This window comes from Cajanus cajan, chromosome 10 (genome assembly GCF_000230855.2).
Source record: "Cajanus cajan strain Asha chromosome 10, NIPB_CcT2T_4, whole genome shotgun sequence".
Classification (NCBI taxonomy): domain Eukaryota; kingdom Viridiplantae; phylum Streptophyta; class Magnoliopsida; order Fabales; family Fabaceae; genus Cajanus; species Cajanus cajan.
In genome coordinates, this window is record NC_138526.1 from 14,125,514 (window position 1) to 14,197,602 (window position 72,089).

General features: G+C 33.7%; 5 protein-coding genes across 6 annotated transcripts; 1 reads left to right on the forward strand and 4 right to left on the reverse strand.

The window, feature by feature from the left end:
• The first annotated feature begins 23,173 nt into the window (after positions 1–23,173).
• LOC145952819 (small ribosomal subunit protein uS4) lies at positions 23,174–24,373 on the forward strand. The gene is made up of 2 exons (XM_083065842.1): positions 23,174–23,355; positions 24,034–24,373. Exons 1-2 carry the CDS (start codon positions 23,189–23,191, stop codon positions 24,215–24,217), a joined length of 351 nt encoding a protein of 116 aa, XP_082921968.1. The 5' UTR covers positions 23,174–23,188; the 3' UTR covers positions 24,218–24,373.
• A 23,026-nt stretch (positions 24,374–47,399) lies between these two features.
• LOC145952321 (uncharacterized) lies at positions 47,400–48,038 on the reverse strand. The gene has a single exon (XM_083064665.1). The coding sequence runs from the start codon at positions 48,036–48,038 to the stop codon at positions 47,400–47,402; it is 639 nt and encodes a 212-aa protein (XP_082920791.1).
• Positions 48,039–48,242: 204 nt separating this feature from the next.
• Positions 48,243–48,632, reverse strand: LOC145952322 (uncharacterized). The gene has a single exon (XM_083064666.1). The coding sequence runs from the start codon at positions 48,630–48,632 to the stop codon at positions 48,243–48,245; it is 390 nt and encodes a 129-aa protein (XP_082920792.1).
• A 12,380-nt stretch (positions 48,633–61,012) lies between these two features.
• On the reverse strand, positions 61,013–63,288 carry LOC109807193 (uncharacterized). Its single transcript, XM_020369717.2, has one exon. The coding sequence runs from the start codon at positions 62,156–62,158 to the stop codon at positions 61,199–61,201; it is 960 nt and encodes a 319-aa protein (XP_020225306.1). The 5' UTR covers positions 62,159–63,288; the 3' UTR covers positions 61,013–61,198.
• Positions 63,289–66,127: 2,839 nt separating this feature from the next.
• LOC109806963 (uncharacterized) lies at positions 66,128–71,298 on the reverse strand. Of its 2 annotated transcripts, none has more exons than XM_083065440.1 (6): positions 71,072–71,298; positions 69,483–69,555; positions 69,295–69,388; positions 67,462–67,596; positions 67,307–67,382; positions 66,128–66,966 (listed from the first exon to the last, which is right to left on the reverse strand). In XM_083065440.1, the coding sequence occupies exons 1-6, from the start codon at positions 71,102–71,104 to the stop codon at positions 66,493–66,495; spliced, it is 885 nt and encodes a 294-aa protein (XP_082921566.1). In that variant the 5' UTR covers positions 71,105–71,298; the 3' UTR covers positions 66,128–66,492. The 2 variants fall into 2 exon arrangements, with proteins under 2 accessions (XP_082921566.1, XP_020225082.1); XM_020369493.3 differs by having other exon boundaries at positions 67,307–67,364; positions 71,072–71,296.
• Between the last annotated feature and the right edge of the window lie 791 nt (positions 71,299–72,089).

Sequence of the window (72,089 nt, forward strand, 5' to 3'; positions counted from 1 at the left end):
TCGTCACAAGAAATTTATATTAGTTTGTCTTTATTATTAAGATTACATTCAGTTCTTGATCAAATAGATCAATTTTTACTATAATAAGCTTGCTTACAAACAAATATTCTTTCATCAAGCCATTATTGACTCAACAAAGCAAATCCCCAAGTATTATTTAGCACAAACACTCTTGACTTCAAATTTAAGTATTCTTTACAAACAAAGCCTATTAGGCTTTCCAATTGAAAACAAGTGAGTTCTTTTACAAAGAGACTTGTCTTTCTATATACATTAAAAAAAAAAACTAATGATGATATAGATTAATGACAAGAGAATGAGACTTAGAGAGTTTTTCAATTTTGTCTAAAGATTATTCTACCAATCTCATGAGGGTTTTATGATATGTATATATATACATATATATATATATATATATATATACATATATATATATGTATATATATATATGAGGGGGTTATAATAATACCGGTATAACTTTTACTAAGTGTTACACCACTCAATAACTTTATATTAAATGCGAATTTTGTAAATCCAACCGTTAAATTGAATGTTCATATCTCTTAGATCATATATACAAAATTTTATATTAATCCAAGATGATTTGATACTTTATTTTTATAAAATAAAATAGACGTAATATATTCATTTCAAAATATACTAAAATATGAACACTTTGATCACCTTCAAATTATTGTTCAATTTTAACAAAATTTGATATACACATATAAAGTGATATGAACTTTCAATCTAACGGTTGAATTTACAAAATTCACATTTAATATAAAGTTATTGAGTAGTGTAAGACTTGGTAAAAGTTACATCGATGTAATTATAACCCCTATATATATATATATATATATATATATATATATATATATATTCTTTTCAGGGAAAAGATGTTTGTTGGAGATTCAACATCTCTTTTTCTTCTTCACCACCTTTAATATTTTGCCTTCCCTCATTGACTGTAGAACAATGTTTTGAATATGTCCGTTTGAGCACTGCATAAAAGTGGTTAGCTTATTTGTTTTAGTTGGTGAAGTTTCTTCTAATTAGTGAGACAAAAACAACTTCTATCTCACTTTAATGATTATAAAGATGTGCTATATATCTTGCAGAAAACATTCAAACTATGACAATATTAGTTTATTTAATACATGATAAATACAATCAAATGGGTTTTTTTTGATCAAATGGTACCATCTATAGCACCATGTTTTTCTCAATCATGTATATTTAGTATATGTGTAACTAAGATTGATGTTTTATGTTGTTTTAAGTTGTTTTGTGTTATTTTTTGTTGTTTGTTTATGTTAGGGCAATGTTAGTGTTAAGATGACCCTAAGCTTGAGTTATAGAGGATATAACTTAAGTGTGAGAGAGTTGACCTAAGGAGGTTAAGGTATATAAGGTGAAATTTTAAAAATGAACTTTATAAGTTCTTAAACTTAAGTTTCTAGAGAGAAAGTCTCGAGGAAGTCCAAGCTGCTATTCAAGTTTTTGAGTAATTCTCAGGGCTTGGCTCTTCCTTAAATATAGAGTTTGGTGGATCTTAAAGCCTAAGGAAAATTATGGAGTTGGGGTTCTTGAGAATCAAAGTTGAGGAGGCTTTAGTAAGAATTGTAAAAGGAATTTCTTCTACCTTAATTTCTTCTATCTAATAAGCTCAATTGAGGCAAGAGAAATTTGATTGTCTAAGTGTAGTTGTGGTTGTTTTGAGTTGAATTGATGGATGGATGTTGAGATTTGTTGAATTGCATGTTGAAAAGTTTTAGGGGTTTTGAGGGTGAAGTTGGAAGTGTTGATCTTCTGCCAGAATCCTCTTTCCATGTGTTGCTTCTAGGTGAATTTATGATCTAATGTTTGTTTTAATGATTTTGGATGGAATGCATGTTGGTTCTTGAGGTTGGGATGATGAAGCAGAGTGCTAAGCAGACTTTTATTGTGACACCCTATATATATATATAAGGAAAAAAATGATAAAATAGTTCAAAATAACTTTAATACTGGAAAACAAATTGCAAAACCTCTTAAATAAAGGGAGTCACATTTCTGAATCATAAACCAAAACTAAAGAAAAACTAAGTAAGCTTGTTAAGTCAAAAGACGGTCCCTTAAATTCAAAGTTTTAATGCTAAAAAATAAAATATTTTTAAATATAAAAAATGACTACAAAAAAGTATTTGAAACATATATTTGAAAGTGTGACACCCTCTACCCCGCATACGTAGATAAATTTAAAACATTTAATATTTCCTAACACACACACAAACAAAAATAAAACTGATACAAAAATAGTAAACAACAATAAATACAAAAAATAATATCGAAATAGTAAACAGAAATAGAAACAGAAAAATAGACACATAAAGAAAAACAAAATAGATATAAAAATAGAATAGAAATGAAACTAATTTCTTTTTTACTAAAATCTAAAAACACCAAATCACTCCCATACTAAAAATTCACATTGTCCTCAATGTAAAAATAAATTCAATAATAAAGACAATGTACATTAGAAATAAAGTGGGGTAAAACTCCCTTATAGTGGCTTGACTAAGGAAAGGTTTTCGCATCCTCCTCTACACTTGAAATTCGCATTATCTCTAATATAAGCATAAAATGCTCCATAGAAAGCATATAATGATACAAAAAAGACAAGTGTAAAATAAATTAGAGAAAGATAATTTGCATGATATTTCTCATGATTTAACCAATGGAAGATCCTCTATTTTCTCCTTGACTTGCTCCTTCACTTTAAATGTTTAGACATTGGCAAAACTAATTTGTGGAAAATGCCATGACCTTCTTCTTGTAAAAACCTACATGTCTAACAAAAGAATGCTTTTCCCACATAGATACAGGGTAAGGTAGAGAAAATAAAACATGAATATCATTTCTAATAACCTCTATGTCTCTAATAGATATTATGTGCTCTAAAATTATACATTCTACTATCATAAAATATAAATTTTCAAAATTTAGCCCAAGGTTAGTTTCAATGCATCTATGTAACATCCTAGACAAACTCTATAAACATGTATCAAATGAAGATTCAAGTTTAAGCTCTAAGAATAGAGGTTGCACAATGGATGGTAATGAAGGCTCTTCTACTAACTGAACAACCATTTTTGTAGCTACATCTGCTATTGAAGCATTTAATATTATGGCATCTATTGTACCTGCATCAGCAATACTAATCTCTGCACATATAACACACATAATAGAATCATCACAACTACAATCAGAGTCAACAATGACAACCTTAGTTACAATGTCAGAAATGTCAAATTCATTTTCAGATACAAGGTTAGCAGTCTCACACATAGAGGAATTAATACTAGATGAATCAATACTAGTATAATTAAGATTATGAATGTCACTCCTCAAGGTATATATAGATGAACATGCTAATTATAGTTGGTTGATAGTAGCAGTCAACTGATCAATTTGTGTTTGCAAATCTTGAAGTGCAACATTACACTTTTTTTGAAACTTGTTATTTCATTCATCCATTTATTTCACATCTCCTATAATGTAACTCCACTACTCTATATAGGTGGTGGCTGAATATAATCCTCAATAGGACCCCACTTCTGGCCTATCCACTCAGAACTATAACTCTCAGAGTATGAATCATGATAATATTAAGTCCCAAAGATTATGCTTGACAAATGCCACCTATTGAGGCCCATGAAGCAACAAGTTTTGTTTTTGAAGATCTAAAGTTGTTGATGAGAGAGCTCATAGATAAAAAGGACAATCCTAACTTTGTCCTTATAAGTGATCATCCTAGGAGATTTGCTTACTTTAAATTAGAGGAGTGTTTGAATCTTTATCACATAGATGGGCGAGAGATTGCTTTCTATCCTCACACTAAATAAGTGTTGGACGTGAAAATACTTAATTTGTATGAATAACATTGTTTGGATGACCAATTTATTGAGCTTACCAGATAGCTCAAGTTTAAGGAAGAAGAGGCATACCACAGAAGGGTCACCATCAAGCTCGTCTATGAAGGTTCATCTCATAACCTTCCCTTGATGAATGGCTCATCCTGACAACCAAGTCAAATTCTGCCTAGACCAAATTTTATCAAGCTGACTCAAGGTTGTGCAGTGTTTCATCTACAAAGGGCAAGAACGACCCTCTAGATATGTCAAAGACATAAAGTATATGCATTATGCTAGAGTTCATCAATATGGAGCACCTAGAGTATACAAGGATTACCCCATCTTCACCATGGGTTGAGGCATTCTTCAATCACTAATCCCTCCACCAACAAACTCGTCTTCTCGTAATGCTTTCTACCAACCATGCCACTATTTTGTTTATCCATCACCTTTTTGTTTTCATTTTGTTATTTATTTATATGTAAATATTTACTTTATGTATACATACACTACACGTATTGTTGTTGTTACATCCCTACCTCTATATTGGAAAACCAAGTGCCACCAGCTTCATTTGCAAAAGTCATGAAGTACTAGAGACTATCTCAAAATTGAAGATGATGGTTAGTACACTAGTCTCTACTCTCAACAAGTCCATTAATCAACAACACCGCTCTGACAAACAATATTAGAAATTGCTCAACAAACTCCACCAAGAAGTTAGCTCTGATGAATAATGTTTATTGGACTAGTTGTTATGCTATGGTTCTTTTTTTCTTGATGCTAGCTTTTGCTGGTGTAAAAAAAAAAAGTAATGCAAGTAGCAATACTATAGTTCTTTTCTAATAGTAGTGGTTAGAAGTAAAGTAGTATAGTACTAAAATTACAATTTTTATTTTACAACCTTTTAAATTGTCGCTCCATCTCGAGGGAATTTGTATACAAAAGTTTTACTTTGTTCATGTTTTATTCACTAATGATTTCTTTTAAAATATATAGAATACTCTAGCTAGAAAATCATATGCTTTGATTGAATATTTTATATGTTATTTTTGAATGTTTCATGAACATTTATATGCTTTAACATTCATATGCTTTGATTAAACATGTCATGAGAATTTTACATATGCTTTAATTGACCATGTTATACATGCTATGAATGAAAGGCTATGTCTGAATTATCTATAACCAAATGAAGTAGAATGTTGGTATACTATAAACTAGATAATTTTGTTTCTAATTGAATAACATATGCTATGATAAGATACTCATCTTGAAAATCTGAAGTATTTGATATGCTTTGCAGGATCTTTATCATATATGCCTTGATGAGAAAAACTCATGATATGATAATGATTGACATGTTATTTCATCTAAAATGATAATCACATGATCTGTGGGATATATTGTATATAACTACATATTCATCTTAGAATTAAAATCTACTTGATTTCATGCACTTAAAATTATACTTTTCAAAAATGTGTTTGTCACCATCAAAAAAGAGGAGATTGCTAGATCAAAGGACGATCTTGGATCACTTAGGATATAAGTTTTAATCTGAACAAACTTGAACATTTTTGTGAAAAAAATGATATTCACTTAGGATATGATTATGATGATGTGTAGTCTTTCAAAATAATCACTTGGTCTATCTAAGACGAATGCATTGATTATATCATTTATGTGTTTAATAACTAAATCAATTTTTTCTATGTTATTCCTTAAAAGGTCAAAGGAATAAAAGCTTCTTTGACACTTGAACTTCGAAAGGGAACATAGATCTTCTTTTTGTCAAAAAGAGGACAAGCATATATCTGGAAGTGTGCAAAGTCTTAAATAAATTCATTTTTGACTAACATAAGCAACATTTTCTCCTATTTTGTACCTTAAAGGTGATAAGTAGTCTCTTTGACTAGATAAGAAGTGACTATTTGATGAAATTCATTTAATGTGTCAACAAACATCTTATTCTACATGGAAGGAAGATGAAGAAAAACAAAGCAAGCTTGTCAAAGAAGCTCAAGGATTTGCAATGGCCATCTTCATGAAACACTTATATAAAGATGTTTGAAAACAAAAAGAAAAAAGAAAGAACATCAATTGTAAAAAATTATTTCATTCTTGCAGTGTAACATTGTACTTAAATTTTATATATCAATGTCTTGTGAATAAGACAAAACAAAAATGATTACCTTGCTTTAACTTTGTGTTTTAGCTTGAAGAATACTTGGATATTGAAACCTAGAAAGACTTTTGTTGTTCGAAGAATACTTAAGTAATTTTTCAAGAAGCAATTCAAAGAATACTTAGGTTGAGCTAGAAGTAGCTTGTGAAAGAATACTTGTATCTTTTCAAAGATAGTTGAACTTGATTGGATTGATCAAGAATCGAATGCAATCTCTGTGGTTGAGATAAACCAATATAAAAACACCTTGCGTTATTCTTTCTTATCTATTTATCTGCACCCCTATCATTAAGATACTACTTCATTGTTTAAGAAAAAGTGTGAGTTTTTGATTGACACTAATTAAAAAATAAATTTAAAAAATTAAATATTTTTTACAATGAAAAAGAAAAAGAAAACTTATAACATGATTAGAAGAATCAATAACAATGATAGGCTCTCTTTGTGTTAGGTGGAGTTTCCATTATATCTAAATCATCCTCCATAATACCAAAAATATCACCACCATTCATGGTTGTAATGTTCAAAATTAAACAAGTTTACTCATCCAACTTATAGTTCCCATAATGAATTATAAAGCAACAATAAGCTAACATAATTCCTAGTTAAATTCACAAACAAAAACAAGCCAAAATTTAGTTCACAATTCTCAGTCACACAACATAAGCCCTAAAAAAATAAAATAACATACTTGGTATTTGGTAAGAGTAGGAGCCAGGGCAACACCAACAACATGCAACAAAGCAATATATGATAACTGAAATGAGATAGGAAAAATATCGCAACATAAAAAAACTTATTAGATAGTAAATATATGTGAACAATTGAATAGGAAAAAAAATCATATCATAAAGAGAAAGAAGGTTTCTTACATAGCGAAGCGGTTCCCTATAATTTTGTGGTCTAAGCAGTGATGGCGAGTCATTATTGTCACTTTTATGAGAACATGTGCAAGCATGATTGTTCCTGCATCTTCTTTGACAAATGGAACAAAGATGATGAGTCATAGGATCAAGTCATCAAGAGGCAATGGAATTATGAGGGCGACAAATTTTAAAACAACTAACCTTAACTCTAAACTTGTAAGCATAATCAACTATAAAAAAAAATGAAAGATTATTACTATTGTAGAATTATTACATTTTATTTAATTATTTTATAACACATTAAAGATTTATTCTATTTTTAATTATTTCCATTATTTATTTAACGAGCTAGCTCGTAAGCCTGTGGGCCAACTTGACTTAAGCTTATTTGGCTTGTGAGGCTTAACGAGTTGGACCAAAATGATCTATTATATTTAGGCAGATGATAAACACACCTCCACTCTCGTATAAACACAGCCCCTTTTTTTAAAAAAATATATAAAATGTCTAAATTACCCTTTTAAAAAAAATGAAATTCCTAAATTTACACCTCCCCCCGCACCCCCCTTCTCCGCACCTACACTCCACACCCATCTTCTTCCCAAAGCCTCTTTCCGCTCAATGTCATTAAGCAATATACTTTTACAGTCATTCTGAATAAAAAAAAAGGACTAGCCCCACCATAACCAGCATAAGAAAGGCTCTTTGCCGGTGAAGGATTTGACTCTGGTAAGTATCCTTTATACTAAAGCTTCTTTACAATGATTTTCTTTTATATAAGTGCTCGAGTTAGGATTGTTTACTCAGAATTTGAAGTATACAATCCATTCCTGGCCGATTTCTTTCTCAATACAGAGACATCACATGCATACATAAGGTTCAACCATTGCGTAAAAAGTACATGCATGGAACATTATCCTGTATCTGCATGTAAACTTTAGTCTGGAACGGCACCAGAACGGGCCGTTCTACTTTTAGAACGGTCCGTGCTGCTTGCAGAACGGCCCGTCTGCAAGTAGTACGGCCCGTTCTACTTGCAGAACATGCCGTTCTGGGGCCGTTCTGTTGCAGTACAGGCCACCGCGTCACTTTTAAAATGATTACCTTATGACTGATTTTAAAACCCCGATTTTAAAAGTTATTTTTGTACTAGTGTTTCTTTCCATAGAACAAGTAAGAGTCTTTCTCTTACAAGACCACCTGCTAACATTGCGCACCCCTCTTCTTTCTCTTTCTGGCACTACTCTTCTTCTTTTTTTTTTCCCGCACCTCGCACACCCCTCTTCTTTCTCTTTCTGGCACTCCTCTTCTTCTTCTTCTTACTGTTACGGAAAGTTCTTTCCGGAATTATATAAAAATGTTCCGGAAAATACTTTCCATAATATTAAATTCTTCCGGAAAGTATTTTCCGGAAATGTTTTGTTACATAATTTCATAAAGTACTTTCCATAATATTAAAGTTACTATTACGGAAAGTTCTTTCCGGAATTATATGAACAATAATTTTACTATTCCGGAAAGTACTTTCTAGAATGCTAATGACTGTAAAAGTACTTTCCGGAATGCTAATGATTGTAAAAGAGCCTTTCTTATGTTGGTTATGGTGGGGCTAGTCCTTTTTTTCTATTCAGAATGACTGTAAAAATATATTGCTTAATGACATTGAATGAAAAGAGGCTTTGGGAAGAAGAGGGGTGTGGAGTGTGGGGTGCGGGGAAGGGGGGGTGCGGGGAAGGGAGGTGTAAATTTAGGAATTTCATTTTTTTTAAAAGGTTAATTTAGACATTTTATATATTTTTTTTAAAAAAGGGGTGTGTTTATACGAGAGTGGAGGTGTATTTATTATCAGTCTTATATTTAATCTATCCTTTTCAAGGCCTAATCTGGTCTTGTATTCAAGCTAGTCAGGTCGACCCATTAGGCCGAACCCAAATTGATAGTTGTAGTTAAAATTGGTTAAAAAAATTTTTTTAGAATTGGTACACAAAGTGTTTTAAATAACATTCTTGTTATTTTTTTTATTTTGAAATAACTTTTATGGGAAATCAATGATATGTATTTTAAGTGTTATAAATTGACAAAAGGACTAATTTAATTTAATAGAGACATTTTAAAGGATTAAAGTTAAAATTTTCAAAATTAAAAGATCATACTAAAATAAAAATTAAAAATAAAGGAAAAATTTTTTATTTTAGTCATAGTTTTAAAAATTGACTCACATTAGATCGAATATGTCATCAGCCTATTAAGACCTGATTTGGCCCAACAGGTTTTCTGGTCGAACTGGTTAATCTTTGGGTGGTGTGGTGATACACTCAAAAGTCTAAATAAAATATCCTTAAAAGTGTTAAATGTGAGATTTGAACACAAACTATTTCCATGTATAAGTAAATGTCTTACAACTAAGGCAAATGATTTCTTGTTATCATATGTAACAAATATAATATATAATTTATATAATATATTAAATTATATTTTATTTAAAGATAGGATTTAGACATAGATGAATGTGATTATTTAATAAGTTAGTAGCCACTAAACTAACATATTCTATTATTATACAATTGACTTAAATAATTTATATAATATATTTTAAGTTTTAAATTAAATATTTAATTATGCGATTCAAGAAACATATAATTTGGTGTTCTGTTATTATTATATTGATTATAGTTCTTTTCAAAAGACTTCTTTAAAGCATGGTAGAAATTTTATTAAAATTTATAATATAAAATATATGACACATGAATATTTTAAAAAAAAAATTAATAGAGATCATGTCATGTAGTTCAATTAGTGACCTACTAGTTTGACCTTTATACCCAATTTGACGACCAATTCAATTTTTAAAATATTGGTTTTAGCCTAAATATAATAATATAAGAAAATGAACTAATCATTAATCAGTATATCATCCAAGATATTCAATAGTTTCAGTTTAATCTTTAAATTAAAGTATGATATTATTTGGGATATAAATAAGGACTCAAATCATTAGAATAAGAGGATAAATAAGAGTTTATAAAATATATACATACTCCATTGGAAATAAGATATATAATCAGATTAAAAAATTAATCAATCATAAATCCTTATCATCCAGGATATTTAACAATCTTCATTCAATCTCTAAAAGCATGAAATTGTGTTAGGATACAAACAAGTTTTCATAGATTATAACAAAAGGATAAACAAGAGTTTAAAAAATACAAACATACTCCATTGGTAAGAGGCCTTTTGAATGATGATTATAAATAAAATCATGAGGACTTACCCAAAGTGGACAATATCTTACTATTGTAGAGATGTGTGTAAAATACTCAATAAAACAATAAAATACCATACTCTTGAATAAATATACCCCAAAAAGAATACAAAACATACCCCCTTAGTGGTTTTAGAGTTTTTGGTTGAATTCAATGACAATTAATAACTCATACAAATAACAACTTAAATGTCATTGGTTGTATATGGTGGCAACTCATTAGTTGAATTTGGTGATAACCCATGACCCATACAAACAAACAAACAACAACAACAATGACATAAGACAAGACAAAATTTTGTTGATTGGGTAGTTAGTTCCTTTTTTGAGGAAAAGATTGTTAGGATACAAAAAAGGTACTACATCATTAGAACAAGAGGATAAGCAAGAATTTATAAGGTACACACATACTAAGAGATCTTTTGGGTGATGACCAAAAATAAAATCACGAGGGCTTAGGCCCAAAGTAAACAATTTCACACCAATGTGTATGTGAATAATTGATGAACAACAAAATATCATACTTCTATTGATGAACAACAAAATATCCCATAATTAAGAACCAAAAAACCCTAACACATTATTGTGTTGCCATTAACATGTTCACCTTCTCAAAATAAATACAATACTTTTTAAAAATGAATTGATTCGATTTGTTCCCAATTAATGGACTTATACAACCTATATCATCAACAATGCAGAGTGAATAAAACATCATGTTTAATAGTTCATACTTCTTTAAGAATCGAGACACGTCTCCCATCCTCCATATTTTGAGGTGAAGGTTCCTCCACCATGAAGTTGTGCATACTCACATATTGTTTCTCTAGCACAATGATCCCATGTCATTGCAATATTTTTTAGTGACAATGGTTGATCAAGACGTTTTAGAGAAAGCTTCAACTTCAACTTTGCTTTTATTGTTAGATTGTCTAGGTCTTTGCTGCATGTTCAAATTTTGAAAATGAGGAAAAGCTTAAAATGTTAATTTTTTAGGGTGTGTTTGCATAAATTTCTCCAAAAGAATTTTTAAGAGTATAAAACTAAGAAGAAAAAATTAAGTAAGCTACTCTATAAGCTAACATTAATTTATGCATAAGTTAATTTGTAAAGAAGTTCTTTCATATTGGTTTTTTCCAAAATTTATCTTTAACTTATGTATAAGCTAGCTTCAACTTATGGAAAAATAAGAAAAACTTATTTCATTTATTCTTCCTATTTTTTTCTCCTAGAAGTGCTTTTAATTTTTTTTTATACAAATAGACCTTTAAATATAATTATTGGAAATAATAATTAAATATACTTATATCAATATAAGCTACGCATAAATAGATGAATAATTGCATAAAGATAAAAATAAAAGAAAAGATGGCATAATTCTCCAACCTAGCTTCCGATGACATATCATCTAAAATAACAACCGAGCTATGTGGATAACTTGTGGGAACATGCAACCAAAGCGGTTTGATTATTGACTACAAGAGGAAAATTATTATCAATAAAAGGAGTAAAAGAAAAAAATTAAGGTTATAAATAAAACTAAAATATAAAATATTTCACCTTTGTTGAAGCATGGTTTGACATAGGGTCTAGATTAACACTCACTGAATTGAAAGATAATTTAACAGTTAATCCTTCACCATGTTTAATATCTTCTTCAGTTACACCTTGAAAGGTTTTCTCTTTGTCAACAACTACCTCAGTGTCTATTAATTGTCTGTTTATTTCTTGTATTTCTTCTAAAAGAGTATAATGTTCCTACAAAGTTATTAATGCTTGTTATATCAGGTATTGTTTTACATAAATTAATATAGTAGGATTAATGTATACCAAAAAATATAAGGCATAAAGTAAATGATTCAAGGTTCAAGAAACAATTAAATAATATAAGCACAAAATGTTGAAATTTGTAAGAAAACAATATTCACAACTAAAAAAAAATTAAGATAATCATTTTATCAATAAGATTTATCTCTAACTCAAATGCAAATATTTTATATGTTTAGTATGAAATATTGTGAAATGATACCTTAAAAATATAAATTTTGACTCTTCACAATATATCACTTATTTACCATGATGATAATTTATAATTACATTTATAAAATGAAGATAATATTAATGAAAATGATAATCATCTTCTTCATTTTTGGATTCAAATGAAATAATGATGGCATGAAATCTTAAAACAAGAAACAAATGATAAGAAATGTAGGTTTCATTAGATGAATTGAATAATGCTTGGTTCACAAAATCTTGGCGTACTTCACTTCACAAAAGCATGGTGGGAAAATTAGAGTATATGTGTGTATAAAATGAGGTGGTACCAAACCATGTGAAATCAATGAACATATGAGATGATATATATAATAGACACAATCATATTTTAGATATAAAATCATAGGCTTTCGCTCTTGGTAAAATAGATTATTCGTCAATTTGAATTAATGAAATGAAGTATTAAATAATTTTTAAATTTTAAAAAAAATTTCAGACTTGATCTATGCATCTAAGTGTGTTATAAAGCAAATATAATACTATATCACTAGGAAAATTTACCTGAGCAACTGAATTTGAGAAAGGTTTACCGACATTAGGTAACACAATACTATCTCTTGAAGGCATTGAATTAATGAAACGATTCATTTTCCATTCTCTAGAATCAAAATCACAACGAGTCAAATATCTTGCTTGTGAATCTGTGACAATAACTCCCTCCAATTTTGAGCCAATAACGCCAATTGGTGGTCCAGTTAGTGGTTCCAACATTGACTTGTTATCATTCAAATGCAATACCATTCTTATGTCTTCACAAAATGCCACCACCGCTTCAGTTGATATCGAGTTTAACTAGAAATATCACAATTATAGCCTTAGCATGTATATAGAAAGACTTATTATGAAGTATTTCACATAACGTATTATGGGCTAACCACTTTAATCATGTGTTGCATTGCAGTGCTTGAATCATCAGAAATGATAGGTTCATCTTGACAATTTTCCTTCACCTCATTACATTTTTCAAGCAAGGGTGAAGCTAAAATCCCACAGGTGTTGATAATAGGTGATGTTATTTCACCATTTATTTGTTGTTGGACAACATTTTCATCACCTGGTAATATAAATTATAAAAAAAAATAATGTTTACTAATAACCTTGTATTAACAAAATACCTTTTATGGCAATGAAAAAACTGATTGCTTACATTTATGGAAAAGAGCTATACCTTGTTGTTTAACAAACACTTGATTTTCTTGTGGAAGTAAATTGCTAAATTGGTTTACCATGGCATGAAAAATTGGCTTTGTCAAATTAGAACTATGTAGGCCCATTGCTTGTGATGTTGATTTCTCTACAGATGTTTCTCCCATTTGAGAAATTTTGGAATGTGAAGAAACATTTTTAGGATGGTCAATAAAGTGTATGTACATTTCCACCTTATCTAGTTTTTGCTCAAACTCAGGGGTAATTTGGTTTTTATTCACTCTAAAGAGTGCAAAAATGTACTCCAATGCCTCCTTATGATGTTTACATTTTATCATTTCAGCTGTCTTTGGTTGATGAGGAATAGACTCGAGCTATATTGTAGTAGAAAAAACATTGATTACATATGGAAGATAATGTGCAAAATGAAAGTTTTTGAAAATAATTAGACTTGAAAATATCGTGTACCTGTTGATGTCTTCTACAAATACTTCGGTAAAGGATATTAAGTTTATTAAAGTATTTGTTTTCTATTGTTTGGACCTGCAATAATGATGTGTCACAAATATTTTTAGTTTATAACTTCAACTTTAGTTTAATTATGAGAATCAACAATACGAGCTAAAATTAGTTTTTAATTACTATTAGTTGTTAGTAAAGGATCACAACATACAAAAGTATGAACAACCATGAACAAAAAATGTATAGAGTAAAAATTCAACAAGCTGCTAGAAAGATATTCATCAATAATTGCTAAAATTATAGAAATACAAAAATATGCTAAAATTCCAAATAATAGAAATTTTAATAAGCATGCATGGCATATTTGTAACTAGTTTATTAGTTGGAGGAAGAGATTTTAATTGATGTATGTAATGTGTATAAGGCACATTATAAAATTAAAAAATTATGTATAAAATTATCAAGAAATATCTCAAAGACACAAAAAGTCAAATCGTACAAACAAATAAAAAATTTTAGTGTCACCTTATGATAAATTTGTTCTTGCCATTCTGTTTTTGCATCTTTTTTTGTTCCTAGAAACATAAAATTAACATGTACATCTAGTCAATAGAAAATATCAGTTAATGAGTTAGAATGATGCTAATTGCAATATCCTCCTAAAATAAATGTAGTAAACTATCACTTTACATAGACATTTAGTCACGAGAGAATATCATTGAATAAGTAAGACTGGTATGATCTATTTAGACTTTGCACAATAAAATTGTGTTTTTAGATGCTCTTTTTTACTTTAATAATTACTTAAATTTGATAAATGTTAGATTATGACATAGCTTAAGGCCAACATGAATAATGTGTAATTTTTTTCTTCTTCTAATTAGTGCATTGATATTTTATATCTTATTTTTATTTATTAAATCCATACGATCTTTTAAATAATTTTATATTTGAGATAAAGTACCTCTTAAACTCTCATTTCTAATAAAATTTTTCTTACCAAAAAATGAAGCAATAACCTTTTAAATGTTTTCTACGAAATAAAAGATTTTTGAACATATTTCAACTATTGATCTCTTATAAATTTTGCATGTAAATGTATTATATTAGTCTTTAAGATTTTTTCCTTAATTAAGTATATGAATTGAAGATGTTTATATAAATTTTTATATACAAAAGTTTAATTATTTACATTATTTTAAGACTGTAAGGATAAAATCATTAAACAAAGTACCTAAAGAAAATAATAAAGCAATAAGTAGAGAGAAAAACACTTAAATTCATTAGAAAATGAAATTTCACTTAATTTTATTTTTATTTTTTAAATGTATTATTACAAATACATGTATATAATATTATACACTATTGTAAATGTACTATTATACAAAAATCAAAATTTATTAATTCTTAAACATAGGTATATATCTACAGGAAAATACTAACCTTAAAATACATAACAAACTACTGTTTCATGTATATTTGAGAAAGAAAAAAATAATAATTGGGAAATGAGGTCGAATCAAGTTTATTGTCAAAAGTGAAATCATATGATTGAAAGATTAAAAAATTATCATAATACCTTTTAAAATAAATATTTTTAACTCCTATAATCAATTCACATACATTTCAATTAAAAAAACAAATTTTAATTTAAATATGCAATTTAAATTATCTTAGTATACTTTTTTAATAACTTTTACAAGTTTGAAATCAATTCTACTAAAATATGTACTAAACAACACTTGGTTCATCTATATACATTGAGCAAAGAAGAATTCACCTGAGTTAGGCACTTTTGAGGGCAAAAGATTGACTTCATTATTTTGAAGTGGTGTTGTTATAGTTTTCATCTGTGTAGATATCCTTGTCATGTACTCTGTCTAAAAATACGTGCAATAACTAAAATAAGTTTTTAGAACAAATCTTTAGGATAAAATTTAGTAATTTTTTTTTAAAAAATTTTTAACTCCTAATCAATACCTTGATACTATTTGTGATTATTTTTTTATTTTGTAAATGAAAAGAGTTTGTTTGTTAATAATTGTTAGTGTTTCTAATAATAAAATTCTAACATATAAGATCAGAAACTAATTGCGAAACTAATTCAAAGTAAATGCTATATGAAAATTTGACACCGTGACAAGTAATGCCATTGAAAATCCAAGAAATCTTAATAAATGAATATTCTACTTTGGGAAATGAAGACATGGCTTGTTCAAAGAATAATCATTAACCCACTTCATTAGAAAATAAGGTTATATATATATAGATTATTTTATTATGTACTTGTTAAAACATACAAATCCTCTGAAAATGGTCACTAAATAAAAATTCTATCATGAGACAACTAAACTTAATTGAGGTACCTCATCTTTGGCAGAATCAAACCCCTCTTCCTCAATCCTTTCTACCAACTTCATAAGTGCATGTGCATTTTTTGTCCAAGAGGGAGGACCTCGTTTGATTAAATATTCAGCCCTGTATAAAAGAGTTCATGTAAATAAATTATAGTTCATAAAAGCTTGGAAAACTTCAAGTTTACCAGAAGTAACCTAGCAAAGTAAAACCTAAAATGATGTCGGTTATAAAAAGATGATCTAATAATGGAAATAATGATTAAACTTTCATACCCATCAAAATACTCAATCCAGTGCATCCGTGCATTCATCATTTTTTAAAAATGTGTATAATGTCTAGGTGGATTCTAAATGTTTAGCTCTAATTAGTTGGGACCCTAACATGTACAAAGCATACTTTGTAGTTGAATTTTATTCTATGTAATGTAAATTTTATTCATGAGATTGAATGATCTTTTTTGCTCTTAATGTTTTCTATGACCATTGATGGAATAATTTCAAGTTGTTTGCATAATGAAATATTTTGCATGTGTCTAAATTTTGTATTGAGATTAGTTTAGGAGTAAAACTTATTTTTTTTATGTGTTCTTGTGAATTTTTTAATTTAATGTTTGAGTTAATTGTTATAAGGCTATGAAATTAAGGTATTAAAGTTAATTTAAAGAAACTTGCTAATTTAAACTTCAATGTTTATGAATGAACTTATGTTTGTATGGAGTGATATTATTGAAGGATAACCGTGAAAGGATTTGAACCTAATCACTTTAACATTTCATTCTTCACACTAAAGGCATAAACAAGAATATTCGATAGTTAATTAACATTTTGTATGTATATTTTTCATTTTTTTTCATTTGCATATTTAATTTATTGTCATTACTACATGGTTTCATACTTACTAGATTATGAGTTGTTCAACCAATATCCTTGTTAATAGAGTTGTCAATTTAGGTTTGGCCTGATAAGGCGGCTGGCCTAGCCCACTAAGCTTGATAGGCCAAATAGGCACAATTAAGTTGGCTCATAGGCTTACAGGCTGACTCGTTAAACTAATAAGTGAAATAATCTAAACTATCATCAATTTAAAAATATGTAATGTATTATAAAATAATATATTAAAATATAATAATATTAATAGTTTTTCACTCTTTTGTGTTGATTCAAGAGTAGTGGTTACAAGCTTAGAGTTAAGGTTAGCCGTTGTGAGAGTTTTACCGCTCTTGTTGAGCCCTTGATGGCATGACCTTGTGATCCGCCATCTTTGTTCCATTTTTCAATGAAGACGTAGTCACACTTGCACCATATTGAGAATCGTGAGCTAAATTTTGGCTTTGTACTTTATTGATTGTTGTTGTTACTTTTAAATTGAATTAAGAATTATATTAGCTTATTGTTGCTTTATAACCCATTGTGAGAACTATGAACTGAATGGGTAAACTTATTTAATTTTGAATATCATAGTTATGAGTGTTGATGACATTTTTGATAGCATGAAGGATGCTTTAGATACAATGGAAATTCCTCCTAACAAAAAGACAGAGCCTACTTTTGCTACTATTGGTAATGTAAGTAAGAGTATGGTTATTAATGACAAAGACCAAGATATTGAAAAGGCTAAGAAAACTAAGCCTAATACTTTTGAGGTATAGAATTATTATGAAATGGTTGGTATAGTTGTGTGGTAGATAAATGAAAATGCAATGGTTGTGAGAAATTGTGTACATGTAAAGTTATTTCATATACTAATAATTTAATACATCATATTATTAAATGTGTTGGATCTTCGAAGTACCTAGATGTTGGGATGATGTTGGATAACAAAACTAGTTTCATGACAGTATATAATATCAATTAATCATGTAATAGTTTTTGTTTTTTTAATTGTAACAAAATAGATCTAATATTCTAAAATGTATTTTTTTAATTAGGCCAATTTAGCCTGATGGCCCTACATGGACCAAGTTGGGCCAAAAAATGACAGCTTAAAAAGAATATAAGTCAAGATAGCTTATCCTAAAATAGCATTTGTCCCATATACGTCAGGCTAGGCCAGGCCAATTCGACCCATTTGACACCTCTACTTGTTAGCCTTAAATAACTTACACCCTCTAAATCTTAATGAAAGCAACAAAAAATGATAATTCATGGTTAGTAAGAAAAGTTATTTAATATCATTTAATAACACTTTCCATTTAAAAAGTAAGGTAATTTTATAAACTACCTTTTCTTGAAACTTGACATTAAAGATAAAAAAAGCATCACTAGAAATATACACTCTCAATTAAATGATGTAGTATTTTGAAGATATTAGCATCAAATAGAGTAAATTTTGTTGAGATTTGCTTTTATTTGAAACAACATGAATGAGTTATTTAATTATTTATTTATTATTTTTCACTAATATTCATAACTAGATGAAGTATTTTATAATACTTTGAGAGCACATAAGAGATTTAACATGGTATTGTTAATGGAGTCCAAGTGGAACTTCTTACAACAAACATGTGTATTTTTTTTTTGTGAGAATTGTAAAGCATGTAAAATTATTTGGTTCACCTTCGTTTGGTCCTTATCGTTATACAAAAATAATAATATTTTCAAGAATATGAATCCTAACATTAAATGTGTTCTTAATTTGATTAGGTAAGATCACCAGAATGGTTGTTTAACAAGATTAAGATTTTCTCCTTTTTCCTTTTCTAAATGGTTGATGAATCTAATGGAATGTTTGAGTAACTTGTAATAGTATAGTATCAAAGATATAGATAGTAAGGTATATATGTTTATAGTTTGTACAAAGAGGTATGAAAAATTTTGTTGATAGGACTGAAGGTCTTAGAAAAGTTCTTTTGTGTAACACTCATTAGATTTAACATCTTAGTGGCTACACTCTACAACACTCTACACAATGACACTTCACAAACCTTGTCATTGTTCAAAATCCTTCATTGGTCAAAACTTTATATGGGTATCCCTTTCTAAGATGTTTGTTCACCTTTAGGACAACGAATGACCTCAAAAACAAACATAAGACTTTTCAATGTGCTTTGTCGTCACTCCCACACTTTTGGAGAAATTTCTCAAAAAGGTCACTCATCCCTAAATTGCTTCATGTTAAGCATGCTTAACTGTGGAGTTGTTAAGTGATGAGGTTCTTAAAAGTATATGCATCTTGTTGGTATAGGTAGTACAAATTAACCTCGTTAAGCTTTCCTCAACTTCAGTCTTACACCTATGCAAATCTCTATATCCCTTTCATTTTAGTATGTTTGGGATGTTACAAGCTCACTAGCCTCTGCTTGGTTCATCCCTAAACCACATCATACTAGGAGAGAAGACCTACTTTGATACCATTTGTAACACTCATTAGATTTGACATTTAAGTAACCACACTGCATGACACTTCACACAACTTCTCATTAATTAAAACACTTCACTATTCATAATTTTCCATGAGTAGCCCCTTTTTGAAATGTTTGTCTGCTTTTAGAATCAACCACTAATCCCACAAATTAACAAAACACTTTTCAACGTATTTTGTCCTCATTGGCACACTTTCTGGACAACTTTCTAGAAGTCACCAATCCTTAAATCACTCCATGTCAAATACGCTTAAACTACACAATCTCACACTTGTACAAATCTTTGGATCTCTCTCATTCTAGTGTGTTTGGGCTATTACATTTTGTATCTATATAAGAGTGTGGGTACCCCTAAACCACCTCTATAAAATTTATCTTTATTTTTCTAACTAAAATGAGTAAAAAAATGAAGCTTTGGAAGAAAGTTGATTTCCATTATGCAAAAAGCCATGGTTGCATGTAAGATAAGAAAAAGGATTACAATCTCATAAACTAATTAGGCTTATCAAATGTTATAACTACAAACAATTTTATATATTAATATTCTAGTAAATAAATGTTTCTTACATTTTCTTCACCATCATGTTACGACGCTCTTTAGATTTCCATCCACTTGCCTCAATGTTGGTTGCATCTGAAATAGGTCTTGTTTTGTTGGGGTCCATTTTGTATATGAAAATACTTGATGTTTTCCTATTAAGCTCATAAAATTTGAGAGATATGTATAAATATATTTAGATAATTAATGAAAAATAATTAAAACCTATAAATTTATGATATTTCTAACAACATAGTGTTAATCCAAACTAATAATATTCTTTGTCCAAAACATGTCTTACTTATTGCATGTTAACTGACAGAAGAATATAAGGGAACAATGATAATTCGTTAATTAAGAAAAAAATTTAACTTTTTCAAATATATATAACACCCTAAGAAGATAATATAAATAAAAAAGTAAATTACATTAACACCTCTTAAGGTTTCGTGAAATTGCATTGATATTTTTTTTAATGTTTACTATAACCTCCCTCATAATAGTGTAATGCATTTCAAACAATTTATAAGGGGTTAATGTAATATTTAAACAATGTCGATGTAATATTTTTTGAACAACTAAGAAATGTTATTACAGAGATAGGAAAAAGTAGAATTTGTTTGTGCAATCTCACGAAAATGGAAATTCGGGTAATTAAATTTGCATAAATTTAGGCCAATTAGCTCAACCCAATTTTACACTTTGACCTTATTGATAAGTAAATTCTTATTTTTAATTATAAGTATCCACAAACAACAAACAAAGTGCTGATCATAGAATTGATCAAACCCTAACTTTTCTCCTCTTTCTCTCCCCCTTTTTATATTCATAGTGGTAAAACTGAGAATGCCGCAAATAATAATAGGCAAGTGTCAATGGTGTTGCAGATACAAGCAAAGACCCACCTAGAGGATTGCTATACAAATTAACCTAAATTACAATGTTTTACTCAATTACAATTACTCAAAACTAGCTTATAGGAACCAAAGGATCTCCGTAGAAAAAGTTACCCATCAAGTAAAATTTAGTAAATTAGGGCATTTCAAACCCACATCCATTAGATATGCGATAATTTGTTCCATATCCTTATTGACTTAGTATCTATCTTGTAAAAATTGAAATTTGAGCCCCAAAGCAGTAGAAACATTGAAAAACACTATAATCCTCACCACCATCCAACCACAAAACAAAATCAATATATACTAGTATAAACATAAAGTCATAAAACCATTGCACCAATAAAGAAAAATGAGGGAAATCCTTAAACAACAAGAAGAAGAAATTGCTACCTGCACACTACTGCTCCAAGTAAGAAAGGTGTGTTAAAGAATCCAATTTGACAAAATAGATAGACTTTTATATAGTGTAGAGAGAAGACAAATCTATTTATACGCGCCAAGTAATTATTATTTAAAAGATGACTTTACTTGGTAGACTTTGTGAGAAAGTCTAAACACAAATGCATAATATTTAATGTAAAATTAAAAGAAAATTATATCATTAAATAAAAGCTAATTAATGTTTTTTTTATTATGATAAAAAGGTTCATGAGGCTAAACCAATTGACTTGGTGCCAGTTGAGATTCCTTTTATTTCAATATAGTTACTCATTTTTGTTTTTGATTTCAACTATACATTAAATATGAGCATTGGAAAAATTATGGAGACAAGTTTAATTTGACAAGCTATCAAACACAACGATTATGGCTAGAAGGCAACACACAATTAAGGGGAGATGACATTAAATTATTTAAAATAAAAAATGTATAATAAATATTGAAAACAATAAAACAATAGAGAATCAAGGAATATCCAAGAAACAATAAAGGTTTGTATTTAATGATTTACCCAAAAAATCAATGAAAATATTACAAATAACATATCTATGATATCACAAATAAGTTGCACATTGACCATTGGGTGGTTTGATTTTCTAAAATATTATATTTATTAATAAAATTAAACTTAAATATCATTTTTTCATAAAAAAATATTGCTTGAATTTTGATTCTTATAATATTTTTTCATTGCTTTTAGTTCTTGTCATGACTTTTTCCTCAGTTTTGGATGAAATGTTAAAAAATTGGCATTGTTCCAATTAAATTTAAGCCACTTTATGTTTGACATATAATCAATGTTGAATCAAACACGATCATATCACTACAAAAAAAATGATAAATAGTGGAGGTTATTTTGCGGAGGTTTTAAAACCCTCCTTAAATTATTAAAATCTGCCGTTTTTTTGTTTAATTTGCAGAGGTTTATAACTCCCTCTAATTAAAATATTATTTTAATTTATAGAGGTTTATAATCTCCTCTAATTAAAAAATATTTTTCCACTTAAATGTTTTTTCTCTAAAAGTTAAAACAAAAAGAAATTAGTATGTGACTCTACAAGTACTTCCCTCTCAAAAGATAAAAAAAAATCTTTTCATTTCCCTCTTAAAAGAATCAGAAAAAGAAATCCCTAAACCCTCTTTATCAATCTTTTCATTTCCCTCTTAAAAGAATCAGAAAAAGAAATTCTTAAACCCTCTTTATCAGTACATGGCTCCTTAATGTTTCCTAAATCCTGTGATGATTCCTGAGCCTCCAAAGTGAACCCTAAATCCTGTTTCCATCATTTTGATTCCTTTTGACGCTTGAGATTCCGGTGAGGGTGAGGGAGGACGAACGAGAATGCCCGTTACGTGACTGAAACGTGTCTCGACACCGACTGGATGGGCCGCGAGGTCTACGGAGGAACGGTTGGGGAGGGCAAGGCCTATGATAGGGGCGTGCGCGCAGGTGCCTTGGGCCGTTGATTTCTTACTTTTTTTTTGTTTCGTTTGACAGATGGGAAAACATTCAAGAAGCCTCGGCGTCCGTGCGAGAAGGAGCGTCTTGATGCGGAGCTGAAGCTTGTCGGAGAGTACGGGCTCCGGTGCAAGCGAGAGCTGTGGAGGGTACAGTACGCCCTCAGCCGCATCCGCAACAACGCCAGGAACCTTCTGACACTCGACGAGAAGAACCCTCGCAGGATCTTCGAGGGCGAGGCTCTACTTCGCAGGATGTTCCGCTACGGTCTCCTCGACGAGACCCAGAACAAGCTCGATTACGTTCTCGCTCTCACTGTCGAGAACTTCCTCGAGCGCCGCCTCCAAACCCTTGTTTTCAAGTCCGGCATGGCCAAGTCCATTCACCACGCTAGGGTTCTCATCAGGCAGAGGCATATCAGGTTCCTCCGTTTTCGCAATCTCATTGATGGTTGTGTTAGTTGCGAGTTAATTGTGTTTTGTTTTGGTGAATTTTTTTTATTTTTTGGGCGCTGTGTTTGTTAGTTTATAGTAGTATTGTGGACTAATTGGATATGTTTAGGGAAATTTCATTTTTTGATTTGCCTTTTCACTTTGTTGGATTGCCTGCATTTTGTGATGAAGCCCCATTTGTGTGATTTTGTGTGTTTGGGTAAACCACATAATTATGATTCTTGTGGTAAACCACATCAGGAGGAATAGGGTTCAATTATTCTTATGCAAGTTGTATGTTGTTTATATAAGCTGTTTGGGTAATATAAAATAAGATCAAACAAATTAGCTGCAAATGAGATTGAGTATGATTGGATATAAGTTTAAAAGATTTTGTGTGCTGGAAAAGGCTTTTTATTTTCTGTAGGGGGAAGTACTCAAGTTTTTCTGAGCTTGTATCCATTTAGATTTTAGACTCATAATGTTTTTGCGTAATTTTGATTTTAATCATGTAGGGTTTATAAAAGGACCTTGTTTTGCATGAACTGAATGGGGGTTTATCATTCTTTTGATTTTCTGGTTTTATTCGCTTGAAGATGAAGCTGTCGATGTATGCTATCTATTGTTTTGGTGATGGCAATTTTTTATTTTTGTTTTGGGATTGGCAGGGTTGGTAGGCAAGTGGTGAACATTCCATCTTTCATGGTGAGGGTTGACTCTCAGAAGCACATTGACTTCTCGCTTACTAGTCCTCTTGGTGGTGGACGCCCCGGAAGAGTGAAGAGAAAGAACCAAAGGGCTGCTGCTAAGAAGGCTGCCGGTGGTGATGGGGATGAGGAAGATGAGGATTAGACTGTTAATTTTGTCTTTCTCTAGTGGTATTAGACCTTGTGCCACCTTTTACCTTGCTTCCCTAGTTTATGCTTATTGATTGTTATACTTTTTCCGTTCTTGGTTCCTTGTTTGAGAATATAATTTGCGTGATATATTATGTTTTTTGAACTTAAATATTTTAAAGTATCAAGATTTTCCCTTAATAACTTTGGTGGTGATTGATTGGTTTACTGGCATCTACTTATGAACTTGTAGTGTCCCCTGAGTATTTTCACCTGGTTTAAAACATCATAATTTCTTTGGTGATTGAATCAAACATGTCTGTGTTACTCTAGTTTTACGTCCCTGAAGATATACAGGGAAAAGCTTGAGTCTCATTCATAGTAATTAAATAACATTATTAGGTTATAGCATGGGCAATGTGAGTCGGATAACTTCTAAGCCACACTACCACACTGACATGTAAAAGCATGTTGGGGCTTAAACATTATTGTGAAACCCAAAGATAGCATATAGAAGTGGTTGGTTACTTATTCCATTAAATGCTTATTTTATTAATCGATTCCATCGTAATGTAGAATCATTTTAAATTGGTTGAGTGAGTTATATATGGTTCTTTGTTTTCAATTTTTAAATTAGTGTCACCTCATCCAAAGTTACAAGGTTTTAATTAAAAGAAATCATATATAATCTTCGATATCTAGTATCTAGTATTTATATAGTTTATCTTGATGTCTCTCTTGTTTTGATTAAATATTGTAATCTTTATTTTTATGTGTTTACAACCTGCATTACATTTTTATAGTTTAGTAAGAAGTTCACACTTGTCTAAATAATATTGTTTACTGTTACACTTCTTTAAAGGTAATAATTTGACTTTTTATTAATTATTTTAATCTTGTTTTAATTTACATAGTATGTCATGTTTAATTTTATTGTTCTTTAAAATAATTGTTTGGAATTGATTTTTTTATTTATTGATTGTCATTATGATATAGTATGTGTGATACACCCTTGTATATAGTATATATAACTAACTATTTTTTCTTTTCTTATTTCAGCTAAATGATGCTTCAAGTGTTTCTAATACACCTTTGGATGCAAGAGGATCTTCTGGTGCTAGCAACCCTTAGTTTTCTTATAATGTATTTTGGATTTAAATTTTAATTAGTACAAGACTAATATTACTTTGTTATGGATTTTATGTCATACTTTGATTTACAATAGAAATTTGAATTGTAAATTTTTGAACTATACACTGTTATTTTTGTTATTGGAAATATAATTTCTACGTCTACATTATGAGTATTCTTTTATTACATTTTTTATAGATATCATAAGAAAATGGGAAATTGTAATACATGTAAATTATGAAATTAAAATAAGTATAAAAAATTGTCATATACAAGAAAATAGGGAGAATTAGAAACTCGACTGTAAAATCTCTATTGTTAGAATGCTTTAAAAAAAACCTCCATAGTTAGTATAGTTTTAAAACATCTTTCAATAAACCTTCATAGTTAGTTTAGGTTTAAAGCCTCCTTTAAAAAACCTCCATAGTTAGTGTAGGTTTAAAACCTCCTTTAAAAAACCTCCATAGTTAGCGTAGGTTTAAAACCTCCTTTAGAAAACCTCCACAGTTAGTGTAGGTTTAAAACCTCCACAAAAAAACCTCCGCAAAATACTATCGATACCAGAGGTTTTTAAAAACCCCTGCTAATTGCTTGTGGCGAATGTAACTGCGGAGGTTTTTGAAAACCTCTGCAATTTATTTTGCGGAGGGTAAAAACCTCCACTAAACGCAAAAACAATCTCCATTATTTAGCACATTTGTTGTAGTGTATGCATCTAATACTCCATTTTGATGATAACAAAATAATGATCTTGAAGAGACTAATATTTGTCTAAGTCATTATAGGATACATGGGTCTAAGGATACAAAAGGATTGAAGACCAAAAATGTTTTTGTAATGAATGTCTTTTGTAATCATGTAAAAAATAAATAATAATAAGACTTAGTAACTTAAGATAGTCAACGTTTAACATGTTATGATGAGTGTTTGTGTCTTCTAAGTGTTCACAAGTCTAAAGCTTATTGAACATCTTCATGCCTTATTATGTGCTTTCAAATGTTCGAAGAACATTATGTGATAAGTTGTCAAATGTTTTGTACGTATAATAATGTTATTATGCTTTATTTAATAATTCTTGTGCATTCATAGAATGGTATAGTGAGCCAGACTAGTGCCAGATCTAGAAAAGGAAAGTCAAGTTACAAACAGAATTGTTAGCACCTGAAGTAATGAATTCAAATTGTGTTTTCTTATCTCCTTCCCTTTCCATGTCTATTCATTTATAAGGACCTGAATCTTTGAAAGAGTGTGAAGAATGACCATATTTAAGAAGATCAAACCTCGTACTTCAAACCAAGTGTAAAGGGTTATCATCAACATATATATATATATATATATATATATATATATACACACACACACACACACACACACATATATATATATATATATATATATATATATATATATATATATATATATAAAGCCTATAAGTACAAGAAAATATAAAGGAAAAAAGCTAATAGTTGTTACCTTGTGAATATTGTAAAATGTTATAGTTGTGCTAAATTATGAATATTTTCTCTAACTGTTGTAACCATCATTCAATGGACAATCCTTTGAGAAGCATTTAAGTTAGCAAACCTTTCCTTAGCAAGTCATCTTCATTAAGTGTACCAAACTTATATATCCTCTCTATGATAGTTAACTTATACAAACCTACCTTCATACATTTTTAAGTTTGAATAGGCTAGTTAAAGAATACTACAATGTGTAGTTGCATCTATAGCCACGAGTAGTATACAGCATACTTGTCTTGTAAAAGGTTTTACTAGTTAGTGGAACCCTTTGAATTCGAAGTTAACTAGATGTAGCTCATCTTGAGTGAACCAATATAAAAATACAAAGCATTTTTATCTATCATTTATTCCCTCACACTTATCAGATGAAAAAGGTTTCAAGAATTTATAATTTTTCATTTGTGAAAGGCTTTAAAACCTACAAACACACATGCCTAAAACAATAAAATGCATGCTCAAGAATAACCTAAAAGCACACAACAAGATTGATTCACAAACATTGATGTATGAATCAAAAAACATGCAAGACAATGTGAATTGTTCTATAGATTTATAGTTGTGACACAAGAACAACACATATAGAATTAAGAACAACACATATAGAATGAATTTAGACACCATACAACATGTTTTGACCAAACAAAAACAACAAAGAAGCTTAAGATAGTATTTACCAAACATGCTCTTGATACCAAATGATGAAAACCTTAGGAGCAACTTATAGACACCTAATTTTTTCCAAGACATGCAAACAAGGAAATGGATCTTTAGTACGAGACAAAGGAATTCCCGAAGGCCCAAATATGACGACAAAACGGACCAATATGACTCTAGAAGGCCTGAAAACCCAAAATGATGAATTAAGAGCCCAGAACGGGTTGTTCCCAATGTGGAACGACCCACTCCAAGCTTCTAAAATAGCCTAGAAACCCTATGTCAAAATAGGGCATTCCCAATTCAGAACGGGCCATTTTGACCCAGGTTGTTATGAGTTAATTTTAAATCTGAAATAGGTTGTTCTAATTTTGAAACGGGCCATTCCAGATTCAAAAATTGCTCATAACAAACTAATTCGGAATGCCCCATTTTGGTCAAGTATGATGTCCATATATACGAGACTCAAATACAGTGCTCAAAGAGGTAAAATGGCCTACTAGAGTCCTATATAGCTCAAAACCTTCTCTTTCTCCCCCTCTTTGTATTTCTTGAGATTTGTGAGATAAATTATAGTGTGAAAGGTAGCCAAAAAACACTTCAAGTCCATCATATTTGAAGTATATTTCATAAAAGCTCATTCAAGAGGTATTCCCATCAAATTCTTTCTCAATCATCTACAATTTCTATCATAAACATTTCCATAAATAAAAGTAATCATGTAGACATCTTAAATTCAATCCTGTAATTTTAAATTTAAGTATATAAATAACCATTAATAAAGGGGACTTAAATATTTGAACTTTTATTCTCATTTGCGTTAATTTTGTCATGGGATACCGATATAGGGTGTTGTAGGGTGCTTAATACCTTCCCTACGCATAACTGACCCTCGAATCCAAGGTTGGCTATGAAGGCCGTTTTGGTAATTTTTATAAAAAATCTTTCCCTTTTCTGATGTTTTGAGTAAAATATCGGTGGCAACTCCTTTGAACTCTTTTCTAAAACTATTTATTAGGGATTAGACTAGTTTCTAGGCATTCCCTAATTGGAGACCGTACTAAATTCTGGCATTCTCTTTCTCCCTAACTGTTTTCAATCTTGGGGTGTCAACATTCATGTTTGTTTGAATTCTTGTAATATTATGTGTGCAAGGTGTTTGTAAAACAATATTATAGTGAATGATCTTTGATTTAGTGGGGTGCTAAATTAGGGAAAACTAGATGTAGGCCAAGTGGATGACTGAACCAATATAAATTTCTGTGTTCTTTATCTTCTTACCCTTATCTTTAAAGAATCTTGCTAATTTCTTGTTTAAAGAATATAAAGATTTATGAGATATGAAATTTAATTGTAGTACCAACTTTGATATTTATTCTTCATTACAAGAAAAACTGTTATTATCTACGAAATATTACCTACGGAATTTTTTTCCGTAGATAATGTTTAGTTATCTATGAAATATTATCTACGAAATTTTTTCTGTAGATAATTTTTAGTTATCTACGAAATATTATCTACGAAATTTTTTTTGTAGATAATGTTTAGTTATTTGTACGGATAAAATCCGTAGATAACAACTTTCGTGGGTTATCTACAAAAAACTTTTCATAGATAACAACTTTCGTGGGTTATCTACAGAAAACTATCTGTAGATAACGTTATCTACGGATTTTAGATAACAACTTTCGTGGTTATCTACGAAAAATTTTCTGTAGATAACGTTATCTACGGAAAAAGTCGATAGATAACAACTTTTGTGGGTTATTTACGAAAAATTTTTCATAGGTAACGTTTATCTACGAAAAATTAGAAAATAAAACAAGAATAAATTTAAGATGAATAAATATATTAAGTTAATTAATAATTTATTTAAAATATTAAAATTTAATTTATAAAAATAATATTTTAAAAGAGAATGGTTATAATAACACCGGTGTAACTTTTACTAAGTATTACACCGCTCAATAACTTTATATTAAATGTAAATTTTATAAATTCAACCGTTAGATTGAAAGTTTTTTACCCTTAGCTCATATATAGAAAATTTTATATTAATTCAAGATGATTTGATACTTCATTCTTGTAAAACAAAATTGACATAATATATACATTTCAAAATATACTAAAATATGTATACTTTGATTACTTTCAAGTTGTTGTTCAATTTTAACAAAATTTTATATAAACATATAAAGTGATATGAACTTTCAATCTAATGGTTGGGTTTACAAAATTCACATTAAATATAAAGTTATTGAGCGGTGTAATACTTAGTAAAAGTTACACTAGTGTTATTATAGCCCTTATCATTTTAAAATATATAAATTATTATTTAAACTTTTAAATTTATAATAAATAAATTAAATTGTATCATCATAATATTAATTTTAAATAGAAATAAGTATATTATTAATTGTACAAGTAAGTATATATATATAAATAAAGATTAATTAAATATAATATAATTATTATTATTGGTAATATAATTATTATATTTTTTTTATAGCGGTCTGGACACACCAAAATGAATGGGACCCAAAAATTGTATAAGTATGAGATTGTATAGTTTAGGATGACTTAAATGAATTAATTTGTACTACTTATACTGACAACATGCATCTGCTTTTCGGTAGCTTATCTCATCAGAACTCCACAGTTAAGCGTGTTTGACTTGGAGTAATATAGGAATGGGTGACCTTCTAGAAAGTTTTCTAGAAAATGTGCAGTAAGGACAAAACACGTTGAAAAGTGAAGTGTCATGAAATAGCATCTTTGAGAGGCCAAATATGAGGGTTTGTACATTAATAAATTTATTAAAATTAAAAAAAAATTCAAAGGTAATTTACGGATAAAATCTATAGATAACAACTTTCGTGGGTTATCTACGAAAAACTTTTCGTAGATAACATTATCTACGGAAAAAATCCGTAGATAACAACTTTCGTGGGTTATCTATAGAAAATTTTCCGTAGGTAATGTTATTTACAAAAACTTTTCCGTAGGTAACGTTATCTACGACCTTATTACCTATGAATCTTTGGTTGTAGATAATCTGTAGATAATTAAGACTTATCTACAGATTTTCATGCTTATCTACAGATTTCTTCCATAAATAATCCTAATTTTTCTTGTAGTGCTTGTAATTGAAATTGATTGAAAAGAAGGTAATATAAAATCAACCTTTGTTACAAGTGATTGTTTCATTGCATCATAACTTTGATATTTTGATACGTTGGTAATAAACCTTGTAATGTACTGTTCTTTGTTAATTTGAATTGAGTAAAGGTTGAATTTTAGATATCTTGGTAGGTCTTTATCAAGAATTGAGTAAAGGTTGAATTTTAGATATCTTGGTAGGTTGAATTTTATGATAGAATCTATTCAACCCCCCTTCTAGATTCTAGTAAACTGGGACCAACAATTGGTATCAAGAGCTTAGAATTTGAAAATTAGTCAAGTTAGATCCACTAATTCCTTAAGATGGCTAGTAATCAGTTACCATTTGCTGAAGGTGCCTCTATAAATGGACCTCCTCTCTTTTGTGGGGATAATTACCCCTTTTGGAAAGTTAGAATGAAAATCTTTATGGAATCTGTTCATAGAAACATATGGCAGCTGTGATTAGTGAATACAAAACTCCTACTAAAACTAAAAATGGAAAAGAAATAGAGAAATTTTTTGATAGATGGGATCAAAATGAGATTAAAAAGGTTGAAAATGATGCAAAGGCTTTAAACCCACTACTAATACTAAAAATATGAAAAATCTTGACCCTTAATACAAGGTCAAATGATGTAAAAGTTTCCAAGTAACATACCCAAAACCCTAAGGGTATGACCTATAAAGAAGGATAAAAGTTTCTTACAAATACAAAGGAAAAAAAACACCTATACAAGTATCTATTATGTACAAAGTACTATACAAGGTATATACAATAGAGACTAAGGAACTAATAAGAGAAATCATACTCAATGCTCACATAGAGCATAGGTCTCATAGGCACATCCTTTGTAGAAGCCTCCTAACCATGGACCTAGTTAAAGGCTCAATGGTCTTCAAGTGAAATTTCCTCTAATTTTCCTCCATCGCCGTTCTAGTGTTTTTCTTTTCTCCATAGTTTGGTATCAGAGCTTAGCCTTTGATGAGGTTGAGCACCTAATAGTGCCAAAGGAAAAGATCCGAAGATGACAAGTAGTGAAGGACAATACCTACTAGAAAAAGTTTTTCTTACAAGGCTTCCAACCTTCAATAGAGAAAACTACTCATATTGGAAAGATAAAATGAAAATGTTCATTAAATCCACCCATTAGCAACTATAGAAGATCATTATAGAAGGAGGTGTTGTTATAACAGACAGAGAACCAACTTACACACAATGACAACAATATATTGCAACTCAACACCAAGGCCATATACATCTTGGCTTGCTCATTATCGAAAATCGAATACAACAAGTTTTGTAGCTGCAAAATAGTAAAAGAATTATTGGAAGCCATTAGAGTAACTCATGAGGGTATTGAAGATGTCAAACTCAAGTGAATTGCCACTCTTTAGATACACTATGAGTTGTTCTCCATGAAGGAGAATGAAACCATTGATGAGATGTTTAGAAGATTCCAAACAATTCTTAATGGGATAAAATCCCTAGGATTTGAGTTTTCCAAAGCTTAGAATAATCTCAAGGTCTTGGATAATCTTCCTAGGATCTTGGAACCTAAAGCCATGACCATATCAAAAGCACGTGATCTAAAAACCTTTATTCTTGATGAACTTCTAAAAGCTTTTAGAGTTCATGAAGTTCACCAAAACAATAGAGACCAACTTAAGGCAAATGACTTTGCTACTTGAAGAAGTCATGAAGCTAGCAAAATAAGAGAAAAGGGTAAAGCTCTAAAGGTTGAATCTAAGCTCAACAACTCAAATGAAATTTCTTAGAAATCAACAGATGATGAGATATCTCTCATGTCTAAAAAGTTCAAGAACATGTTGAAAAAGAAAGGAAAATTGAGAATTTTCCATAAAAAAAGGACAAACTCAAAAGACCTACTCAAGACGACATCAAGGAGGTCACTTGCTATGAGTGTAAGGAGCCTGGACACATAAAGGTTAAATGCCCTACACTCAAAAGGCGATGGACCAGTAAGAAGAAAGCCAAGAAAGGTCTAATGGCTGCATGGAAAGATCTGGAAAGTAACAATAATAGTTTAAATGATGCAAAAACCAAGGCAAACACAAATGTTGATATAGACAATATAAAGATAAAGGTAAAATTTGACTCTAGTTTTTGTACTTTTGATAGTTTTGATGAGGAAAAGATGACTTATGAAATTCTTCTAGAAGACTCTTACATGATCAATCTTGAGTACAAAAGAATCAAAGAAAAATGTAGTCTTACAAAAAAGAAAATGATGAACTCTAGAAAGATATGTCAGACGTTACTAGAGAGATTCAAATTCTCAAACAAGAGATCATTAGCAATGTTCCTATTGAGATCACAAAATTACTTAAAACAAATAACTTGGAAAGGACCTTGTTAAGTTTGTAGATAGATCTTTAAAAATAAACATGCTTTTAAAACATAGAAGATTTTCATCTAACGAAGATGGTCTCGAGTTCGATTCTAAATCTAAAACATCACACTCTAGACCTAAGACTACCTTTTGTAACACTTGTGGAAAAGGAGGACATCCTCCAAGTACTAACAAGAAAGGATCCAAAAAGGTTTGGGGTACCAAAATCTCAAATAATCCTTATTTCATATATCTTTGATGGGAAAATGGAAGGATTCACATTGGTACTTGGATAGTGGATGCTCACGACACATGATGGGAGAAAGGTTTATGTTCCTAGACCTTCAACCTCATGAAGGATCAATTTCTTTTGGAGGTAGTGGAAAAGGAAAAAATCAAAGGTATAGGTTGTCGCCACCCGCCGAAACGGACGTTGGCATTCGCGACGATGGTCGGACTCTTTTTAGAGTTTGGAAAAAATGATAGATTGTTAGAGCGACTTATTCTCAAACTGAGACCTCATCGAACTAACAATATTTATTAAATGACTCTCACCAATCCATGTTAATCCCAAGCGGGACCCTCCATGGATTAGTGGTTTTCGCAAAAAGAAGGGTTCTTGGAGTCGCCACCAATGTTTTACTCAAAACATTGGAAAAAGATATAAGGCAATTGATTTTCGTAAATCAACTTCGGCCATTACAACCAGAGTTGGGTAAGGGAGTCGGTTACGTGTGAGGAAGGTGTTAGCACCCCACAAAGCCCCTTTTGGGTTCCCTATGACGAATTATTTCATAAATAATAGTATAAAGTTACTAAATTACCCCTTTTTATTAGAAACGATTATAGATAAAATATTTACATGATGAAAGCTCTAAACATGTAATGCAACAATCAAAAATCAATAAAAGCAGTAAAAGAAAAGATTTAGAAAGAAACCTCCGAAGCGGGCTTTTATATATATATGAACAACGTTAGGAAGCTTTTTGGCGCTCCTTCCCACTACACGTCCGCTCGCTCCTTTCCCCTAAAGACAAAATTTTTACTATGGAAATCAAAGAGATTTCCCTTCGACTTGTTCGAATCTCAAGCTAATGGCTCGTGACTCAAGAACTTCGTCGGATCGACTCCCGGAGAGATATCTAGGGCAGAGAAAAGCTCAAAAACCCAAGAATCCTCAGCAGGAGGGTTGAGGAATCAGTAAAAAGTGTGGAAGGACGTGCCAATGACGTCCTATTTATAGGATTGAGGCGCAATACGGCCTGGGAGGTCAATACGGCCCGTATTGAGTTTTTGAACTACAATACGGCCGTATTGAATTCAATACGGCCGTATTGAAGTTCAAAAACTTCAATACGGCCGTATTGGTTTCAGTGTGGCCGTATTGTAGTTCAAAAAGTTCAATACGGCCGTATTGGTTTCAGTGTGGCCGTATTGTAGTTCAAAAAGCTCAATACGGCCGTACTGAACCTCTGGGAGGGCGTATTGAGCTCCAATCCTCACACACCCTTATTCTAAGCTACTCTAAGACTTCTAGACATACAAAGAATCATCCTAGGGTCTTCCAGGAGTCCTTCCGGGTGACTTTCCTTCGGTCTTTGAGAGTCTTTGAGCTTTATTTTCGACTCGGACAATTTTAGGGTCTACAGCTGCCCCCCCTTTACTTAGTCAAACGGATTTTTGGTGTACCGGTTGACAAGTAAAGGAGTTGACCCAATTGTCCGGGGAACAGGCCACCCTTCCGACTTGTAGTGTCTTCAGGTGGGAAAACTGTTGAGTAGCCTCTCCAGGTTGAGTATTAGTCGTCGCCTCTCCAGGCTCGTTGCATACCTCGGTGTTTCTGACAACCTCGATAGCGTGAGTTTGCCCTCTCTAGGGTGTGCATGCCTCCATGTTTCTGACGATGTTGGCAGCTGCATACCTCCGTGTTTCTGACGATGGGGTAGCTGAGTATTAGTCGTCGCCTCTCCAGGCTCGTGCATACCTTGGTGTTTCTGACAACCTCGGTAGCGTGAGTTTTCCCTCTCCAGGGTGTGCATGCCTCCATGTTTCTGACGATGTTGGCAGCTGCGTACCTCCGTGTTTCTGACGACGGGGTGGCTGAGTATTAGTCGTCGCCTCTCCAGGCTCGTGCATACCTTGGTGTTTCTGACAACCTCGGTAGCTGCATACCTTCGTGTTTCTGACGACGGGGTAGCTGAGTATTAGTCGTCGCCTCTCCAGGCTCGTTGCATACCTCAGCGTTTCTGATCACTTTGGCAGCTTGAGTTTGCCCTCTCCAGGGTCTGTGGTTTGCCCTCCCCAGGGTTGCATACCTCCGTGCTTCTGGTCACTTTGGTAGCGTGAGTTTGCCCTCTCCAGGGATTTGAGATGATTTTGTCTCCACAGTCCACGATGTTGTTTCGACGGTTGTTTTCGATTTGGGTGCCGCTGAGGGCTGGATAACGCAGGGATCCGTCTAGGGGATGTGCAGTTACTCATAGGTTCTTGTGTCCCAACTTTCCATTGCGTAGTTGGTGCCCACTGGGGAAATTCTGATTCCTTGGGGATGCAGACACAAAGATGCTCTTTCTGATGTGAGCGATGCCTTATGATTGGCTGACGTCCTTTCGACGTTTGTGGAGTATCCCGGTTATCCTTATTCGGGTGACTCTTTTTTGATTTCCTGGTTTTGTTTCCTCTGCGTAGGCTGTTATCCGTTGGGGGATTCTGTCATTTTGATCTTTTCTGATTTTCCCTTTTTTTTTTTTTTTGAAGGAGTGCCTCTGAGTAGGCGAATGGGGATTGAGGATCTTGTGTATCCCAGAGTATTATTTAGAAAGCCTCTGCAGGCTTAGCTTCACTCGTCGCTTGAGTTGGAAAGTCGTCTTCCACTGAGGAAGTCTGAGTCTTTTGACTCGGATGCTCTGTTTGGATGATCATGCTTCCGTTGAGGAATCTTGCTGATCTTGCCCTGATAGCTTTCACTGGGAATTCGGCCCAAGAGTGCAAGCTGAGATATCTCTGGGGAGTATTATTTCGGCAAGCCTCTCCAGGCTCAGTTATTCTGTATTTTCTGATTTTTGCCTTTTCTCTTTTTTTTGTCGATTTTTTGGCTTTTTAATGGTAATGAAAAGAGTGGGGCACAGCCCGAGCAAGAAATCCACCGAGTAGACCGTCGCGCCGTAGCTATTCGTCGACTCCGTGACGCCGACGGTAGCCAGAAACTCCTTCGTCGCAGTCGGATAGATCTTAGGGTGGGGGTCAAGGAGGAACCCCCATCCTATGGCGTTGATGTAGCTTCTGACCTCATCCTCCCATTCCATTGCCCGGAGGATGTTGAAGTCGAGCACCCTCGACGGATGGAAGACGAACGTCTCGAGGAACTCCAGCCTCTCTTGATGCCGCGCGGTCATTTCGAGTTGCGCGGGGACCCTATGCCTCTTTCTTGATGACTCGGCCATTTCTCAGAATTGGAAAGATCTCAAACACACTCACAGACAAAGTATGCAGAGGGATGAGGATGCTGTTGATGTACAAAAGAATGGGCCAATACGGGCCGTATTGAATTCAATACGCCCGTATTGGTGTGGACGTTATGGCCAATGCTGCTGTATTTATTTCAGTACGCCCGTATTTGAGTTGAAAATTTGTTCATAACCCTAATTTTAGTACGGGTGTACTGAACATGGTACGGGCGCATTGTTTTTTCTGAAGTTTATATTTTTTTTTTGTTTTTTTGTTTTTTTGTTTTTTGTTTGTTTTTTCAATAAACAGAGAATAAGTGATCTTCCAGTACACCTATCATCTGTATGCATGTATGTGGTATGATGCACCTAATTCTATTTGATTTATTTTTTCAAAAGAATTAACCGATGCGTTTTTCTGTTTGGATTTTTGCCATTCCTCTAGACAGGCTGTGCGCTGCCGATTTCTGTAACCGAGGAATGATGCGTGTTATATTGAGATTGGTGTCATCAACCCAGTGATCCTTCCCTTCCTTTAGAAGATGTATTAACCCTCCTATTGACCACTATATCTCCATGTTTCCGCTAGATTACTCTAAAACCGTTTGGGACAAGAGAAAAGAAGGGAAAGATATTTTTTGTTCAGAAGTTTGTGTTTTAGAGGGGATTATTTTTTCGAAAATGGTTTTTGTAAGAATGGCTGGCCAAGGTAGGCTTATGTGTTTAGGCTTGTTTGATTAAACACTTATGAAGTTAAGGAAGTCTTGTTATTGACGTTGTGATTCGACAACTTAGATAGTTTCCTTGAACCTTTCTTTTTGAATTTAGCTCATGGTACCATCATGGATTTATTTTCGCTTTTTGATTGTCCTTATTTTTGCCTAAAACGCCCTTTTGTGGCGTCTTAGCGGACCTTTGTTTTTGTTTATTTTCGCAACCCTAACTTTTGCCTAGGTCACCCTTTCGTGGGATTCCTAGCGGGTCTTTTGCTCTTATTTTTGCGCAGCCCCCTTTTTGGGTTTCCTGCCGAGCTTTTTTGTTTTTATGATTTTTGTTCTTTAAAGGATTCCTTTTTTATCCATGATGGCACTTGTCGAGGCCAAGGAATGGTGCTCCAAGTTATCACACCCACTTTCGCATAAAAATGATGCGGGTTTATTGTTATTAAGACAATTTCAACTTCATTCATGCTTATTCAAACAGGGTTAAAAATAACGTGGTCTAGAAATTTATTGTAAGCAAGAAGAAAAGCAGTAAGAATTAATAAATAATGATTTTATTATAATTCTAACGGAAACATGTGCCCTATCGAGGCTCGGGGGTCGGGCTGTCCCCGAGGAGTGATCTCTAATAGTCATCAGGTCTATACATCCCTATCGGAAGAAGAAGAACACTTGATGACGACGACCGGCCTTGACACTTGTGAACCGACCTTCCTAAAGATCTGGCTTAAAGAACGTCGAGAAGGATCTTTGTTCCTCTTCGTCCTTTGATCTTTATTAGGGTTGTATCCTAACCCTTGTTTCCCCGGATTGTCCTTAATAGTGGGTAGCTCGGGAATTCCTTGGGAATCCTTGCCAAGTCCTTGTCCAGGCAAGTATCCGTTCTTGGTGAGCATGTAGGCTACCTTCTTCATTTCTCGGGGAAACGTTTCGACATTGGCAATCTCCAATGCTTGGAAGACGGTCTCTAGAACTTCCTCTGCTGCATCCACGTAAGGTATGGCAGATGGCTTGCTGATGAGTATGTCATCTTCGGCTTGTACAGTCACCAGCTTGTCACCCACTATGAATTTGACTTTCTGGTGGAACGTAGAGGGAACAGCTTTCGCATCATGAATCCAAGGTCGGCCGAGGAGACAGCTGTATGCATGAGTAATGTCCATCACTTGAAATTCGACATTAAAGATGGTGGGTCCAATTTGGAATGGAAGATTAATTTCTCCCACCACTTCTCTTTTAGAACCGTCGAAAGCTCGGACGATCATGTTGCTCGGGCGCATTTGGATTCCCTTGATTGCCACTTGATCAAATGTTCTTTTTGGCATCACATTCAAGGAAGATCCATTATCCACCAAGACTTTAGCGATGTGATATTCCTTGCACTTTACAGAGATGTGCAAGGGCTTGTTGTGATTCGGTCCCCCAGCGGGGATCTCTTCATCGGTGAAAGTGAGGTGATCATTAGCCGTGATGTGACTAACAATCCCCTCAAATTTGTCTTGGGAGATAGTGTGCGACACGTATGCTTCGTTCAAGACTTTCAACAGAGCTTGCCGATGCGGTTCGGAGCTTAGGATCAACGACAACAGAGTAATTTTTGCTGGCGTCCTATGAAGTTGATCCACGATGGAGTACTCGCTCTGTCGGATGTATTTTAACAGCTCGTCAGTCTCCTCCTCGGATTCTTTATTTTCCTCGGTTTTCTCTTTTTCTTTTTCCTTTTCTTTTTCCTTTTCTTTATTCTTGGGATCTTTATCACGAAGGTCTTCGGGAGTGTAGATCCTGCCACTCCTAGTCATGCCCCCAAGTCCAGCGATGTTAGAGATATCGCTGTCGGCAGAAGAATGGATGTCGTGCATCCATGGCACAGCCTTATTCAATTCGTAGGGAAAAAGTCTTGGAGCAGTGATCCTTAACGGTGTCGGACCTTCCCCTTTATTCGTCTTGATTACCAACAACGGAGTTGATGTGCGTTCGCTTGGCGCGGTTGTTGGTTTACATTTAATAACAAACGGCGTGCGATCCATTCTGAACATACGCATCGATTAATCCTTTCTTTTTATTTAATGTTTATTAATGAATTACTAGGAGGGATGTATGAAATGTAAACCTAGATCCCTCCATGATCTTTGATAAGAATGCATGATATGAGATGATGGCGTTGAATATGCATGCATTGTGTTTATTCCACTAAGCATTATCATGTTTTCAGGATGCTCCTAAGATGATGCATGATATTGCTTGGTTTAGATAAATAACCCTTTTCTTTTTTGGGTATTTTGTTTTTTTTATATTTTTATTATTTTTTTGGGTGAAAATGGAAACTACCTATATCAATGTGATGAAGGTAGATGTTAACACCATGTAAGGGAAGATTCTTATTCCTATTTATTCTTATTTTTTTAAAAAAAGGGAATGTTGTATGTTTAAAGAATGCAATATGCTCAAACAATGTCACATAAACGATGCACAAACAATTCACTCATCCACGAACAGTCACGAGCGAATCACGAGGTAGGGGTATCCTGCAGAAAAGTGCATATGCAAGGAGGTTCTAACTGTTCTCACTGGTCTGAGGCCCCCAAGGTGCCCCCATTATAGGGACCCAATTCCTCTCGTCGTAAGTCGATGGAAAGTTCCAACGCACTATCGGATTCGAGTTCATGATTTTCACCTTGAGTGATGTTTTCCGACAACGGTCTATAGGCACCTATAGACCCATTCGACAACCGGCCGTACTAACATCCACTCCCTATGGCTTTCCACTCATGCCCCCGGGTATAGAGGGAACTGTTGTGTGCAAAGGTTCGTGTGCAGTTTGTATTTCAAACAATTGCGAAAATTTAAACATTCAACAGTTATTAAAGCCAATTAGATAAAAACATGTTATCATACAAGCGAGGGGTAACGAAGTAATTTTAAACTATTATTTTAGAAATAATTCATCACTAAATGGGACTGACTCTCGAGGCTTCCCCAGTGGAGTCGCCATCTGTCGCCACCCGCCGAAACGGACGTTGGCATTCGCGACGATGGTCGGACTCTTTTTAGAGTTTGGAAAAAATGATGGATTGTTAGAGCGACTTATTCTCAAACTGAGACCTCATCGAACTAACAATATTTATTAAATGACTCTCACCAATCCATGTTAATCCCAAGCGGGACCCTCCATGGATTAGTGGTTTTCGCAAAAAGAAGGGTTCTTGGAGTCGCCACCAATGTTTTACTCAAAACATTGGAAAAAGATATAAGGCAATTGATTTTCGTAAATCAACTTCGGCCATTACAACCAGAGTTGGGTAAGGGAGTCGGTTACGTGTGAGGAAGGTGTTAGCACCCCACAACGCCCCTTTTGGGTTCCCTATGACGAATTATTTCATAAATAATAGTATAAAGTTACTAAATTACCCCTTTTTATTAGAAACGATTATAGATAAAATATTTACATGATGAAAGCTCTAAACATGTAATGCAACAATCAAAAATCAATAAAAGCAGTAAAAGAAAAGATTTAGAAAGAAACCTCCGAAGCGGGCTTTTATATATATATGAACAACGTTAGGAAGCTTTTTGGCGCTCCTTCCCACTACACGTCCGCTCGCTCCTTTCCCCTAAAGACAAAATTTTTACTATGGAAATCAAAGAGATTTCCCTTCGACTTGTTCGAATCTCAAGCTAATGGCTCGTGACTCAAGAACTTCGTCGGATCGACTCCCGGAGAGATATCTAGGGCAGAGAAAAGCTCAAAAACCCAAGAATCCTCAGCAGGAGGGTTGAGGAATCAGTAAAAAGTGTGGAAGGACGTGCCAATGACGTCCTATTTATAGGATTGAGGCGCAATACGGCCTGGGAGGTCAATACGGCCCGTATTGAGTTTTTGAACTACAATACGGCCGTATTGAATTCAATACGGCCGTATTGAAGTTCAAAAACTTCAATACGGTCGTATTGGTTTCAGTGTGGCCGTATTGTAGTTCAAAAAGTTCAATACGGCCGTATTGGTTTCAGTGTGGCCGTATTGTAGTTCAAAAAGCTCAATACGGCCGTACTGAACCTCTGGGAGGGCGTATTGAGCTCCAATCCTCACACACCCTTATTCTAAGCTACTCTAAGACTTCTAGACATACAAAGAATCATCCTAGGGTCTTCCAGGAGTCCTTCCGGGTGACTTTCCTTCGGTCTTTGAGAGTCTTTGAGCTTTATTTCCGACCCGGACAATTTTAGGGGTCTACATAGGTAAGATAGGTAAAAATTCTATACCTACTATCCATAATGTTTTAAATGTTGAAGGTTTAAAGTACAATCTGCTTAACATAAGTCAATTTTGTGATAGTAGTATATACTATGACCTTTGACAAAGATGTATGCATAATCAAGTAAAATGATGAGTATGTGCTTTTTACTACCTAGAAGAAGAATAATCTTTGAGATTAATCTAGAAAATTTGGACAAATAGAATGTAACATGTTTGGTCTTAAAAGAAGATGAAAGATGGATTTGGCATAAAAAGCTTGGACATGTCAATTTGATACATATTTCAATCAACCAAAAAGAGTTTAGCAAAAGAACTACTTGAAATTTAAGTAGACCCGGTGTAGCATCCAAAAAAGGAATTTGCAGTCTTATCAAAATTGTGTTGCTCAACTTAAGTCAACAAAGCTTGTATATATAGGAAGACATGAAGAGTAGAACTGATGATCTGAACTTGCTCTCAATGGTGCCAAAACTCTGATAATTTCTAGTACTCAGAGTCTTGTAAATCTTTGTCCACCAAATGAGCATAAGAAAAGCCTAAGTTAGACTATCATTTTCCATGCAAGTTACCTTTCTAGAGTGTGCCAAAGCTTACATATCCTCTTCTTGAAAGTTATCTTATAACATACTTTATCTTGTAAAACTAAGAGCGTGTAGAGGCTAGTAAAAAATAATAAAAACAAAGATTTGCATCTATAAGTAAGAAGTGGCAATAAGAATACATGTAAAGTTTCATATTTTAGTAAAACCCTTTCAATTCAAAAGCAATTAAGCATACCTTAAATTGAGTGAATCAGTATAAAACAAACATGATTATATTTGTTTTTTTATCTCACACTTGTCTTAGGAATAAAAACATTTTATAACTTATATTTATGCGTTTGCAAAAATTTATCACACACATGTACTTTTGTCTGTTTGTTTACTTTCATATACTTGTTTTTATTTTAAAAGATTTTGTACCCAAAAAAAATATAGTGAAAATATGAGTTTTTTTTTTTTACAAAAATTTAAATTAGGACAAATGCATGACATTACCCTATGCAAAAGCAAAACCTACCACCAACCTTTTACCTTATCATCAACATAACATCGCATGAAAGGGTATAAAATGTGAGAGAAACTAGATTCGATTCCAAATTCTAGCTATTAGAAGCAAAAGATTCAACCAGTTATGTTATCATGGTGAGACAAATAGGATGTTATTTTTACCATTTTTATATAATTTGAAATTAAAATATAAACAGAAAAAGATTGATTCTAATAATCCACGTGTAATAGCTTAAAAGATATGATTTAAGAATTAAAGTTTATAAGAATACTTTACGATAAGATATATTTATTTGGAGAAATATTAATTATGATTATATAATAAGGATGAAGTTCTTAACTTTTACACATCAATAAACTCGATTACTTAGTTAAAACATATCTAGTCATCGGTGTTCCTGCGTAGAAACACTCCTCTTGTTGTTCTTCCTTCTTGGTCTTCTAAGTCTTAGGTGCCGACCGAATACTGTCTCCGAGGGGTGGGGGAGGGTACCTGCAAAGGCACTCCGACGATCAAGTAAGTATTCGGTTCAGAGCAATAAAGGCTTTATATTGGATAATAACGTACCTCATTTATGTACCATCACCTGTGTATTTATAGTGACATGAGTGGACCTGGTGGGCCTTTTATTTTGGGAGATGGGTAATATTTTAATTAACCTTAATCTTCTCTTAATCAGGAATGGTAGTTATTGCATAATGGGCATGTAATTTGCCACGTGTTTTATGTGGGTTCTCCTTGCCTTAAGTCTTTGGTCAAGCCTAAGGCCAACGAGGTATTTGGCCTGGTCTAGGCCCGAAGGGGTATTCGGCCTGATCTGGGGCCGAGGGGATGTTCGGCCTGGCCTGGAACCGAGGGAGTATCCGGCTAGGTCTAGGACTGAGAAGGTATCCGACTAGGTCTAGGACCGAGAGGGCACTCGGCTAGGTCTAGGGTCGAAGTGGGTATTCAACTTGGTCAGGAACCGAGAGGGTATTCGGCTAGGTCTAGGACCGAAGTGGGTATTCGGCTAGGTCTAGGACCGAAATGGGTATTCGGTTTGGTCTAGGGCCGAAGGGGTCTCTTTTGGTTTTGGTGTGTTCGACCTTTGACCGGGTCAAAGGTGGGCGCCAACTGGTACACTGCCCCCCCAAGCCCAAGGATGAAAGACGAAGGGGTTTGAGTAGGTTTGGTGGGTTTCTAGGGTTTCCGTACGCTTCTCAGGGGCCGTGACTGTTGATGATAGTGACCTTGTTTATTCAACCTTGGCCGAGCAGGGTGCTCGGGAGGGAAGGTGAATACTCATCCTTGGCCGAACGAGTGTGTTCGGGAGGGAAGTTGAATGTTCATCCCTGGCCGAACGAGTGTGTTCGGGAGGGAAGTTGAATGTTCGTTCTTGGCCGAACGAGTGTGTTCGGGAGGGAAGTTCAATGCTCATCCTTGGCCGAACGAATGTGTTCGGGAGGGAAGTGGAATACGCATCCTTGGCCGAACAAGTGTGTTCGAGAGGGAAGTTCAATGCTCATCCTTGGCCGAACGAATGTGTTCGGGAGGGAAGTTGAATGTTCGTCCCTGGCCGAACGGGTGTGTTCGGGAGGGAAGTTGAATGTTCGTCCTTGGCCGAACGAGTGTGTTCGGGAGGGAAGTTCAATGCTCATCCTTGGCCGAACGAATGTGTTCGGGAGGGAAGTGGAATACGCATCCTTGGCCGAACGAGTGTGTTCGGGAGGGAAGTTCAATGCTCATCCTTGGCCGAACGAATGTGTTCGGGAGGGAAGTTGAATGTTCGTCCTTGGCCGAACGGGTTTGTTCGGGAGGAAAGTGGAATACGCATCCTTGGCCGAACGAGTGTGTTCGGGAGGGAAGTTCAATGCTCATCCTTGGCCGAACGAATGTGTTCGGGAGGGAAGTGGAATACGCATCCTTGGCCGAACGAGTGTGTTCGGGAGGGAAGTTCAATGCTCATCCTTGGCCGAACGAATGTGTTCGGGAGGGAAGTTGAATGTTCGTCCTTGGCCGAACGAGTGTGTTCGGGAGGGAATTTCAATGCTCATCCTTGGCCGAACGAATGTGTTCGGGAGGGAAGTTGACTGTTCGTCCTTGGCCGAACGAGTGTGTTCGGGAGGGAAGTTCAATGCTCATCCTTGGCCGAACCGGTGTGGTTGAGGAGGGAATAGTTTTCAAACTTGGCCAAGTGAGGTACTGGGGAAGGATTGTTATGTTCAACCTTGGCTGGTGGAAAGGGCCCTAGGATGTCCATGCCCCACTCTGCGAAGGGCCAGGGAGTGGTGATGAAATGCAAGTCTTCTGCCGGCAAGTTTGTTAACAGGCCGTGCTGCTGGCACGGCTTGCACTGTTGGGTGAATTTCATGCAATCACTTGTGATAGTCGGCCAGTAGTAGCCGGCACGGATGACCTTAGCAGCTAAGCTTCGTCCTCCCGAGTGTGTTCCGCATATTCCTTCATGGATTTCCCGAAGGACATAGTGTGCTTGTTCGGGTGTGAGGCATTTCAGCTAAGGTGACGACATGCCTCGTTTATACAATTCTCCAGCAACCAGCGTGTATCGGGCGACCATGACCCTTAGTTTCTTTGCTTCAATAGAGTTACTAGGTAACTCCCCGGTGGATAGGTAACGCGTTATGCCGGTCATCCAGTTGTCTGCTTGTTGAATGTGCAAACATTCGGTTGTCGCAACACTTGGCGTTTGCAATTCTTGTTGCATGATGCTTCGTAAATGGCTGCTCTTTTTGTTGCTTGCCAGTTTAGCCAACTGGTCAGCCCTCACACTGAGTTCCCGGGGGGTATATTCTACGTGGACCTCTTGGAAGTCGTCTTTCAGCTTCTGGAAAGCGTGGAAGTACAAAAGCAGTGTTGGCTCCTTGGTTTGAAAAGTGTCGTTGACCTGGCCCGTCACTGCTTGCGAGTCGCTCCAACACTTAACTCTGGTGACGCTCAAGTCCTTCGCTAACCTTAAGCCTGCGAGAAGAGCCTCATATTCGGCTTGGTTATTGGAGGCCTTGAAGCTAAACTGTAATGATAGTTCTACCAGCATTTTGCCGAGACCTTCAAGTATGACGCCTGCTCCACTACCTTGTTGATTTGATGACCCGTCAACATGGAGAATCCAAACATGCGGTTCGGTGAGTGTTTCCGGGGTGAATTCGTTAATGAAATCAGCCATGCTTTGTGCCTTGATGGGCCCCCTTGGTTCAAAACAAATGTCAAATTGCGACAGTTCTATAGACCAAGCGACCATTCGCCCAGCCAGCTCGGGTTTCTGTAACACTTTCACCATTAGGCAGTCGGTCCTGACGATGATTCGATGGCTTTGGAAATAGTGATGAAGACGTCTAGCTGTGTGTACGAGCGCTAAGACCGTCTTCTCAAGATGTTGGTACCGGGTTTCGGCGTCTTGCAAGACGCGGCTGACAAAATAGACAGGCATTTGTTCAGTTTGTTCTTGCACTAGGACCGCGCTGATAGCTTTGTATGATACGGAAATGTATATGATCATGTCTAATTGAGGGTTGGTTTTTACGAGAAAAGGCGGTGCTGCGAGTATTGCTTTGAAGTTTTGGAAGGAGGCTTCGCACTCTTCCGTCCATTGGAACTTTCTGGCCTTTTTTAGCAAAGTCATTATGGGTCTTGACTTCTCGGCCATACACGGCAGAAAACGCGCTAACGACGCTATGCGTCCAGCTAGTCGTTGTACTTCCTTTACATTGCGGGGGCTTCTCATGTTGACGATGGCCTGACACTTGTCTGGGTTAGCCTCTATGCCTCTCTTTGACAACATGAAGCCTAGGAACTTTCCGCCAGCAACTCCGAAGGTGCACTTCGCCGGGTTTAGCCGCATGTGATACCGTCTTACTTCGTCAAATACTACTATGAGATCCTTCAAGTGACTACTGGCGGAAGCGGACTTGATTACCATGTCGTCCACGTATATTTCCATGCATGTCCCTATTTGACGCTGGAAGATTTTATCCATGAGTCGTTGATAAGTTGCCCCCGCATTTCTCAACCCGAACGACATTACCTTGTAGCAAAAGTTGGCCGAATCGGTGATGAATGCAGTTTTCCCTTTGTTCGGGGGGTACATGGGTATTTGGTTGTACCCCGAGTAGGCGTCTAGAAAACTTAGCCTTTGATGGCCCGCGGCTCCATCGACTAATGTATCGATGTGTGGGAGGGGATAAGCATCCTTGGGGCATGCTTTGTTGAGATCCGTATAGTCTGTACACGTCCACCACTTGCCATTCGCCTTTTTAACCATCACTACATTGGCCAGCCTGGTGGAGTACTTGATTTCTCTGATGAACCCGGCTTGTAGTAATTTGGTCATTTCTTCCTTTACCGCTTGGGCCCTGTCTCCTCCCATTTTTCTCTTCTTTTGTGCAATGGGTTTGGCATCTCGGCAGACCGAGAGCCGATGGCAGTGGAAGTTTGGGTCGATCCCTGACATGTCGGCCGCTATCCAGGCGAACAAGTCCAAGTATTTTCGTAGAACTTGTTTAATATCCTCGGCATCTGTTTCGGTTAATTGAGAGCTCAGGTAAGTGACTTGTTCTTTGCTCTTTCCCAGTTGAAACGGAATCGTTGTTTCAATCGGTTCGACCCTGACTTCATCTTCCAACCTAGGGTCTAGTTCCAGGTCGTCTACCACCCTGTGGAGGTTGACGTCGCCTATGACATTGACATCTCGGGTCGCTTTTGGAGTGGGTTGAACTCTAAGGTTGGCGAAGTAACACTCACGCGCTGTTCATAGCCAAGTGGGGAGTAGAGATGATGGCGTGGAGCTTGTTCAGGGATGGTCGGCCCAGCAAGATATTGTACGAAGTGTTGGCATGCACCACAACGTATTGAACCTTGATCCTTCTTCTATGTTGGTCGTCGCCGAAATAAGTGTACAAGTTAATCGTTCCTCATGTATTCACTCGTTCGCCGGAGAATCCGACCAGGGGCTCATAGTAGGGCTTCAACTTTTGTTCGGGAATGCCGAGTTGTTCGAAAGTCTTCCAGTACAAGATATCGGCCAAGCTTCCTTGATCCACTAACGTCTTCTTGACGACGCAGTTGTTAATCTCTACGCTAATGACCATTGGATCATCTTGTACTGGGTCTACTCCTTTGAAATCTCGATCGGTGAATGTAATAGGGGGCATGTGGATGGGAGTTGCCCTTCCTACGGCATTCACCGATTTGATTGCTCTTAAATGTCTCTTGCGGGCCGAGGACGTGCTTCCTCCTCCCGCGAACCCTCCGGCAATGGTGTTTATGACCCTCCTGGGTTGATTTTGGCCTTGCTGCCCATCGTTTCTCTCCGGAGTTCTGCTTCGTTCCCTGGATCGGTGCCTCGGGGGTGCCCTTTCACGGATTCCTCTTATCTTCTCGTGGGATTCGTCATGTCTCTTCCAACCTGAGGATTGGGTGAAGTTTTGGAGATGACCCGACTTAACGAGCTCTTCAATGCGATCTCGGAGAGCTGTGCATTCCTCCGTGGTGTGTCCCCGGTTCCTGTGAAACTGGCATGTCTTGGTTTTATCTGCGTGGGGCGGAGTCATAGCACGGCGAGGTACTGTGAGTATTTAGGTTGCCAGTGCCTGCTCTAACACCTTGGTCCGGTTGGTGTTGAGCGGCGTATATTGCATATACCGAGGCCCTCTGTTGGTTCTTTCTCTATCGGGTAGGTCCCGAGGGCGGGGCCTTGGGAGGTGTTCTTTCTCAACTTCTTTCTTTTCGAGGAAGAGGTCGGACCGGTTCTGGTTTCAGAACTCGGGCAATTCCTCCATCTGCATGTACTTGGTGGCTCTTTGTCTAAGATCATCCAAGTCTCTGGGTGGCTTTTTGCACAAGCCATTTACGAAAGGACCCGGCCTCAGTACCGTGGTGAGGTGGTGCATGGCCACCGCGGGATCCAGATCCCAGATGGACAAAGTCATTTTCCCGAATCTTTCCATGAATGTTCTGAGGGGTTCCTTCTTTTCTTGACGTATGTTGACTAACGCGATTGAGGTGGGTTGGTGAGGGCGGCTCGTGGCGAATTGTATCACGAAACGGGATGATAAGGTTGTGAACGAATCAATCGATCCGGGAGGGAGTCTCGTGAACCAATTGAGTGCTGGTCCTTTCAACGAAGTAGGGAAGACCTTACACATGATCGCATCATCATCGGTGTACAGACTGACCTGAGTGACGAACGCGTCAAGGTGCTCCTCGGGATCGGTAGTGTCGTCATACTTCTCCAGGGCCAAGTTTTTCTAATTATCGGGTAAACGGGCTCCGGTGATGTCCAGGGTGAATGGTGTCCTCCCTTGTCGGCGTTGTTGATCAAGAGTAGTAGTTGTCACTCCTGCTGGGGGCTTTGGATCCCTTGTTTCCCTGTACCATCCTGATGAATCCCCGTGATCCCGGGTGGATTGTGTGTTAGGGATGTCATGAGACGGATGCCACGATCGGTTATCACTTCTGAGTTCGGCGTTCTCTCTTCTCAAGACTGATAATTCGTGGGCATCCTTTTCTCGGAGCCTCTTGAGTTCCATCATTTCGGCTTTCAGTTGTTCGATGGCCGAGGACGGGTTAGGTTGCTGGGACCGGTCCACATATGATTCTTCCATTCCCTCCTCATTCTGGTTAGTTTGTCGCCTGGGGGTGTCTCGGGGCATTCCGAAAGGGTAATCGGTTGCATTCTCCTGCTGACTCCTTGTCATTACCATCTTGCTTCAGGGTCGAGAACCGTTTTGGTTTTGGCCCCACGGTGGGCGCCAAAATGTTCCTGCGTAGAAACACTCCTCTTGTTGTTCTTCCTTCTTGGTCTTCTAAGTCTTAGGTGCCGACCGAATACTATCTCCGAGGGGTGGGGGAGGGTACATGCAAAGGCACTCCGAAGATCAAGTAAGTATTCGGTTCAGAGCAATAAAGACTTTATATTGGATAATAACGTATCTCATTTATGTCTCATCACCTGTGTATTTATAGTGATATGAGTGGGCCTGGTGGGCCTTTTATTTTGGGAGATGGGTAACATTTTAATTAACCTTAATCTTCTCTTAATCAGGCATGGTAATTATTGCATAATGGGTATGTAATTTGCCACGTGTTTTATGTGGGTTCTCCTTGCCTTAAGTCTTTGGTCAAGCCTAAGGTCGACGAGGTATTCGGCCTGGTCTAGGCCCGAAGGGGTATTCGGCCTGATCTGGGGCCGAGGGGATGTTCGGCCTGGCCTAGAACCGAGGGAGTATCCGGCTAGGTCTAGGACCGAGAAGGTATCCGACTAGGTCTAGGACCGAGAGGGTACTCGGCTAGGTCTAGGGTCGAAGTGGGTATTCAGCTTGGTCAGGAACCGAGAGGGTATTCGGCTAGGACTAGGACCGAAGTGGGTATTCGGCTAGGTCTAGGACCGAAGTGGGTATTCGGTTTGGTCTAGGGCCGAAGGGGTCTCTTTTGGTTTTTGTGTGTTCGACCTTTGACCGAGTCAAAGGTGGGTGCCAACTGGTACAATCGGTATTTTTCCTAAACCATTAATTTAAGCAGGAACACTGTTAGTCTATATGTCTAATATTAATTAAAGAATTATAAAAAAATATTTTATAAAAAATTTAAAAACACTTCTTAAGAAGGAAAAAATATTGGAGAACTTAAAAAAATTTGTCCACATTTACGAGAAAATTAAAGTTTTTCTTCACAAATCGAAACATTAGAAGAACAATTGTTTAACTTAATTTAAATAGTTCTTAATATAACAACAACAACAATAAGTATAAGTATAAAATATGATTCCAACAATTGATTCAAGGTGTGTGATTAAAATCACATTTTTTTTTACATAATATATATATATATATATATATATATATATATATATATATTAATTATTTTTAGTTGCCTCACTGTTTTTACAATAGTTTACAAATATATAACAATAAATAAAAGAATCAAATTACCATTTTTTAATTATTTTTTATTTTTTAAGATACATTTACTCTTTGCTTGATTTAATATTATATTTATTTCAAATATTTTAAATTTTATCATTATTTATTATTTGTATATTTTTTCGGGTCTCTCCTTTAAATAAAATTACCATTAACTTGTAAAAGAAAAATAGATTAATGGAACTTTTTCTTTCTAATGTAAATATTGTACTATGTGTAACTCATTATCTCTTTTATTTTAAAATTTTTTTCTCTCATATTTTTATTTTATTTTACTTTTTATTTAAATAAATTACGTAAATATACCAAACTTCTCGAACCCAATATACCAAGAAAAAAAAAACATAATATACCAATAATAAAAAATAAAAAAAAACTTCTCGAACCCACTAATAAGTCATGAAGTGAATTCGATCGTCTTGTTCATGAGTTACATGTCAAAGTGATAAAAAAAAATTATTTAAATTAATCTAATGACTCAAACATTAGGAACTGCATGGGGACGTTCCTGCCCTAAAGTTAGGGACTCAGGGAATCCATTTCCCCCAAGAAACTATTGATAGAACGGTTAACTACAGCAAAATAACGTTTATAATTATTTTTGTTAAGAAAACTTGTTCCCGTAAAAAACACTTTCCTACTAATCTTCTCCTTGGCGATCAGTTTCCCAAACTCCAAGATAGTGATGACCCGAATTTTTGTCTTGCTTCAATGGAAAAGGTACTAGTTCAGGCACTCTGACGCTTCGGTTCAGAACAATACTAACATAGTATTAAAATTGTTCCTACTGAGAACACTTCTTCTCTCCTCCTTCTTGATTAGTCTCCTAAGTTTCAAATGCAGGTTGAGTCCTGTCTCCGAATGGTGGGGAAGGTACTTACAAAGGCACTATTCAGTATAGAGCAATAAAGGCTATTGTATTAAATAATCATACATGTCCCATCAGTCCCATCAATACCATATTTATAGTGATGTTCTTGGGCCTGGTGGGCTTTCTGGATTATTGGGCTAGTGCACAAGGTTTTGCACACTGATTATAGTTGACGTGGGTGTGTTTAATGTAATTAATACCTGCTTTCCTTTTTCTCATGGAAATTCGTTTCAGTTGAATACCCATTCGGTATGTTCATCGGCCGAGGGGGTATTCGGCATGTTCATTGGTCGAAGGAGTGTTCGGCCTGTTCATTGGCTGAAGGGGAATTCAGCATGTTCATTGACTGACGGGGTGTTTGGCCTGTTTATTGGTTGAAGGGGTATTCGGTCTTTCCCTTGGTCGAAGGGGTGTCTGGCCTATTCATTGGCCTAATGGGTACTTGGCCTGAGGGGTACTCGGCCTATTCATTGGCCTGATGGGTACTCGGCCCGAGGGGGTACTCAGCCTAAAGGGGTGCTCGGCCTAAGGGGGTACTCGGCCTAAGGGGAGTACTCGGCCTATTCATTGGCCTGATTGGTACTCGGCCTGAGGGGGTACTCGGCCCATTCATTGGCCTGATGGGTACTTGGCCTGAGGGGGTACTCGGCCTAATGGTGTACTCGGCCTAAGGGGGTACTCGGCCTGAGAGGGATACTTGGCCTATTCATTGGCCTGATGGGTACTCGGCCTTAATGGTGTACTCGACCTAATTGGCTTGATGGATACTCGGTATGAAGGGATACTCGGCCCATTCATTAGCCTGATGGGTACTCGGCCTGAGGAGATACTCGGCCTAATGGTGTACTCGGCCTAAAGGGGTGCTCGGCCTAAGGGGGTACTAGGCCTGAGGGGGTACTCGGCCTAATGGTGTACTCGACCTAAGAGGGTACTCGGCCTAAGGGGGGGTACTTGCGTATGTTTTGCGTTTTGGGTACATCTCAGTCTTTTCCAAAACCGAAAGGGTGTATTTAGTGTTGACTTTGACCAGGTGGTATGTAGTCCCAGTACAAAAATGATTATACCTATCCTAATGTCCCATCAGAGTTGCATTTATAATAACGTATTTGGGCCTAATAAACTTTTCATTCCATAATTATACTTTTAAGCCTTGATTTTAGGTTAATGCTAATTATGTTAATTATTTTTTTTTGTAGAAGTTGTTAAAGGCGGGTCCACAGGTTAGTGACCCCTTCGGCTCTCATTGCGGCTGAATGGTGTTGGGCCTAGCCTGTGGCCGAGAGGTATTTACTGTAGTATGGATGTCATTAGTCGCATCTGGTGGCCCCCTTTCGGTTCCTACTGTGGCTGGATGGGTATTTGGTCTGACCTATAGCCGAAGGGTACCTACGTGGCCTGGAGTGCCTTAATCCAATTACTTGGGGTAGTGCTTAGGCTTACCGGCTTCGGCAATCCTAGAGCCGGGGGGTTATTGACCCATGTAAAGTTCCTAGTGCACTTGTGGTTTTCATCAATTTAAAATTATTAAACATCTAAAAATATTGTTTCAAAAAACGTAAAGATCATATCACAACACATATGAAACATATATGAAGAAAAAAGGTTTAATATCTTTTTCTTTTCTTATTGAACATATTTATCTCATTTTAATCAAATCCAATTTCATTTTCACTTAATTTCATGCATATAACTGAATTTCTTAAAAGTCATTTTGTACTTCTTTTAAACTATATAAAAAAAAGTTGAATAAAAAATGGGTATTTATTGTAGCTATCCAATTGATTAGGGATTTTAAATATTTGTTTTTGTTTTTTTTTTTTCGTCCTTGGAGTATCTACTGGCGATAACAGTGACTAATCTCCTCGCTAGATTAGAGGCAAGACTGGAATAGCTGGCCCTAAGATTTAACGCATACACAAAGCCCTTAATTAAAAATTACGCTTAAAAAAATATGAATCTCAATAATATTTAATTCATAATTTTAATCTCTCTATTTTTAAATTTATAATTTCAGTCTTCAATATTATAGGATTTTTTATTTTGAATTTCTCATTAAATATTCATCCTTTAACTATTAAAATTTAAAATTGTAAAATTAATAATAATTTAACATGAATTAGATGATATAATAATTAATATTTAATAATAATTGAACTAAAATTTTATTTTTAATTCTTATTTTTATTTCATAAAAATGATAAAATAATATAAAAATAAGAACTAAAAATTTAATTTAACTTAAATATTATTAAATATTAATTATTGTATATAATGTTAGGTCACAATAAATATTATAATTTAAATTATCAACTGATAAATATTTAATGATCAGATCAAATTGTGAGTTTTATAAAATGAAGAAACTAAACTAAATATTTAAAAATAAAGCAAAAGCATTCATCATTGCTTAAGAACTCGTTGAATTGCTCGATCACTAGAGTCATTTAAAAAGAACATTAAGATAAAAATTGGCTTAGATAATTCATAAGAAATGTTGACAACAAAAAATTAATAAGTGCGGAAGACTTGACCTTTTACATATGCCTTAACTTAATCCTTAACTGTGATCTCATGTAATAAATGATATATTATATTAATATAATCAAGAGTGCTTGGCCAAAAATAAGCATGAAAAAAAAAAAACTCAACCTAGATATCACATTAATTTCACATGTAACTGGAAACGATAAAGAAAAATAAATCAGGACACAATTTGCAATAATAATTGTTCTTTAAAAATTACAATAATAATTTCCCTTTGAAATATATAATTTGATACCGAAAATCTCGTAAACTTAAACAAGAGTAGCAATCAATCAATCAAGAACATTGATTATTATCTAAATTGAAATAAAATCAAACGTTAAAGCTTAACTAATAAATCAATCTCATGAGAAGAATCACGACTAGAGGTTCCTTCTTGCTTGGAATGATCATGATCACCGCTAATCAAGCCCTTAAGTTTTTTTTTTTTCCTTCACAAATCAAAAACATGATGTATTCGGTCTCATAATTATTTTTTTTCATTTTCTTTCTTACATTTTTTATTGTAAAATCATTAATAATTTGTTCATAATCAATATTCTTTAAAATAATATTTTCAATAAAATTAAAATTAAAATAAGTACCTTAAAATACAATATATTGAAGATTTATAATTTATTTTCGAGATTCCAATAGAATATAAGATGTCACAATCAAGAAAATAGAAAAAGAATAAAAGAGATTAAAGATAAAGGAAAAGAGAGAAAGTTTGAGTTGATCCTTATTTATTATCCAAAGAGTTTCAAACTAAAATGTAGAAGAAAATAAGTCAATAATATATCACACGTTTTCCTTTATTTTTAATATTAATTACTGATCGATTTATTTTTTAAAAATTATGAGTAGATTTTCCCAATATTATGAGTAAAATTTTGTTTAGAAATGAAAATATCACCTATAAATTGATTAATAATAGATAATTAATTTATTTTTTATAATAAGTTTCCTATATAATTTAATTATGTAAATTTAAGTTTAATACTTAAAAATAAAAATAAATATTTGGTTCCCTTTTGATAACAAAGTCCAGAGTAGTCACTCACCTTGCTTGTTCTTAGGGTGCTAGTGCTACCTACCATCGCCACCAATGATGCTCAATAGGGCTAACTTTGATTTGGTAGGAACGTTGTTTGTAGAAGATTCTTCAAGAAAGGGAATGGCCAGTTTGACTAGTCAAACTAAGAACTGATTTGATAATTGGTCCAATAACTAATAAGAATCCATATGTTCAAAACGATCTAAAATTGATGAAAACTAGTCAAGAATTAGTGTGAAATTTTGTTTTAACCGGTACTGATTAAAAAATATATTTTTAATTGAATTTAAAATATTTTTCATAAAAATATAATTTAAAATAAATTATTTTATCCATTATTTTTAAGACTTCTTACAAAAACATAATTTAATCATTTATATTTATTAAAATTTTCAATTTTTATAATTTATATTATACTAATTTGATATTATTTTTATTCTAGACTTAAACTTATTATTGTTAGCGAAAGTTGTTATATTTTATTTAATTTTGAACTTAAATATTTATTTTTAAGTATTAAATTTAACATAAATAATATTTTTTTAATTTTTAATGTTATAAAGTTATAATATTATAGTTTCTTAATAATAATAATGATAATAACAATAATTACTATTGTTGCTTATTCAAGTTAATTTGACTATGGTGGATATATTAATTACTAAAGTCCTTGTGAGAGTGTCTTAAATATCACCAAGGTCACTTCAAGCTTCTATCATAGGATAATAACTAGTGATGCTTTATTTCTTTCAACACTAGTATACTTATCTTAGGCACGTTTAAGTCTAGGTTTCTCCGTTTAGAAGGCTTCAAGCTTGGTTACTAGGGGTACAAGCACATACACACTTGAAACTCTATGTGAAAGCCATTTTTATCACTTACTTTTTGCAAAAATCTTTGACCTCTTTTTGAAAACCTTTCTCAATCAAAGATAAGTGATCAATTCATATCATTCTAGTATGCATGGGTGTAATTCCTATAGTAGCAAGCAAAGTGTGAGAGAAGAGTTCAGAGATTTGAAAGAGTACATAATAAAAAGAGATTTGAAAAAGTACATAATAAAAGGAGAGGAAAAACATAAAAAGAGAAGAGTTTAGGGAGAAAAAAAAAGAGCAAGAAAATGAAAAAATAATGAAGTAATAAGGGAATTACTTGCTAATATAGTGTTAGGAGGAGTAACAAGCAAACCCAAAAAAAGAGAATAGTGTCTAATAACTCAAAAGACAATGTTGAAACATACTTGGATCGAGAGATAAAGGTGGACCAACTCTTTACTCGCCATAGAGTAAGTGAAGAAAGAAAAATTCTCATGACAACACTTAGCCATTGAAAATGTTGAAACACACTTTAACTATATTTTTTTTTTAAGTTTAGTTTGTAAAACGAAATTGTTATAGATATAGTGTAGTTCATTTTAAATAACAAAAATTGAACGCATCACCACAACACAGATTTTGGTTAGTTTACATTTTGCCTTGAGATAATGTAATAAAGTGCATTTTTTTTTCCTAAAGACATGTAAGGGAGACACAAGAAGTCATTGAGAGGTGTAGAATGTGAAGCAAGTTGGAAATGTGTTGGATTTGTGCTATACAATTACAAATAGCTTCTTCTGTCTCTTTGTGCCCATATATATGTGTGTTTGACCTTTTGATTGAATGAAATTATGAAAAGGGTAAATGTATACAAACACACACATATATCCTCTTTTACCTCTTATTATCTAGCCCACATGCCAGACATACACAATTCCTTTGACAACAATTTGGAAGATTTGGAAAAGTAGTGCAACAAATCATGATTTGGAACTACAATTTGAAATTGAAAGTGCATTTTTTTATAATGTAATTGAATTCAATTTATAGTTAATAATAGTGATTCAATAGTTCAGCTTGAAAAAGTTGATTTTAAATTAAAAAAATGTTTTTTATAATGTAGTTCAATTTAAATTATAGTTAATAATAATTTAGTTTATTAGTTCATATTATAGTTTAATTCAAACTTATAGAATTATAATTCACTATAGAAAATAGTTTAGTTAGTTTAGTAAAATAATTTCTAGTTTATTTCAATTTAGATGAACTAATGTTTTTTGGTATAGTTTAATTCACAAGTAGTTTAATTCTGGTAACTATTTTGAGCACCCCTATCTCTGGGTTAGAAACAAAAACCCCATGTTACCACTACCACCAACTTAAGAACTAGCACCACGGAAGTGATTACCATGAAAGTTTGTTGGTGCAAAATAAGAATTACTACAACTCTATGACCCAAACTTTTTCTCTCATAAAACCTACACTCGTATAGTGTCCGACACAAGTTTGGTTATCATCATCATAAATCTCACACTTGTTAATCAATGTAGGAAATTGATAAATCTCCTACTAGTTGATACCTTGTTTGATTTTTGAATACAAACATTAATTAACAATATTTATGCATTTTGAATTCATGCCATCTTCACCATGGTGATGAGGAAAGTAATGCACTAGCTCCCCAAATCTTGTAGCACACTTTGCCATAATGTTATTCTCCTATTTAACCTCCAAAAACATCTCCTTTTGATTTATGAAAGTTCTTTTAAATTTGTTTTAGTTCATCAATGTCCCAACTGCAATCATTCTTTGCAAAGCAATCTCCCATCAATACCCAACATCACCAAACAACTCACCTTCTACGCATTAGGGAACCCCAATGCTTTAAAGATCTTTGCAACTTCCCTTGGCCATTCCATAACTCCAAAAGAATCAAATCCCCTTAAAGGTTGGTGGATTGTTCCATTGGAAATAGTCTAACTAACTCAACTCAACTTTAGCACATTGATTCCTCATTACTTGTGCTAATCATACAATTGTTTGTAACAACCATTACCACTTCTAATTCACAGAAAAGTAAACACACAAAAAACAATAAATCAAAACTAAACAACAAACAAACAAACAAAGAAACACAACTTATATAGTTTACAAACATAAACATGGTAAAGACGCATAAAACATAGTTTGGTTTAAATCAACTTGGTTGTGATAGTACTAAATTTGATACCTTTTACCCATTTAGCTCGTATATATAATAAACAATTTTTGAAATAAAATTTTTAAATAAAAGAAAAATATATTTAAGTAAAACACCTCATGTATATGATTCAAATTTTAATCAAGTCAACAAAAAAAATCTTAAATTTGTCATTAAAATAAAATATTGAATGATAAACATAACCTAAAACCAAAGGAAAATAGAGTCATTAGGGTGTACAAATGCCAATACAATTCATAAAATCTAAACATAGGGCCCTAAGCATAATAAAATAAGTACAAAAATAGATGATTCATCACATGAATAGAAAATATAAACTCCACTAAGATCCAATGTCACATTCCTATCAGAGCACAATCTAAGAACAACCAAAAGGCTTAAGCCTTATCATCAATTCTAACCTCTTGATGATTTTTTCTTGCAAGTGGTGTTCAACCAAACAATATAAGAAGACAATAGAAAAAAAAAAAAAGTGAGATACATCTCACTTATGCTCCCAAGGTGAGATAAAGTCAGGCAACCACAAATAGAACATAAACATAAAATATCATTCACAATAAGCATGTACAATAATATTTTCAATTAGCAACACATCAACAGTCATGATGAGCCAATCATTAAAAGTAATATAATGAGGTATGCACTAACTCAATCTAAATCTATATGCATGTGGCACCATTCAAAAATTACAACTATCTCCTAAAGCCTTATAAAGTAGTCAAGGAGTACATGCCAATAATAGACACTCAACTAAGGATGCTTGATACTCAAAACTCTCACAAAGGGGAAGATACATCAAGGTAGGTAAAGATTGGGGCTCCCATACTCAATCGTCCTAAAGGTCCAGATCCCCAAAGCCACTAGGTGGACCTTCCCTATAGTAGCATATTCCACACCAATACTTTGTCACAAAAACCAATTTATATACATGATGCATGTCATACAACAAAGATCTAATGCAAGATACATATAGTTATATCAATTGTAACATGTTCATTATACTCATTGTATTGCTTGCTAAACACTCATACCTACACTTCTCGTATGACTAAATTATGAAGTTAGACTTCACAAACACATTAATTTCACAAGGTTCCCAATATATCACAAAATCAACAACAAAACCAAATATCCAATTCTACGAAATTACACAACCCTCATGGTTACTCAACTCCCGTCTGATGTCATCCTTATACAAAGCAACCTTTGCTCTCTAAAGATCCCTTGACCAATGTGGCAAGACCCACACCAAGTGTAATAGCCACAAATGCCTAGTGGCAAAGTCACAATGAGCAACACATGCTTTTTAAAGCTCTCATGCCCGATATGGCCTTGCTGGCGCCCAACACGGTTGAGGCAAAGAGCATCATCGCTCTTAGGAACTCCAGAGCCTAGCACCATTGTTCCCACACTTGACACAATAGCAATTTTGTGCCATTTGTAGAAATTGTGAAAAATAGTTGGGATTTTCTCACTTTCTTTCCTTTTTAATTGATCAGTTTATGAATAAAAGTCTACTACACATGTTTTGTACCGCCAATTGCTCAATTACTAGACCAATTACTCCATCTTTAATCTTACTCTATAAAATTAGGACTTCTAATAATAGCCTAAGAATTTTTGAGAAGTTGAATTATACATCTTTGTAATTCATTTAAGTAAGCAAAGAACACAATTAAAAGAAAGCATCAAAAATTGGATCTAGATAATCATTATCTCCAAGAAAGGAAGAATGTAGAGGTCTTTCAAGGTCCCCTTCAGAACCCAGAGAAGCAAACAAATGGGATTAGGGGCCAACCGATGTGCATATTAATTTACCCCATATCCATTAGCGAGACTACTCGCTCCTTTCTTATTTCGATAAAAGTTCGATGTTGGCAAGGGATCTCCGAGGTGATTTCCTCCTTTATCCACGAGGTTCTCTCTTTAGTTTTTGAGTTCATAACACATGTTGGGAGAAGCATAAAATGTAAAATGAAAAAGAAAAAAAGTAGATAACAGTTAAGAACACCAAACTAATGGTTATACTTATTTTTGTTAAGAAAATACATTAATTTTCATCAATTTTAAAGTATTAAACATATAAAAATATTGTTCTAAAAAATTTAAGGATAAAACACCATTTGAATCCTTAAAAGTGCATGTCATTGGAACTTTCATGAAAGTAAGAAATTCTAAATAAGTCTTTCAAAGTTCTAGATTCATTTAAGTTTCTCAAAGTAATCACATATTCTTTTAGTCCCTAAATATATGTTAATATTATCATTTGAGTCACACACTTTTTTAAATTTTGGATTAAAGTGAGTAATGTTTTAAACTTTCAGAAACTTTTTATTTTATTTTCATATTTTTATACTTTTAGGATCAAAATGTGAATATACATTTTAAGGATTTGAATAGTGTTTTAATTATTAAAAAAATGTATCTGAAGAAAAAATGTTAAACAGTTTTTTCTTCTTAATAATGATATTTATTTTAATCAAATTCAGATTTATTTTGAATTAATTTCATACATCAAAACTGAATGGCTTAAAAAGTCATCTGTACTTATTTAACTACGAAAATCTGAATTAAAAATGAGTATTTATCTCAGTCCATTCTGATCCAAATGTTTAGGAAACTTGCATCTATATTTGTTTTCGTTTCCTAATTAAAAATTTTCACTTCAACAACAAAACAAACACCGATAACTACAAGAGAGAGTGAGACATTTTAATCAGATCACTTATTATTTTTTAATTAGTGAATTTGAAATTTGAAACACATGTTTTGAATATGACTCAGACCTACCGAAAGCTAGCATTAATTAAGAACACATTGAACCTGCTCGAGCTCTAGAGTCATTTAAAAGGACCACTGATGTAAAAATTAGCTTGGATAAATATAAAGAATGGTTGACAACAAAATATTAATTAATGAGTGAGGTTCACTTTGACTTTATATAGCTTAACTTAACCCTTAACCGTGATCACAGGTAGTGACTGAAACATTAAATATTAATAATTAAATCAAGAGTTACTGGTCGTCTTAATTGTGTCATAGGTATAAAAAATCAGTACGGAAAATAAAATAAAAAAAACTCAAAACTCAGATAACACATCATCCATGAGAAAGAAAGAAAAAAAAATCACAATAAGCAAAAAAGGAAATACTTTTTTTAAAATATACAATAATAATTGCGTTTCAAAATATATAATTTGACGCCTAAAATTTCGTAGTACCGCAGACAACTTAAACAATACAGTAGCAATCAAACAAACATGAAAAATTGATTAATTATCTAAATTGAAATAAAATCAAAACTTAAAGCTTAAGTGATAAATCAATCTCATCAGAAGAATCGGAATTAGAGGTTCCTTCTTGTTTGGAATGATCATGATCAACACCAATGGTACTCAATGGTGTTGGGTTTGATTTTGAAGGAACATTATTTGTAGAAGATTCCCCGAGAAAGGGAATGTGTCCAATAGTGCCATGACCATCTTGTGTCCTCACAGTTGAAATGTTTCCATTAGTACCATGATCATCTTGTGTCTTCAAAGTTGTATCACTCCCCAAAATCCTTACCCCACTATTTGCATGGAAACCCTCCATCTTCAGTCTATCAAGAGAAGGGTTTAGCATCTCTTGTCTTGACCACCCTTGACCAAACCTAAAGCCAAGTGAGGATGAAGGATATGATGGCTTGTGAATCATAGATTCCATTCGAACTCCTAGTGCCCTATTATAGGATCCATAATAAGAGTGTGTGGGATAAGGGTAATAAAGATAATGAGGGTGCCCAAAGGCACCAACATCAATCCCTTGGCGACGCTTTGCAAGAGCCCTTTCTTGCTTGTGAGCATTTTGGTGTCCTCCCAAAGCTTGTGAGGAAGAAAATTCTTTCTTACAAAAGTTGCAAGAAAAAGTCTTGGCCTCCGATGATTTTTCTTTTTCCTCATTGTTGTTCTCGTCTCTCGGTTCATAGTTATTAGCCCTACAAGAATTAGATGAACCCCCCATGTTCACTATAGGGTTGAAAAAATCTAATTCCACGTTGGACCCACAAATGGATTCATCCTTTGAGAGCTTGACAAAATCCAACACCTTGTGGGAATTGGAATTGGATGTTTGATCTTGTACAGATTTGACACCCTTCCCCCTCAATGTCACCTCATCATCATTCTTCTCTTCTTCAACACAAAGTTTTTGGGAAATACCTTCGGAAATGCTAGAGGCTTCAGATGGACAAGCTTGAAATTTACTATGTGATGACGATGCCATGGAACAGAGGAGAATTCAACCTTTTGGATCTGTGGGAGTGAGATTGATTAGAGAGGGAGCATGACAATGGTTATTTATTTTAAGATTTGATTTAATGCAAATATCTTTAATGAATAAGGAAAGCAATCTCATGTATTTTGCAGTTATTATTTAGCATTATTCTAGCTAAAGTTTGAAGAGGTGTGGGCAAGTTTGCACCTATTTGTGCATGATATTTGTGCATAAACAAAGATTCCTAGACGATTTTAACTATACAATATGTGGAGTGATGTGCCTAATTACTCAAATAGTTTCTATGTAGTTCATGTTTGATGTCAAACCGACTAGAGAAATTGATAACTCAGAAATTACTTGAGCATTTGGCCGGTGTAATTAAAAATCAAATGAAACAATTTTGGGATATTATTTTGAGTTCATTAATGTTCTATATTTTCAAAAACAATTTTAACGTTGTCTAATGGGGTGAATAATTACTCAAATAGTTCAAATCTTTCCATAATCAACCTGTGGCGATTTACTTAAATAACACAATTATAGCTTCTATGTAGTTCAAATTAGATGTTAAAGCAAAATCGGTAACTTTTGAATTTATTGGTGGAAGTAAAATTACTTTGACGTTATTGAAGATCTTTTGGAAAAATCAATGGATGTAATTTGTTAAGATGATTTTGGCTTCATTAATGCTCTTTAGCCCATTAATTGAAAATTTCAAATATCTTCTCACCAGTAGTTTTTGTGAATAAAAGAAGGTTTAATGATTACCTCGATGCCGTATTAAACTTGAATAACCTATTTTTACCATAATTTTCTCTTGAAAATGCTTACTTTCAATTTGTTTTTGTTTAAATCATGAATGCGTAAGCACTGTTCTAAGTGTTAGGTTTTTCAATTTCCGTGGCCATAATTTGCATATTTTACTTCTGAGGACTCACTCACATTCCGTTTTTACTAATTTAATAACATTTTTGCCATATTTGTAGAACTTCATTTTCCATGAAGGACTTTTTCACGAAGGACATAAGATACACAAAATTTAGATTTTAGAATAATTAATGATGTAGATAGCACTAGTGAGCAGTGACGGATCCATGGGACAATATTTATTTTTATATTTATAATATTAAAAAATTTACAAGTAATTTTTAAAAATATAAATATATATTATAATTATTTTTTACAAGCTTTTATATATATAATTATGATTAAAAATAAAAATAAATTAGATCAAACTATGTTATATTATAATTTAATAAATTTAAACTTATTTTTTTTAAAATACATGTTGTAAATATGACTTATTTATCTATCATAGATATTTTTAAAAGTTTGCTTAGAACTAGAATCTTAAAAATACTTTATACTAATTTAATACTAATAAAAATATAAAATAAATATGTTAAATTGTATAAAAATCAAGTTTAACTTATTTATGATATAAATATATTTTTAATATCTAATATAATTTTTAGATGATAATTTATTTCAAAATATATTTTATAATAAAAATTTTAAATAAAACATAAATTTTTTAATCTTTCCTATTTTGATTTTTTTAATCAACGTATACAATCTTACAATATTTACTATTTTGATTTTTTTTAATTAACATATATATAAATAAAAAGCACAAAAAATAAATATATATGTTGCAAATTTTATTTTATCAAAAATTAAATTTTTAAAAAAAATTAATTCGTTATTAAGAAATATTCTTTAATACATATGAGAAGTAATCTCCTTCAAAAGTTTGATAAATATCAAATAAATGAATAATTTTTTAAAATTTATATTTTATATATATAATAATTTAAATATTTATTTATTTTATTAGAATATAACTTTTATTTTTAAAAATATATTTTTCTAGATAAAAAAAATATGTGTGTAACCCTCCTCCACATAGATCCGTGCATGGTGAATACACATTTAAATATCAATAAATCGTTGGTTGAAGTCATTAAGTAAGTTTATGGATCTTGAATAAAAAGAACTTAATTTATGTGCAGTTTTGATTAAAAAAATTTTGTTAAATGAATATAATTTATATAATATCATATTGATATATATTAAATATTAAACATATATAATAATATTATCTAATTTATTATCAAGAAGTATAACAACCATCTAATAAGAGAAAAATGATAAATTATCCTAAAGGACTATCCGAAAATCGTTCCAAATGTATAAAATATTAATTTGAATTATAAAATATTAAATTAAATAATTATTTTATAATAAATTTATTATAAAATATTAATATTTTAATATTTCGGATCATGTTTCGGACATTGGACATTGAATCGGAGGATGTTTCATTCCTCTTAATAAGATTACAGTTAATCTTACTCTTATTCTATCATATTATATGCTAGTCACGAAATGAGTCCTCATGAAAATGGCCGGAAACGAACATTCAAATGGACTTGAGGAGAATACACAAAGGAAAAAAAGGAAAAGTTGGATGGGACAAAATAAAATAGAGAAAGTGACAGCGATAGAAGCTATGCATATGGCTACAACACCCTTTGAGGGATAATAGAAGCTATGCATATGGCTACAAGACCCTAAATTTCTTTTGGGGGATAAGAATTATGTTCAGTACTTGGTAAAACTGTAAAAGTGGGAACTCACTCTCAACAAAGGCTAATAACTTACACTATTTTTTACTAAAGAGAAAGAGATGTGAAAGAAAACAAGAGAAAAATACAGAAAAGAATACATTTTCTTTTATTGTCTTTGTTGAAGAGAAAATGAAGAAAAAAGTTAACTTAAAAGAAACAAAACTTTAAAATTCTCTATCTTCCTTGTATTCTCTCTATTTAAACAAACAAAGGATGAATATTCAAAACAGAATACACAGACCAACAAAAAGAATACCAAAGCAAAGCCACCTAGCTCAGAAAAACTTAAAATGAAATCGACTCTATACTTCTAGTTATTTACAACCAAATCAACAGAAGAAGGTTCCAAAGAGCTACATATTGCAACAAGTCTATAAATCGCAAATGTTTGGGATGGAAATTAGGGAGTTTTTCTCCATAATATTTGTTTTTTATATAGACTCTCTATGTTGTGTACCAGTAATATTGCCATATCTAGCAAATATTTTCGTTACTTTTTAATGAGGCTTCGTCCTCAACTTTGACCTTGCAATGTGTTGGCATGTTTTTATGTTTATTATACCCTTCCTGGTCCATCTAGATTAAAGTTAAAGCCTCATCAAAAAATAATAATAATCATAACAATAAAAAATTAACTAATAATTAGAACCGAAAACTATGTTATTTGAAGGGAATGCACAAGGAAAAGGCAAAACTCTGCCTCCAAGTTTTTGACACAGCTGCATTCCCAAGGATTCAACTTAAACTAGAACAATCCCGTCTGTTAATCTACACTCTCAGTGCTAATGTCAAAAAGTAATTGTATAATATAATTGAAATACTTTAACCAAAAGAAATTATGATTGAAATGAATCCAATATAATAAAATGATCTCAAGTTTTTATGTACATACAACTCTATTTCCCTCCTTATGAAAGAATTTTGATTCATTTTGCCTTCCATTTTCTTCTCTTAAGTATTTGATATTTATTGAGAAGTTTATGCGAACAAAACTTATTTTCGAAGCATGACCACAAGTACCTTAAGATACATATGGGGAATATAGTTTTCGAGGCAAAAGGAAGGAAGACAATTTTTTTTTTTTTTGAATTGAAGTTATATAATGTTCATAGAAAAACAAACGATTAAAATATTAAGTTTATGATAATTTATCATTATATTTGGTTCATTTTGAAAATTACCAAATTAGAGAATATTTATAGGAAATGGAAATTTTACCCTTCCTTTCCAAAACTTCACTCACAAAATTGCCCAAAGGAAAATATTCTCCATCAATTAGATAACATCTTTCTTGCATTGTTTTTTTTTTATGAAGTTAACATCCATTGGGATATTTGCATTACGATTGAGGAACAGAAAAGTAGAAAACTATTTTATCAGCAACAAATATCTTGAATAACCCAACATAATGAAATCAACTAATAACCAAGCTTTACCAAGACCTGTACTAGAAAGGTGGTTGTCAACTACCAACATCCATTTAAAGCCTAAGTGCATGAAGCTAACATTACTATTAAAGAAGAGAAAAGCTACATCTGCTACATGAGAACAGATACATACCAGAACAGATAAAGAAGAGAGGGGTCATCAGATACTTAGCATGGGAACATACAGTGGTTACTAGAGGATAGTCATCATAGCACTAGTACGTACTAATTCTTCTGTTACCACTAGCTTCCTGCAGAGCTAATCTCCCAATGTGTATGTTATTTACCCTTCCTCGTCATAATCTTCCTCATCCTCTTCTAGTCGATTACCAAGGTTTGCAAGCTGCATAGTGTCAATGGCCATCTTGTCCGCATCAGATAGAGACCAGCCTGGAATTTCTTCATGTTTAATCTCCATGGCAGTGGGCTCAGACAATGAAGCCTGGACAGCTGTGCTAGCATTTTTGTCTTCGTTTTCATTTAAGTTGGCATTCAAATCAATGTTACGGAAAGATTGAGTACTTTCCTCAGAAACTGCAAAATTCTCCTTCGGTAACTCCTTGGATTGCGGACCATTATCTAATGGCACACTTGTATTAGGAATATCATTGCTACTGTGCTGAATAGACGTGCAGGGCTCAGATTCAACCTGCTGATGACAGATATCTCTTTCGACGGTTCGAGTCCCACGTCCTCGGCCTCTTCCTCTACCTCGACCTCTTCCCCTACCAGTAGTGCCAGTGTGGCCCAACTCACGCTGCAATAAAACATAAAACGTTATTCACCAAGACAGCCCAAGACCAAGCCATTTTACACAGAAGACACAATTTCCCTTCCTCTCAAGAATAAATTTTACTCTAGAAACAAAAAAAAACATCACAAACCTGTAATTTAGTCATTAAAAAATTTGGAGGGCAGTACAACTTCAACATGATTAACTAGATTTAATTCAATGGTAGAATTAAAAGAAATCATCTTTTGCAAGGAATTAGGAGAGTTTAACGATTGTCACACCATTGTCAGTGTGTGAGACACTATACCATTATTTAAGAAATAAAATTATGTATTATCCAGGTTTTTCATGAAAGTGTAATTACCATCTTACTCCTCTTAGCCTCTTCATCACTGTCATTGCCCTCCTCACCAGCAGCTTTCCTGGTAGAACGTAGGATTCTTAACTGCATTAATTGCTTATATGAATAGTTAAATCAGACACAGTAAAGAAAAAGATAAAGACTGTTGAACTTCAAACCTTCTCTTTGAAAGTGTGCGATCATCAGCTCCAGCCTCAGAATGGCCATGCCCATGCCCATGCCCATAGTCTGGAACCCTGCTGACAATGTCTCTCAGAAAGTCAAAGACGTTATAACTTTGTACACAATGCTTCCTGCAATTTACATTTACCACTGGTTAGTGTTGACTTGCAGTATATTCAAGATATAAATGAGATGGAGAAAAAGGAGGTAAGTGGTATCAGGTAATAAATTAAACATGTCCTGAATATTATGTAGTTTAATTTAACAATGTTGAAAAGATGTCGGAGAAAGTGTACTTTTAACTCCTAGGGTTGGTTACAGGTCCCCATTTCAGTGCTATCAACTACTCAGGGTTTTCAGTCACAAGGTGTCGCACAAGCAAGTAATAGTAGTCATCCAGTCAGATATAGCTAATGATACAAAAGAAAATACAAACCATATGTAAATTTTACATTTGAAATCTTAATGATGAATTCACCTATTTTACAAGGCAAGGACACCACTTTTGTAGTGGACAGATTCACAAACTCGGCACATTTTTCCCTTTACCCCATCCATTTTCAGCTAAAGAGCTGGCAGAGTTATTTGCCAGAGGTGGTTTGTACTTTGTAGCATGGATTTGGATCCTCAATAGTCAATACCAACTTTTCATGAGTCATTTTTGGAAATAATAGTTTCGTAGGGCACGCACTCAACTTCATATAAGTATCATTTATTTACCATCCCCAAAAGGATGGGCAAAATGGAAGTAGCTAACCGTTGTCCAGAGGCTTAATTAAGGTGCTTGAATGGAACAAAGCCAAAACAGTGGCGCCTTCACTTAGCTTCGGCTGAACTGAATTTTGGTTCAACCCAAATTACAATGCTTCAACAAAAATGTCCCCTTTTTGTGCTATCTGTGGTTAAAAGAACCTCCCCTTGTTGCTAAAGAGAACATTATTCCATCTAAAATTGATGACGTTAATTCATTGACCCAACTAAGGAATGACTTGCTGCATGGGCTATGAGCCAATTTACTTAAGGCCCAAGAACAAATGAGAAAATATGTAATCAGCATAGGAAGGAAGTGAAGTTTTAGGAGGGAGGTCGAGTCTTCTTAAAATTCCAGCCTTATAACATCAGCAGCAGCCAAGAAACCTAATGAAAAGTTGAAACGTGGTGTTACAAAAGGTGGGGACAGTTGCTTATAGGCTTTAAAGGTTTGGCCCATAAAGGGGTGTGTAGGGGTTGTCCAGTAACGGGATGTGTAGGGCAAAATTGTGGTGAGTTTGGCCTGAATATATGTAGGCTATAAAAGGTTTGGCCCATAAAAGGAAGGTTGAGGTGAAAACTAGGAATCGCAGCGCTATTCTCTGCTATTTGGAAGCTATTCGGTGACAATTTTAGCCACTATTCAAGTAATGCAAAAACACTACACTGAATTTTCTGTACCAGCCACTCTGTTATAGTGGCACTATTTGCTGCTATTGATAACTATTAAGGGGAAAAACAAGACAAAGACTTCAGGATGGTGGCACATTTCCTTCAAGTCAAAGATTACAATGAAGTTATCAATTTCAATAAATTCTCCCATGAAATCTGTGAAGAGACAACTTAAAACTTAAAAGCTTAATATGTAGGATGATTTACTCATTACATAACATGGAACTAGACCCTCTTTAACCAAGTGATGAGGAGTAGGAATTTTGCTACCTCTCTGTTTAATAATTAAAATTTAAACCGAATTTCAGCAAAGGGTAACATGGGCCAGTGAAAGGACACATTTCAAGCCCAAAGGCTCATTGAAGTAAAAGCAAGCCAAGAACAAATTAAAATATTTCTTGACTTACAAATGCAATGCATTCATGGTCTTTGCTCCTCTCTGAAGTGTTATTTCATAAGTACGGTCACAAAGATCTTGCAAAAATAACTCCAGAGCTTTAGCTGTAAAAAATTCAAGAGTGATATCAATAATATATGAGGGGAAAGACCAAGCTGCGGCCAAGTTCTGACTAGGAAGTATGTAAAATCAACTTACATACTAAAACTGGAACCGCCAATGCTATCTTTCCAACATCCTCATCTGCTTGCATTATCTTCTTTATCCGAGCCTGAAAATTATTGTTTCCATCAGATAAAGCATTCTTTTAAAACATCTCTTTCCTTAAATAAGGAACAGAATAGAGGAAGAATTGAAATCTAAATTATGTTTTCAGTTTTAACACTCCCATTGGTTAGAACAGTATGGTTCAACTGAAACCTTAGTTCCCTTAGTTCCAATTTCATAGAGTCTATATGTAATTCCCCACCCCATCCCCTTGTATGTTTGAAATATGGTGATTGATTTCTCTGTCAACTAACTAATAAAATAAAGGGTACAAGAAACAAAGTAAACAAAATAACCTCATATTGTTTATTAGATATTAGGAAACTGTAATGGGTAAAACTGACAAGTAAGGCAAACAAAAAAAAATCACACAAGTCACGGTATAATTACGCAAAATGCTATTGTACGTTCTCCCTAATTAATAATGACAAGTATATTTTCCAAAAGAAGAATTGCATTATGATACGTCATGCTGTCAAAGGAAGTTGTCAAATCAGCCTACAAATTAAAACCTTCAGAAATTGGCTCAACCTAATCTACAGGACAGTAAAGTTGCGTAAGAAAAGTGAATCAGGACCCAAAATACTATGCATTTGAAAAAGTATGCATTTGCCACCTATTCAGTTTTGATATTGTTGGAGATCCCCCAAAATCTAAGAGATACATTATACATAAAGCAACAAACCTATAAACTTAGAAAAATTTTCTTGAGCACTTCAAGTCATTGGAATAATAGAGTATGTCCAAGGAGTCAAGGACTATCGTTAACCTATAAACTTGCAGTCAAACATCATGTTCCTAGACATATTTACAAACATATATGATAAATAGATCTTTGCTGCAGCAAAATCAACAAAGGAACTATCATACCTCTAAATCCTAACCATCAAAAAAGGACCATACAATACACGAAAATGCAAATTGCTCGCCACAAATTTCCAGTTCATAAGAACAATTCAGAGGGAGAGCCATGCAGGTGGGTTCAAATCCACGCAAACCAAACGCACAACACACGAAATAAATCTACCATAAATTTCGACAGCATTCTCAACTCATGCACCCATCACTAATTTCAACACTATCTCCACTCACAACCCAAACTAAGCCAAACACCAAAGCTGGCATCATTTATTTAGTATAAACAACCATATCTTGTTACAAGGCCATCATTTTAATACAAAACTCTCCCTTTAACTATTTGCATCAGTCAGATATTTAGTATTCGAACTGAAAATATAAACCTATCCACTTCGATTATCACCCTCAAACAAAGAAATTCCCACAAATTATACTAAATTACAGATCACCCAATTAATGCAACCCCAACAAATTATACCATATTAAAGTTTACCCAATTAATTCAACCCCAAAACTCCCAATTACCATAACCCAAATAAGAAACACTGAATTGAAGTCGGAAAATTTTATCCTTTCACTTTTCACTGTTTGCAGAGACGGCAAACAACACATTAACACGCAGAGACACAGTAATTAAAAGTGAAAAGTAGAAAAGTACTTACAGCGGGGAAACGGGTGTCGAGCTTCTTCCTCATGGTATCGAATTAGGGATGGCGCACAGAGGAACGAAACCCCCCAAAGAAAAAAGAAGAAAAATTGGAAGCTGAGAATAGGAAATGAAGAAGCAGGAAGACAAAATCAAAGGAAGCGTGGCGATCTGAGATCCGAAGGTGGCTGTCTCAGAAACCAACGATGTATTGATTCAGCGGAATATCCGTCCGTACGAGTTTGACGAAGAAAATAAAAACAAAAACAATTGTGATGACGATCAAAGGAAACTCTAACGTCCCCAACTGTGAGAGAAGGGTGTAACGTACCAATAGATGGGCAACACGTAGCCAAAAAAAACAATTTCATAGTCCGTTGTTGTGTCTCGCAGAATTTTAGATATATCGAAATGGATTTGGATCTATAAGTGGCGAGCTAGGTCACAAATTTTAATGAAACGTGGTTATAGAAATTTTGTTGGAGAAACGGAAGAGAGTAGTTTTTTTTTTATTGGTTAATTTATTTTTATATTTTTGTAGTTTTAAACATAAATAAAAATATTATAAATATTTTATTAATATTTAAGGGGTATAATAATTTATTAAAAGTGAAAATCAAAAAGATGATTACAAAAATATATCTCTTTTATAATAAATATAAATAAGTATAGATGTTTTAAAATTTATTTCTTTCAATTTTTTAAATATGAGATAGAAGTTAAAATTAGATTAAGAAAGATTTATTTTTCTTCTAAACTTGAATCAAGAAAGAAAAATTTATAAAAATTTGTTTCCTCTCTTCTAAAGAATTAGATGGATATAAGTTTAGGAGATATTATTCCCTTGGTTTCTTTTTTTTTCTTATTGATTTTTTTATAGTAAAATTTTATTTTTCTTCCTCTTTTTCAGAGTCTTCATCTTCATTTTTGTAACCTTGCGAAAAAATTTCAACCTGTTGTTTTTGTTTTTCCCATTTTTTTACATCTAAGAGTAATTTGTGTGAGAGTTGGCATTCTCCTAATAAACTCTTTTG

Excerpts from the sequence above, each read along its gene's own strand:
- LOC145952819 (XM_083065842.1), top strand. The coding sequence starts at position 23,189 with ATGTTCCGCTACGGTCTCCTCGACGAGACCCAGAACAAGCTCGATTAC. Across the intron at positions 23,356-24,033 it reads ATCAGGCAGAGGCATATCAG|GGTTGGTAGGCAAGTGGTGA; the intron begins GTTCCTCCGTTT and ends TGGGATTGGCAG.
- LOC145952321 (XM_083064665.1), bottom strand. The coding sequence starts at position 48,038 with ATGACTCCGCCCCACGCAGATAAAACCAAGACATGCCAGTTTCACAGG.
- LOC145952322 (XM_083064666.1), bottom strand. The coding sequence starts at position 48,632 with ATGTGTAAGGTCTTCCCTACTTCGTTGAAAGGACCAGCACTCAATTGG.
- LOC109807193 (XM_020369717.2), bottom strand. The coding sequence starts at position 62,158 with ATGGCATCGTCATCACATAGTAAATTTCAAGCTTGTCCATCTGAAGCC.
- LOC109806963 (XM_083065440.1), bottom strand. The coding sequence starts at position 71,104 with ATGAGGAAGAAGCTCGACACCCGTTTCCCCGCT. Across the intron at positions 69,389-69,482 it reads GGCGGTTCCAGTTTTAGTAT|CTAAAGCTCTGGAGTTATTT; the intron begins GTAAGTTGATTT and ends AATTTTTTACAG. Across the intron at positions 67,597-69,294 it reads ACCATGAATGCATTGCATTT|GAAGCATTGTGTACAAAGTT; the intron begins GTAAGTCAAGAA and ends TGTAAATTGCAG.